The following is a 72,089-nucleotide window of genomic DNA, read 5'->3' as shown; positions in this document are numbered from 1 at the left end:
TGTTTAAGGTTGACACAAAACTATTAAAATTGTTCAGTTTCTTCTAATAAATATATAACAGCAGAGCCACTGTGGATTTCAATGAATTACATCTTCCTATACTGTGCTTCTAGGTGGGATTGCAATGAAAGAGAAAAAAAAAAGAATCCCTCTCCATTATCAGGGTAATTAGTTCCATAAATTCCTTTATGTCTTCAGTGAAGAAATGGGGTAATTACATTGTGAAATTTCATTTTCCTAAGGGGACACGTTAATTTATGGGCATCTGTAATATTTGTTTCAGCACAAGGTTTCCACATTCTGTACATGTACTTCATTATGTAGAAAAGAAATATTTTAAAGTGCACAAGATTCTACGTACAGTACAATGTGTATTTTTTTTTTATTTAGGCAATTCATTTTTAGCAAATCTCTTGGTTTCTGACCTTCATTAAGTACACTATAAGGCTTAAAACAGAAAAACAAGTAATTTTACTTTTATTCCTTGAGAGAAGAAAATATTCAATTTCGAGATAGATATTAAAGTTCATAAAATATCATTAAGACCAGTAAGCATGGTGGTGACTTAACTATTACAAAACACTATGAATAGGGTTGGTGTCCATGTTTTACTAAATTTTATTTCATGGGAAATATACTATGGTAATTACTAACACAGTTTTATCTATCTTTCTATTATTCAAACAGTAATTTAATCTCTCTTAAAGGTTAATAACATTATTATTATTTAATTCACTAGATTTTATTGAATACTTTGATCCCTCTGAGGTTGATCCTAGTCAATCTGAATGGACTCTTTTCTTATGTCCTCTTGTTATGCTCAAAATCTTGTGAATGGGCAAAAAGGAAACACATCCTACTACTAAAGCCAGGAATTTATTGTCGATGTCATTGAAATCTTAACAGTATAATTCAAAACTCATTATTAATCTACATCTGATTGTTACAGAAAAAGAAAAAGTGAATAGTAAGGCTGCTAAAATTGTTGCTCACAAGCTCCTTACTTTCTACTCCTTTTCCTGGTATCATGCTCACCTTCTCCCTGCTCCTTGGTGGTTTCATAACTGTAGTGATGGTGGGGATGCCATGGTGAGCCTTCAGCAGGTGGAGTCATTTTCTGTGAGGAAAGTGGTGCTTGTGTTCATGGTTTCTTCTTTCTCACTCTAAGTTCTACTTGTAGTCCTTTTTGTGTGTTTGTTATCACACTTTTACACTTTTTCTGTTTCTTCAATGATTTACAGGTCCATGTTGTATCAAAAATTACTGTACATGGTGTCCTTTACGCATGTCATAAAAAAAATAATAAATCTTTATTCTCTTTTTACTGCCCAAACCAGTATTACCACAGATCTATTTTTCTGTAACTGTCCATTACTGAGTTGTTTGTAGTTGTGGAATCCCCGATGCCAGACTTTAACCCCCACCTCTTATGGTCCCATTCCTGTACTCCTCTCCGATGCATCCTGAGTTCCCACCTCTCAAGGACATTATTGTACCAGGCCTTTATTCCTCTGCTCTACATTATTATGTTAGAACCATAAACCTCTCATCATACACAGAATAACTAATCACTGCTATATATATAAAATTATGTTTTTACCCTACAAAGACAACAAAAGTAAAATAAATTAGCCACAGACATCTGGTCTATGAGAAAAATTGGTCTTACAGATAAACCAAGTGAAAAAAAAGCTGCAGGCAGGTCAAGACAAGTTCAGGCAGAGCAGACCTGACAAGAGTCAGCCTTGAGGCCGTGCAAACTCAGTACAGACCTTATGGCCTGTTACTAGCAATGGCAATATGATATTACAGGGCTATAAAGCACTATAAAGACAGCAAATCACTCTGCCTGCAGTACTGACTTTCCCTGGGAAGCAAGTAAGGTTTCAGAATTCCCTGTACACGTGTGATAAGGCTGATTCATCAGATTTGCTGCACATTGGTGACTGGCTGTTATTTTCAACCTGAACATCTGAACCCTAATAGTCCCCTTGCTTTCAGTGGTCTTTGGGACAATGGGTAGTAAGGCTTTGATCGCTAGTGGGCTCCCATTGCAGCAGACTAAAATTGCTGTTGAAATTGTGCCCTTACTAACACGATGGGTTTCAAAAGAGTCCAAATGTCACACCAACAGCAGTTGTAAGACCGAATGGGACAATTCCCTCATCATTAAGTGTACATAAGTAAAACAGACGAGCAGTAGACCCAGGGACTTTTTTTAAGAGACGCCAGATTATTAGATTTTTCATCATGGAAATGAGTCAGTTGTGCACACATTGCTGGCTGTGTTCCTGCTTCCTAGCTCTTATTCATATAGCTCTGTTCCCACACTACCTTGCTCAGGGGAAGACACCTCAGCAGTATACCTTCTAAGACAGTTTATTTTATAAGGGTTAAGAGGCTTATAAGGGTAGCACCATCTGTTTTTGCAGCACCATGTTTTATTACAATATATTATAATGCAAATGGCTTTAGCACTTTCCTCAGGTTAGTAGGTAAAATTCACAATTTATCTTGGCAGGAAAATACTGACCTTCTCTCAGGAGCTGGCTGTTATAGCCACTGTTGGTTAGCACTAAATTGCTGACCGTCTTGAATAGGTACAGTTGATTCCAGGAAAACCTCTCGCTGAGAGCAAACTTGGGTATAGAGCTAGAGTACACTGGAGCACCGCATGGTTATAGCCTACAGGTTTCTGTGTGTATCAGCACTGCTGCATATCCACCGTATAACCAACATGCTACTAATGACCAATAAGGTCAATGATTTTGAAGTAAACATTCATGCACTTGTATATCCTTCTCCTCCAGGACAGAGCTGGTAGGATGAATCTTATTTTTCTGTCTCACTTTGAAGCAGGTTGAGAATATATCCAATGTTATGCATACTCATAGCTGTTCTGCTAAGCCTGTTGCAGTTAGGCTACACATGTAAGAACAAGTGTCAAGGTCAGTCACTTCTGAACTGTTGTCATGTTGAAGTGGTTAATTGCTGTTACACTTCTGCACAGAGACCTAAGAAGCTGATGCCAACAAGGAAACGTGCTATGGTAGGTCTTGTTCTAACCCACAAACAGGGCCTAGTGGGGAATATGAAGGTCAAGGGCAGCCTTCGCTGCAGTGACCATGAAATGATGGAGTTCAAGATCCTCAAGGCAGTGAGGAGGGTGCAACAATAAGCTCACTACCCTGGATTTCAGGAGAGCAGTCGGTGGCCTCTTCAGGGATCTGCTCGGTCGAGTACCATAGGATAAAACCCTGGAGGGAAGAGGGTCCCAAGAAATCTGGTTAATATTCAAGGATCAACCTTTAAGTGATTTCAGTGACTGCCACCATGCAATGGGTTAAACCAGAGCCCAGACTAAACCTTCAGAAGAATTTGTCAGACAGTGGGACATTTCTAGACACTAATGAACTTGAATTTTATTCTCTACAATTGGTGACTATTTATGAATAATTGAGCAATGACTAGTATATTCATGAACTCTCTACAAACACTGAAAGTCTGAAGAAATTATACCAGAATGGAATTATCCATGGCTCTTGATACATGGATTCTCATTCCTAGTTAGAATATCTTTTTATTCTTGTTCTTAGAAGTCATTTTCTTCTTTTTAAGTTTCAGCTATCAGTCAGTAATCAGAAAGATAATCACATGATCAGGAAAATCGTTTTACTGCTCAAATTCCAAATATAACGTCTGATACGCTACTAAGTCTATGATGAAAAAATAGCTTGTCTTTAACATTCTGTGTATAGAAAAATTAGGATGCATCCACAAAAAAACTTATAAATTGTTTGTGAATGAGTCCCACAACTGTAATCTTCAAGTTTTGCAGAATTTCGCTTTTGGCCCTTACTTACTCAAACTTGTTCTAATCAGCAGAAATAGCTCTGCTTATGTCTTGTTTCTGCCATAAAATTATTCTTAGAGAAATAATTCAAATGTCAACTGCAACAGTGTGACTCAGAAGCGTGGGTGGCATCATCTGAGGAAATGGTCCATAGCCGTGAATCTTACTCCTGTAATGGAATATCTTCAGCCATTACTGTCATCAGGCTTAAGTCCAGAATTCTTCATTATAGCTTTGGATCATGATGTTATAGGTAGTTTTATTTTTAATTTGTTTGCTTTTTTTATGGTGAAGGCAAAGCTACAGTGACAAAAAAGAGAAAACCATGTCTACATCTGTATTACAGAATCCATAGACTCCTCCTAGTGTTCAAGCTAAGAAGATTGCTTGATTCTTCAAAATGTTCAAGCTAAATGTCATGTTACTATGTCCTATCCAGGCACCATCTCAGGGCAAATGCTATATACACACACAGCTTCTCAGCTACTTCCTTCTCAGCTATTCTTCATTTCTCCTTTGATGAATGGATGACAGAATATTCTTATAGGTTAATACAGATGATGTCTCTCTTAAAATTTTAAAATAGATTATACAATAAAATTTCTTTGTATTTTATAATCATTTTATATTGGAATATAAAAAATGTTGGAAGCTGTAACTGCTTCCAGGAAGGTCCTGATTAGATGTGATAGTCAAAACAATCTGTAGAATTCTTATTGACTAGCGGGGGTAGCTTTCCTGAACTTCTGCAGGCATGTTTATGAACTGTGCATAACATGGGGATGAAATTATCATGAATAATGATAAGCCTAAGTCTAGTTCACTAATTTAATCCATTGCCCTGAAAAACTGTTGGAATCACTGATTTCCCAGTTTGTGTTAGGAATCAGAATATGGGTGGCGTAGTAATTGCCACTGTCGGTATCTTTACTGCTATTAAACACAACATGCATTGCAAAGACAGAAAATGAGAATAAGAATGTTTGGCATATTTTTTAGACAGTTGTTCTTGCCTCTCAGGTTCATTTTCAGAAGAAACAATATACAATAACTGAATAATTGTATATAAAGAAATCTATACATACAATTCAATAGCTTGTTATGTATGCTTTACCATATTGGTCAAAATTACTTTATATGTGCTCTAAACAAATCACTCAATGTATTTTGGAGAACATTGACACTCAAGCAGGGTATTAATACCAACTCAGGCATTAATTAAAACCTACAAAGGTAAAATAAAAATTTTGCTGAAGTGTTTGACAAGTTTACAGTTAAAGGTGAACGTAACTGTTTATTAACAAAACAGGAGTCAAATGACTGAGAAACTGTTGACAGCGTATATAACAACACAGTTCCTCAAAAAATATTTAAATTATATTTTGTTTTTCTGTTACTTTCAAATACTTCAGAACAGCTGCTTATGCCCTGGATATCCACACAGAAATCATAGCCTGATTTATCCTAATTTTCTGAACTGTAGATTGTGCAGCAAATTCATTTTTTTTCTGTAGTCCTGATTAGATGTGACAGTCAAAACAATCTGTAGAATTTTTCAGGAATTTTGTTGTCTGTACTATTAAATTGCTAGAACAGTCTCTGTTAGAGTTTAGGATGTGCTTACTAGTACTCCTTAGAAAATTGCCAGTCGCCGTTTGGGAGTTGGCACTACCTGGAGACTGTTCCCAATAGACATTCTTGGGGGAATCCAAAATACAATAAACAGTGGAAGTTTATTGTACAGAGGTGGCTATTCCATGCCGATGGACCTCAGTCTCTAAGAGTTATCCTGGGCACATTTGTCATGTTCCTTAGCTTTCCTCATAAGCTGCTATCAAGATTTCCAAACTGAAAATCCATTTGTTTTCATGCCAGCTGAGGAATTAAGGACTTCTGGACAGTTGCCTTCCGAGTCAGAGGTCTTAAAGCTGTGGGGCTGAGTTATTCCAGATTGAAGTAAAAACATCTTTAGGAAGGGAAGGGAAATGGGAAAGGGAAAGGGAAAGGGAAAGGGAAAGGGAAAGGGAAAGGGAAAGGGAAAGGGAAAGGGAAAGGGAAGGGGAAAGGGAAGGGGAAAGGGAAGGGGAACGAATAAGTTCACCCAGAAAAGTTTAGTCAGGTTTTTAAGAATGAATCCTTTTGTAATGATAATTCACACCGCAAGAAGGAAATTTGAGGAGGACTGCCAAGTTTTATTTGAACAGGAGTAAATATGTAAAACAGCTAAGCTTCAGATGGACATCTGAGCACATAAATCAGACCTTGATCAAAGATCAACAGAAGGTTCAAAATCTGCAGCAAGCCAAAGTTAAACACGAGTTTCACTATAGGAAGGTTTTCACTGAGGAAGGGTTGAAATGGCACTTCAATCATGTCTGTTCATCTTGTCCCCTCTGACAAATAGTTCAACAAGCTTAAATAATTTCAGTGGAATAAATTTGTGAGCAGAACCTGCTGCATTTATGAAATTTAGTTGTATCACATTTTAATACTAAAATATCCCACAGTCAATTAATAAAATATATTAAGAGAAACTACCTAACGTCCATGTCTAATCTTAATGAAAAAAAAAAATAATAATCAATGTGATCAAACATTTCTATCCAAAAAATTTAAATACATTTTTCAATCTAATTAAGCTGTTGGTTGTCATTATATCTAAGAACACAGCACTACTGTCCTCATTACCATTATTAGTTCAATACCTGTAAGCCAGATTCAGGGAAAGACTTAGGTGGTAAGGCTGAATTCTTCCTGTGTGTGGCTAATTAACATCCTGGAATAAGAACAGAAGCATAGGGAAAAGGGACAAACCTAAAATGAGATTTTCCACGCTGTAGTTGATTAGAAAAAGACCATGGCAACAACTGAGGAGAAATAATTTGGTTTGGTTTGATTTTAAAGTCTTTTACTGAAGTATCTTTACTCCAGACTGCTAAAAAACTCTTCCATTTATGCAAATCCAAAAACATTTTCAATCATTCTTTCAGAGTAAATGAAATTATTATTTTTGAAAACATATCCAGAAGAGGAAATTCAGTGGATATTCTTCATGCTGATGTTATATTTTATTATAAATGTTGTGGTTTTACACAGCTGTCAGAAATTTTGCCTAGAAAATGAGACTTGTTTCCAGCACCTGTCATGCTTTTTCCAAGGACTTTTCAGCTATATAATTTTTATGTCTACAGTGTGTCCTAACCACCTAGGTCTTGGTTCTTTCTTTGAAGGGAAATTCAAATTATTAAGAAGACATTCAATGCACAGGATATTGTGTTACTCTAGTGTTTTGTCTCCTCCTGTTCCCCATACCTCCTACAATGGAGGTAAGAAAAGTTAGGGGTTTTTTTGATGAGAACACAGATGAATGACAATTTAAAATCATGGTACAGTTTATGTCCTTGTTATTAAGACTGAATTAGATGACCAGTTCAGATAGTCACAGAGTATGGCTTCCTTTCATCTCAACCATTGTAACAGTCTTCCTGTCCATACATCATGCCAAACTCATGTCATTTCTGAAAAAAAGAAAAAAAAAAAAATTGGGGTAAAAGGAGAGGACAAATACAGCATGGTATCTATACCAATTGTTAGGGAGGCCTAACAAGTGTTTTGTTTCATACCAAGGACTAATTTCTGATAACTCCTAACACCTTTCTTTCAACTGTCTTTGGAAAAGGAAGTGGCAGTTACACTTACTTTTGAGTCAATACAGTCAATGTTAGAAATGAGTATGCCTAACTGGACTGAGATTTGTAGAAGACCTTGGCCCAGTAAAGAAAGATGACTGAAATACTGAAGAGTTAAGCAAGACTGAGGAAATTATGAAAAAGTGTTGAGAGTCAAATTTCAGTTTACTTGTGAGATTTATTTTTTTTTTAAAGTGTCTGAGGCAAAAGTCCTTGCAGAGATAGCTGACAGTGGACTGGGTATTAGAGCAAGATTTTAATTTTATACATAGGAATGTTCAATGTTCAACATAACTCTCTGTTTGCAATGTCTAAGCAATTTTTCTAGACTAAACCGATACCTAATAACACACAACCTCTATGCATTCTTTGACAAGTTCCAAAAGGCTCAATGAAAAGCAATGTTAAAAAAAAAAAAAAAAAAAAAGACAGAAAAACGCACATTTAACTTTAAAGTTGTTATATTTAAAGATTAAACAGAGTAAGGGTAAATGCTCCCAACTTCTTATTTAATTAGAGATCATAAATGACTGTTTTCTTACAGATGTCATTACAGAGGTACACTATAAGATCAGTGCAGTGGAGAATTTTGTGAGCTATAGTGTTTAAGAAAAGAGTTGAGGAGGGGAAAATACAGAAAAGTTCTTGAAGCTGAGAAATGATGTCATGTGATATGTTTAAAACATGTTTATTTAAAGAGATAAAAATGTGCTCATTAGTTGCATAGCATACTGAGTTTACTACCCTTTCTTTAATTTATGGTCTCAAAATGCATTGCCTCAGGGCAGAAGAGCCTCCACAGATAACTTGTATACCTGTTAATTTGATGCATCTCTAGAAACAATTTGCTGTGATGTTTGATCAAGGACACATCTAGGAAAGCAATTAACCAAAGAAATTGAATTGTTTCTGAATCTCAAGACTTTTTATTAAAATAAATCATGTAATATATGAAAAATATTCAGGCATTGTTATTAGGTGTAAAGCCTGTTAATAGTTTAGAAGGTGTTATTACTGTAACTATACGTACGTGCATGCTTTTATGCTTCTCATTTTAACTATGAGGCCATGCTATATTTATTGTACTCACTTTTTTAATTACATGTATATTTCATAAAGATGCTTTCAAGAAAAATCAGAAATAACATCATGTAGTCATAACAAAAATAATTTCCTTGGCATGGACTTGTGGTGTGCAATTTTGCATGACATTCCAACTGAAGTCAGTGCAGGAAAACTGTTGTTTCACTGCCATAAGAAACAATGACAATCAAAATATTGGCTCCTTCAGAACTGGGACATAGCTGACACATTCATTTTCTCCTTCCTCTTTTGAGCTCAAAATCATTTGTACATATACAGATGGAATTTTTTGTTTTACTTTTTTTTCTATCCAATTGTGTTGTTTATTAATTCAGATTTTAGCAGTTCATAAGTTTTTACTACAAAAATGTTTTTTCTCTACATTCAAAAGTGAAAAACACCACCCCCAACAACTAACCCACAAAAAACATAAGTCCTCCAAAATCGTTGCAGTTGCAATCAATATCCAACCTGTATGATCATGGTTTTATATAAAATATAAATAAAATAATACCCCTATTTACTTGCCATAGAACACTGATTTTTATTCTTTTCCATACAAACTCATGAATTTTAAGGTAGATAGATACAATAAGTTAGGATAGTTTCTTATTCAGGAAAAAAAGAACAACGTACACTGTGGAGCTCTGTTGAGAATGTAGAGAACTCTGAAAGCATACAGACAATGGAAGAAACTGTGGGCAATTCTAGACTTGCAGTAGATAAATAAAATAATGGTGCACCTGCTTTATTTATAAAAAAAAAAAATTTTTAAAAAATGCAACCATTTTACTGATTTCATAAAATTCTTTATTAAATCACATCTTGAAAACACGCACATAAGCTATCTGTCCCCATTCCTGTTGACTACGACTAGTCATTCAGTTGCATGTTCCATAACTTTTCCATGTTTGCAAACTGTGCATAAAGGCACATTACTGACAAAAGTGTGACTCGCTAGTGCTTCATGTTGAAAATTTTCCCCTGAGAAGTCTGGAGATGTCCTTTCGCAGAAAGGTGGCCATGGGTGGACTTCCTCTGCCCTAAGTGAAGACTTCAGCAAATTAGGTGTCTCAGCTGGTCACCTACATGAGAGTGCTAATATAAAGGTGAGACATTATGTCTGATGATCTTAAAGGGGCATTTAAGACAGGATGACTTTGCTTCTGAAGATGGCTATTCCTCACCACTGACAGTGTTGTAACCGCTTCAGAGGGCAAGCACAAAAAGCAGGAGAGAAGTTCAGAATCAAAAGTTTTGCTTTTGGACACCAGCAGGTGAGGGCCCTCTGTGTGTGTGCGTGCATCTGGTGGGGGGCGTATATCTGTGTCTATGTGGTGTATGTGGTCTGTTTCTTCTCTGAAGTGGTACCACTTCTCTCTGAATGAAGCGATGGGTCCAAGTTTAAGTTTCTGGTGTTGAATTTACTGTCTAGAAAGCTGAAGTGGAGGCTATCAACAGGAGCTACTGCGCACTGGATGGAAACAAATTCCAGTAACTAATGGCTCCAAAATATCAACAGTATCAGTCCAGATAGTAAGCTGGATCTGCTGCTGGAGGTGGTGTGTGTTTTCCATGGCTCCAGAAGCATCCGAATTCTGTAACTTTCTGATGCCTGGCACAGACAATTACAGTTAATTGAGAGACTGATGCTGTTAATGTTGACTCAGGGGAAAGGGCACAGTTGAAGAAATTGTTTTTTTTAGGTACTGGGTCACCAGTTTGGAATACAGCCTTGTCATTCATTGGCTGCTCCTATGGCTGATGGGAAGAGCTGCATTATGACTTTTGGTACTCCTGAGACACTCAGTCCCACAATGACAATTTTTTTGTTTAATGGTATAGCTATGACAAGTTACATATTGCCTGCTGACAATCTCCAGAGCTGTACAGTTCTGGTAAAGTAGATGCAATAGCTGGAATGACCTTCTTGGTATGCATAAAATCTTAATTCACTTTAAGCAACTAAGAACAGTTTCCCCTTTACGTCTTCTTGGGCTGGCTAACATAGCTGCTTAGAGTCAATGATCTATGTTACAAGCAGATATGACAGGGGAAAAAAAACAGCAAACATTGCCAGGTCATACACCTTAAGACTGTGCTTCCTTTAATAGTTACACAGAGCTCATACACTGGAGGACAGAAATGAAAACTTGAGAAGGCTAAAAATAAATATGTTAAAGCATAAATAATTTATGCTGCCAAGGCAAGAACATAATTAAGGTGACATTACTTTTCTTCCAGCCAGGAGGCATCTTTGTGAAAAGGTAAAGAGAAAGTCAGGTGAATTTATCCATGGACAAAACTAACATGATAACTCATAAATATTTGCAAAAGGGTTCGCAAGATTGCTTACTCTGCTGTTACGCTGATAGCCATATGAGGAAATTGCTAACAATGTTGCAACAAAAGGATTTCATGTGGTTTACAGATCAGATATTTACTTTTCAATGGATATGAAGATCATTACATATTTTGCTTTGATTATTTTTACAAGAGTGTTTTGCTTGTGGTGTATGTTTATTGAGATCTCTGTTATTAATTCAAAAGAATACATTTAAAATTGTTCTTAAATCCAATTTTTTACTGCTGTGAAGCACCTACGTTGCACTGAACTTTGAAAAATAGTTTAGTAAATGGAAATAAGTGGAATTCTATAATGCTCTCTCTCTAAGCAATTTTGCTATTAAAAAAGAATGTTTTTTATTATAATTAATACTAATGATGTAATGTTGCATAAAATTCTGAAAAAAGTGAACCTCAATAACTATAAGCACTAACAGAAGTCGACGTGGTTGCTCCTGGTTACATGGCTCTGCTTATGAAGCTCTTTAGACTGGGGGTCAAACTGTGAGAGCAAAATAAAAGAATTGACTACACAAACAAGTTTTTTTTTTTCCGTACAAGGATATGTTAGGTGAAAAAGTATTGTAGTAAGACTCTACTTTTTTCTAAGAAAGAAATTACTCCGTCTTTATAGGAATGAATTATTTACAGTGAGAGTGTTGAGACACTTCAAAGCCCAGAACTAGACCTAGCACTCCAATTGTGTCTCACCAGGGCTGAGCAGAGTGGAAGGATCACTTCTCTTGACCTATTGGCAACTGTCTTCCTAAGGTAGCCTATTACTCTTCTTTGCTTCAAAGATGTATTGCTGGCTCATGGTCAGCTTATTGTCCACCATGACCCCAGAGTCCATTTCTGTTGAGCTGCTTTTCAGACAGTCAGCCCCCAGCCTGTACTGCTATCTGAGGGAATTCCTCCCCTGGCACAGGACTTGTATTTCCCCTAGCGGAAGTCGAAGAAGTTCCCCTCAGCCTAATTTTCCAGCCTGTGCAGGTCCCACTGAATGGCAGCACAACTATTTGGTGTACCAGATTACATCAGCCAGCTCCCTCTATATTCATGGGTGCATTTCAACAGATGTCGTGGATTTGAGTATATCCAATTTCTATAAATGTTCCCTAGTGTGAGCCTCCTCCACCAAAGTCAAGTCTTCACTGCTTCAGACTTTACCGCTGGTCACAGAGGTGTGGGATTACTGAGGCTTGGCATTGAGTTAACTGTCTTTTCTGTTTCCTGTGTCACCAAGTCTCCTGCTCCACTCAGTAGCAGACCCATATTTTCCCTGTCTTCCTTTTGCTGCTGATAAACTTGTAGAAAACCTTTCTTGTTGCCCCTCATATCCCTCACAAGTTTAAATTCCAGATGGGCTTTGGCTTTCCTAACCTTATTGTCGGTGTCGCTAAATTCCTTCTGGGCTAAATGAAGCTGCTTCCACCGCTTGTAGGCTTCCTTTTTATGTATGAGTTTGTTCTGGAGCTCTTTGTTCATCCATGTATGCCTCCATCTGCCTTTACTTGATTTCCTACTCATCAGGACTGCCTGTTCTGGAGCTTGAAGGATGGAATTATTTGAAAATCAAACAGATTTCCTGGAATCCTCTTCTCTCCAGTACTGTATCCCATGGGACTCTTCCAAGCAGATCTCTGAACAGATCAAACTCTGCTACCCTGAGGCCCATATTTGTAATGCTGCTTTTTGTGGTTTCCTTCTCTCAGGATCCATGATGTCATGATCACTATAGACAAGGCTGACCTTGATCTTCATGCTTCTGACCAGTCCCTCCTTATTTGTAAGTATCAGGTCCAGCAAGCATCCATTTTGCTTCTTCAATTGCCTCTGTCAGGAAGCTGTCATCAATGCACTCCCAGAAACTTCCTTGATTGATTGCTTCTGCTCTGCAGTGCTTCCCTTACAGTGGATATCAGGTTGGTTAAAGTCTACAATGAGGACATGATTCTGCAAACATGATGCTTCCTCCATTAGTTGGAAGAAGGCCTTATCTACTTTTTCTGGATCAGGTGGCCTGTATATTCACATTGGTCTTTATACTGTACACTGTATACTCACATGGGCCTTGAATTCTGACCCATAACCTCTCATCTTGTTCATCACCTGTTCCTAGGCAGAGCTTCATGCACTCACACTGCTTTCTCACAAAAGGGCAGCTGTGTCTCCTCACTGTCCTGCCCTGTCCTTCCTAAAGATGTTGCATCCACCCATAGCATCACTCATTTATGTTAGCTATGCCACCACATCTCCAGGATCCCACTGAGATCATGGTCCTTCAACTGCATGCAGACCTCTAATTCCTTCTTTTTGTTTCCCATGCTGTGTACAGGCACTTTAGAGAGGCACTCAGTTGTACTGACTTCCAAGAAAAGGTACAAGAGTTTCCCTTATAATGTTGTCCTGTAGGCACTGCCTTATTTATATGTATACTTCTGGGATGGGCCACTTTCAGCCCTGCATTGTTGATTATGAGGTCTCTCATCCTCCCTTTGCTTGTCATCCCATTACATTGTTTCCTTACTTGGTCCAAGTCACCTTTTTTCTGTTTTTTGCTTTTCTTGAAATAGATGGATTTTTTTTTTCAACTTATTCTGATCATGTCTTTACAGCCACAAACTTGATAATATATAAAAAAAAAAAAAAAAAGTCACACATTTCTGACAAAAGTTTACTCCAGGTTACTCTAACTCGTCAGTTTACAGGCAGTCTAGTAAGGAAATCAATATTTCAATCACCATGGACCAATCTACAGCATTTATTTCAAAATTTTATCTTGCCTTCTACTTGAATAAAGGAATTTAGTCCAAAAAAAAAACCCAAACTGAAAAACCTCCTGGCCTATTCACTTTTGATCCATTTCTCTGTATATCAGCAGAATTATAAAGACATCTACTTTCTTTCTTGGATGTTGGATGGCTGTTAATTCTGTCAGAATGGGAGAAATACAAAGTACTAGCATAATTTTCAAGGGATTATACCTCTGTTGAATATGAGCAACTTCTATCATCCACAGATAGTTTACAATAGTGAATATTTCACTACCATCAGGACTCTGGAAGCAGTCAACTGTACTCAGGCATCTGAATAATTCAAAATTCTTTATATCCTTTTACGAACCTATAGGCCTTTAGCTAACTGAGACAGTATATATTAAAGCAATGTTTCAGCTAACAACTGTCTTTCATTTATCAACATTTTCAATTATTTCTGCTATACCTATTAAAAAAAATAATTTCAAGCAAGCCCAAGCATTCTTTGAAAAAGAGCATTGAAGATGCATTACTACACTGAGGGGTGCACCACACAAATAGAAAACTGGAGTGCTGAGCTGCCTTATTCTTTTCTGTTCTCTTTAATGAAAGTAAAATGCATTTCCCGATCATTGGCTTTTCCAAAACAGTATAGCAACTTGACAACTACTGGATTTAATGGAGCTCTAGCCCCGTGATACGTGTCCACTTCCTTGAAGTGGAAGTTTCACAAGAACTATTATATTGATTCCATATTGTCAAAAATCATCCCACATTTAAATGACACATTCAAGGAGTCTGTAGCACAGGGAAGCACTTTACTACCTGAAGCCAATTCATGCTGCATGAAAGAGCAAGGCTAACACTTCCTTTCCAAGTCTTTCAAACAATTTCACAAGATTCTGTTGGGTTTTGAGATCCTATTTGACTGCAAGTAAAAAGAGATTTATGCCTAGAAGAGGTAGTCAGGAAATCCATTCAGTTTAACGTGCTCCTGAATGTCCAAGTGTTTAATTTGTGGATTTCAGTGAAGTTCTTATCATTCCAAATAAGAGATGCTAGCCAATATCAGTCAGGAATGCACCTCAATTTGCTTTTTCGTGATGTAGTCGAGAATTAAAAAAAAAACAAAAACAAATTGCTGAATTGTAACTCATAGGAGAATTTAAGAATGATTTAAACAATAATTATTATAAGGAAATCTTTAATAGATTATAGATTTTTTGGACCTCTTCACTTCAGAAAACAATGCAGAAAAAACATTTAGTAATTAATTTAGAAATAAATATGAAAAATGTATAATTTTCACTAAAATATTCAAATATAATAATCAGAAATAAAAAAAAATTATGTGTGTGCACAGCTTTGCCTAATAATTTTTGATCTATTATATGGGGAGATAGTTCTATGTGCCATTGCAAATAAATCTTTAAGACACACCTAGTACCATTTATAAAGTAATGATATAAATGTACTAAGATTATTTTCATTTAAATTGCCATGAAGCAAACAGATAAAGAAAATATTGGTTTATTGTGGGAGAAAAAGCTATAAGTCTCCATGATTGCTGGCTTGTAGAATTTTTAGAAGCTCTGCAAACTACTGCAGGAATTGAACTGCTGACTGCTGAAAGCATCCCTTTTTAATAGCAGCTAAATTCTGTTAGGATGGATCATGTGCTTTGAGTCTAGCTTCTTATAAACTGCATGATATTTGAGTTCTTAATATGTGGCATTAGTGCCAGGCTTTCAGATGGGAGTGACATCCATTCAAAATCAAATCTGTGTTTGCCTGTGATCTGTCCCTTTGAAAAGGCTGTCATTTTAACTTCTTTAGTAAAGATGGAAAGTAGAAGCAACTAATATCCAGGTGCTTTATTACACTTGTATCTGAACACTTGCTCATTTGCTGTTTTCCTAAAATGTGAGGTGGTATTTATCTACAGCAAAATATGTCAGGTGGTCGTAAGGAAAATGTTGGAAGTTCCCCAACCAGTCTGTACTGCTGGACCTATTCAGCCCCTGGTTCTTTTCTAAGCAAAGAATTATAGTTTATTTTAAACAATTAAGCTGTTGGGTAACTTGTTTCCTAAATAACAAGGTAAAGGAAAAATGCTGCACTGCATTCAGAAGTTTAGTTCCTGAAGGTAACAGAGGTTGGACAAAAAATACCTGAGAAGACCAGAATTTGTGTGTGCTCTCAGCTAATAATTTTTCAGGAGAACAGTTTCAACAGTGTCTTGAATTCCCTTAATCAAATGATTAAATTACTTAAGTTGTTATCTGAAAACTGATTTTAAAAATACACAGGATCATTTCCAAATATAAATAGATACACAGATCAACTGTAGACTTTACATCCTGTCATAGCAAAAAGCTGCACCATTACCAGAGGTCTTCAGGTTATCCCCTCAAGGTACTTCAGTAATCTTGCTGATTCCAGTCGGCTTATTGGATATATAATTTGTTAGAAGTCTACTAAACATTCTTTTGACATTATTTCAAAGAAGGAATTTACACAATTCATCCTCTAAGATATGTTCTCTTTCCAAACTAAGATACACAACAGCTACAAAATGCAACTCGAGAGCTTGTTCAAATAAAAGAGTATTTTTAAAAGAAGAGGTATTATTTTCTCATAGTTATACTTAAAAACAAAAAACGCACACCACGGTACAAAACAAATGATGCTGCACTTTTCAAAAATTATCTGGAGGAACTTAACCTTATTGTTAATTGGTAACATTGTTTCTCTGAGTGGTAGTTTCATCTTTATCAATGTATTTAAACAGTGATGGGAACGTTCATATATGTTCAGTAATAGTCTCACTTCACAGATAGTACTTAGACCATCTACAAGGAGATATTTTGCTTTTCTTTTTCATTACATATATTGGTAAAACAAAAAAAGTAGTCCGCTAGTGAGTATCAAATGGAATTTTTCTCTGAAGACTTGTTTCAGTCTGGATGTAAAATTGGCAACACATTGCATTTGCCTGAAATGTATTAGATTTTTTTTTTAATTATATCTTGACATAAATGTTTGGTATCTGCTAATAAAATATCAATTTAATACCAGGTGATATTTTATTAACATGTAAAAGTCTACTTAATACTTAAATTGCAAAGCTTTTTTAATCAAGAGGTAGTATATATTGTTTGCTTAGTTACCAAAAATGGGGGTGGACGAAAAAGGCATATTACTCAGCCTACGTCTTGGTGTCCGTCTCAACTAGGTGCTATCTTCAAGCTAGACAGCATACTGTATGCTATCCACCACAGTACTAATACTTGAGTCTGCTATGCTTTACTTTCTAATGAGTTTTGTACTGACTTGCGTGGCTTGTCCCGTTATTAATGTATCATTTCTTCTCCTGGTCTCTGTGCTGAAAGATAGAAGGCTGATAACTCTTCAGCTTGCTAAATAATAAAAGCCAGATCCTAAAATCAAAGTTAAATTAAATTCCAGGACTTTGAGAGTGAAACCACATTCCCAAATTGCACACGTCAATGCCTTTCTATATCATGCAATGTAATATGGGCAAGCAGTTCTAATATACTCTTGCCCAGAAAAGTTCTAGAACTGGAGTCTACTGACTTCTATTCATCAAGAATGCAGTGAAATATTCAAGCTAATAATCCATGCCAACTAGAGTTCATGAACCTGTATAATTTTGAATAATGCAGTAGCATCTCTGCACATTACTGCCCTGTCATGTGACTGCAATGCTACTTTTGGAGCATCCAGAAGAAGATTTGTATCCTATAGTATTAGGTAGTGAAAACACACCCTTGGATCCGTCTTCTATAAAGAGGCCCTAAAAGCTGTTTTCCTAGCAGGGAATATACCATACAGGAAAATACCTAAGTCAACCAATAATAAATGGCATAGAAAAGATATGCATTCATCACTAAGCTACATTTTTTTTTTCTAATTCATTTAGGATTTAATAAGGTACATAGAATTCTACTTATGCAAGTCCTCAAGCACAAGATAATGCTTTGCTGTTCAGATCTCTCAGGATTTTGGCAAGTTTATAAATGTAATGTTCTAAGTAGATTCTGTGGTGACAACAGATTGGCATACAAACTTTCAGACTTCTAAGCCATTAAGTGAATGATTACTAGGTTACTCAGTTTCAATTTCAGAGTTATATATCAACCACATTATCTCTTTGGATTTCATCCTTAGCTACTAACAAGAAACAACGTTTTTACTCCCAACCTGTAAATGTAAATGGCATGCCTACTTTAGGAACCTAAACATCATCTGTGGTGGCTAATCCTGCCTGACCAACCTAGTGGCCTTCTATGATGGAGTGACTACATCAGTAGATAAGGGAAGAGCTGCAAATAATGTCTATCTGGATTTCTGTAAGGCCTTTGATATGGTCCCCCACAACATCCTGCTCTCTAAATTGGAGAGATGTGGATTTGATGGTGTCACATCCCACTGTCAGGAAAGAGGGGGGTAAGTGACTTCAGATTCGTAAATTCCCAATGGCACCGACTAAGGTGAGATAAATCTCAAGGTCCATATAGAAACATTTATTAGCTTACCAAAATGGTTAGGATAGGTCTTAACAAGTCCACAATAACTGGTTAGGTATATAACAAATAATGGCAATTGGTGAGGTATGCATTGTGTTACTTAACAACAGGTATAGGACAACTTATGGCAAGTGGTACTTAAGGTTGTACTTAAAGTCATTACTTAACAACTCTAACTGTTACTTAACAATTCTAAGAGAAAAGAGAGACTGAGGGATAGATAAAGGAAAAGACAGAGAAAAAGACAGAGATAAAGAGATCACCGATACTGGTTCCAGTGTCCTTTTCAGGGAATCTTCCCAGGCATAATCTTCTTTCTTGGAAAAATCTTCCCAGGTACAGTCTTCTTTCTTGGGAAGAATCTTTCCAGGCACAACCACCTTCTTTTGTTTCTTCTTTGTTTCCCCTAGGGGCACTTATTTTCCCCTTTTATGTTTGCTGAATTAGCATGGTCCACCCTGCTTGCTGAGGACAGTCTCATCTCAGGTTTCTCCCTTCTCCCAGGTGACGTGTAGCATGATTTGGGTGGAGAGATGACTGCCATAGTCATACATGTTTGGCATGATCTCTATAATCTTCATTAGCATGTGCAGGGGTGTGCGCTTTCATATGCATTTCGCGGACAATGAAGTAACGGTCACTTATCAGAAACAATGGCCTTGAGAACTGAGAACTAGCAAGCTCACCACATGAGTGGCAGAACTACCCTGTCTTCACAAGACAGTTCTCCCACACTTTGAGGCACCACAAGTGTTAGCCTTATCAGTTCTTTGAAGCCCAGGCCTGCATTATTTATTTCCTTGCGAGTGTTTGAGGCATTCCATTGAAGGCTTAGGGGGCCTTCTGCCCCTCCTCAGGGAATTTACAGTCTGTCTCTTACAGATGGGTGGACTGTTTGGTGGATGAGGAATTCGTTGGATGGTAGCATCCAGCAGGTAGTGGTCAATGGCTCGATGTCCAGATGGAGACTGGTGACAAGTGGTGTCCCTCAGGGGTCCATACTGGAACCAGTACTGTTCAATACTTTCAACAATGACATAAAGAGTGGGATCGAGTGCACCCTCAGCAACTTTGCAGATGACACCAAGCTAAGTAGTGCAGTTGACATGCCTGAAGGATGGGATGCCATCCAGAGGGACCTGGACAGTCTTGAGAATTGGGCCTGTGTGAACTTCATAAGGTTCATCAAGGCTAAGTGTAAGGTCTTGCACCTGGGTCAGGGCTACCTCTCGTATCGATACACTCTGGGGGATGATTCTATGACTGTAAGTCTGGCACTTTAAGATTATTATTGAGATTTTATATAGTGTTAATCATTATCTAGAGCACTCTGCCTCCCTCTTTACTATACAGGGAGCTTAACTTTCTAATCTAAGGTATAATTCTTAATTTAGGACTGTCTAAAGACAGATGCCATATTTCTAGTTTTCTGTCTGATTATGTTAAAATGATTTACCCCCTTGGGAGGTAAATAAAGGAAATGTGATGGTGCCATTTCTATGAACCACCAAATGCTTGTTTCCTCTTGCTACTATCAATGTTTCTTATCAGGTAACCTTATACTGATTTGCAGTCTAGAGCTTGACATTTAACAGAGAAGTTGCAGGTGGGCACAAATAGAATATTGCTATTGTAGCTTATATGCAGCATTTGCAAAACTTTCTTTTCCTTACTTTATTTATGTCTGATGTCTCTTTTCATAACTATGAAACTGAACAGATTTCATAAGAAACAGAATGTATTTTATAACTAATCCCTCAAATGTTTCTGTGCCCATTTTTGAGGAATTGGATTATAAAACAAGAGCTGGTTATAAACATGGAATAATTACCATATATTTTCCTATTACTGGGGGATAGATTATGCCTTTTGCATTGCGAGAGACATTTTGGTGTCCATAAAATGCCATCAGCTTTTCTTTCATAGGATGCTACAGATCTAAAAGCTTAAAGAGAAAGTGTGAAAAAAAAAAAAGATAAAACTGCAGAACTCTTTCAAAAAAACCTAAGTTTGAAAGTGAAATTTCAGAAAGTTTTTCTGTAAAAGAAAGTGTGTTACAATGTGTTGACCTTAAACATAAATATTTAATATTGATAATCGTAAGGAGTTTATTACTTGAAACATTCATTAGAAATGAGGATAGGCATAAATGTACCCTAGACAGCATAATCAATTTTTTGATCTTTCTACCAGAAAGAAGAGCTGATAAAGAGCCTCAGGATTGTCCCTGAAATTCCTGAAGTTCCATAGTTTCTGTATGGGTTTAACAGGTATTACAGAAAAAAAATCTGTCTTGTCTTACAATATTATATATAAGTATATACTAATTATTTTTAATGGAAAGGATAAAAATGGAATTGAATTATATAATTTTTTCAGATAAAAAACACAAACAAAGTGTAGGTAATATAACTATGTGTTTGGATGTGGGCCTACTAAAGCTTAGAGTTACTTGGATTTGGGGTTTTATTTCAAATAACTTCATAATGAAACCTGGGGTCAGGTTTCAGGATTGGAACTGGATTTGGAAAAAAAGTTTCTCTGAAGACATTGGTCTATAGTGTGAGATGCAGGTTCACCCTCAGGGACATGTTCCTGTGGACATTTGTGAAGAATTTGAAAACCCCACATTTTTTGCAGAAGGACGTTGTCTAGCTAAAGAACAACACCATTGATCATGAACTGATTCTGTTATCCTTACTAAGGTTTTTGGGGGATGTTTGAAAGTTTTTTCAAAACACCTAATTCTCAATGAATTAAATAGAAACTAAAAGTCCTAGCATTTCTGAAAGTATCTCTAGACATCTGTCTCTATAATTAAATACTTAGAGATTTTGGAGAACTGTGATAAATGGGATAAATGGCAGCCAGTCACAGTAAATGGACATGAGGTTTGAAGAGACACGAATAGCTTAGAAATTCCCATCAATCAAAACAAAGAAAGCTCACTTTTATTTGACCTAAACCTACACACTAGGTGATGGAAGCTGTATTTGTAGACACTAGAAGATATGTAGCAGAAGTATGTAAGCATATGGATGTATACTTTCATAACATGCACCTAAATCTTTATCTGAATAATTTTTTTTTCCAGAAATTCTGTATAAAGTCCATAAATAGAGAGAGTCTGCTGCTGAGCTGTACAAACATCTTCTCCTGACAGGTGTCTAAACGTAGGCAGGCAGAATTTTTCACTAGGTTCCAATCTCTCCCTAATAGTTATGCACAAATTTGGTGACCTCTACCCTGCCTAAGGAGTTAATGCCAGGATCAACCCTGGCCTCCTGATACAGAATGGCTTTTGTGTCAGGCTAATGTATCTACCTATTTTTGTTGTCTTACTTATTTCTGCCTCAGTCTCAGCAGAACTATAATAGCACATTTTAACATCTTTCTTGATGTACATGCAAAATAATATGATTCAATTGATCTTATTTACTTCTTCACAGTGGTCACTGAATACTGTGAGTTGTTTTACATTTTTATTGACATGTCTAGAAAGTAAGTGAATTTCTAAAGTAACAAAATAGGGGCAAATTAAATAAACTCACATATCCAAAGGAATACAATGAAATTCTCACATTGTAGTGCAAAGAATTACATGTTAAATTTAATTTTTGATAGTTGTTCTTGAAAGGCTGAATAATTTCAGTGTCTTTGACTTCTCATACATACTGAAAATTCTAATCAATATTAAAATAAAATCAATATTAAAAATAAAAAGGAGGGTGTGTTGGAGCTTGACCAGTCACTTAAAACTAACAGAGGGAAGAAAAATCAAGATAGATAAAAAAATTCCTTAAAAATACCCTGTGGATATTGTTACTATCTGGACTACTGAAAGTATTGTAGCCAAATAAACATGTTGAATTAAACTGCTTATTTTTGTAGTACGAATTCAAAGCTATATAGAGAGCAACAGATAAATCATGTGCAACAGAATGAGATATAAGAATTGCTGGGGATTTAGAAGTTAGCAAGGCAATAGTTTCATCTGTAGTAAGCATATATTAGAAAAGCCGATTTAAATTTTGCATTTGCCGTATCTGTTTTATTTGGGTACATACAGTTTAATAAACACAGTTCTGAAAGCGCTTTCTTTGAACAAAACCTGCTTTTTAACTCAAGTGTTATTATGGGCCATATAAAATGCAGCATTGGATTTTTATACCTTTATGGAAAGTCTTATTCATCTTCTTGATAGAAGAATGACATACATATATATATATATAAATTTAATTCATTAGTGTGAATCTCAAAATATATATACTTTTGAAAACCAAAGCTTGGATCAAAATGTCAAAGAAAAATAACTATTAAACCATATCCTTAGAACGTTAAGAAATTATTTATTAATCTGCACATAAACTTTTTAGTAGTGGAAAGAGAAATCTACTTAGGAAGAATTAGCTACATGAATATCGACTAGAGCTTTGAAAATATGAGGAGGGCTTTGACAAAATACCAAAGAATTCATCATTAGTCACGCTTTTATCTTGGGATTTACAGTATCACTTTGTTTAATTACTTCTGATGTTTCAGTATCATGCTAAGAGCTACAAGAGACAAAGAATTTGAGGGGACATGCTCCTTTCAGACTTGCTCTCCAATGGAAAATAATATCTATTAGAACTCATAAACAAAAGTTGATATTCTTGGCATTTCTATACAAAGGAGATAAAGGATTGAGCTGGCGTAGAAAAGCCCGTGAGAAAGTGGTCCTGCCAGTTCAACGTTAAAAGACTTTGTGAAATGGCTTGCATTGTTACAGTTCTGTGCGCTACAAGTCATGCATGAATAATATGAACAGAATTCTGGCTTTGCTTCATCTCAAAATTTGTAGGATGCTATCATGCATAACTAACTTTTCTCAAAAGGTAATGTATATAGAAGACAGTAGGGTTGTTCCGTTGCATAGCAAGATTTATCAAGCAAGTTCTTCACTAATACTTGACTGATAAATTTTGGACATTAAAAAATAGTTAGATAATGTGGTTTCCTTTAAGAAAATGAGCTTCTTAAAAAAAAAATAAATAAATAAAAAGGAGGTTTTATTTTTCAGTTTTTCCCTAGTCTGAAATGACATGCTTTGTAATACAAATTAACTATCATCATTATCATTCCATGTAAAATGTTTGTGGATCATTCAAAGAGATAAATTAATTTGATCAAAACCTTTTTTTATTTACTTGCTCATTTCCCATATGGAGTACTACTTTTGCAATCTGAGAAAAAACCAATTAGACAATTTTAAAATATATGTGGATAAGAACATTCCTTCTCAGTTCCAATGTATTAACCATCGTCAAATAGGTAAATGTCAAGTATAGAAATTGTAAATAAAAGGTTTGCAAGTCTGGTACAAAACCAAATGTCTTTTTTTTTTTTTTTCTTCCCTGATTTATATGTTTTCAGATTTACATGTAATGACGTTTAAAAACATTACTGCTTTTAATTTCTCTAAAAATGCCAGTGTTGTGGTATTCATGTTGCTACTTTGAGAAGAAAAGACCAACAATAAAGGTTTGAAAAAAGGAGAAAAATTGTTGACAAGAAACTAGAGTAAGATAAACAGTTCTTCAAAGAAGAACAAACCAAAATTATATACATGAGAAAGCAATAATGACATGACTAGTAAAACAAGGACAGAGGAAGATGAGCTGTGGAAGATGAGCAAAGGACTGACATGGAAGAAAGCTTAGAAAGAAAGTTTAGAAAAGTTGATAAGTTTTGGAAGACAGATAAATGTGTCAATAATGGTTATGTAAAGTTTTTAATATAATTTTGGATAAACACATGTGTCATGAATGTCTTCTTTTTTACACCAAGGTAGTGCTGATTCCTTTGGGATCTGTGTAAGAAAGGCACAGACAAGCAAGGCTAGCTAATGATTTACTCTATAAAAAACAGAATTCTTGGAAAGTAATAGAAATCTTATGTCTCTTCTGATGCTCCTGTAGCATCTGATGAGCCCCTCCTTGTTGACCATGACATGCTGTGCAGAGTCACCACCCGTGGTGAAGTTCAACGGTCTCACTATTCTTCACATTTCTAGAACAGTCTTTCAAGTGAACAAAGTTTTCAGTCTTTTACCTGTACAATACTGAACTTTCTAGATGGCACACCGAGATTCACTGAGAGTGATATGCTACTAGCCTTCTCCATAGAAATGAGGTCTTAGAAGTGGTACGTAGAGGTGGTATTGTTAAAGGCAGTCACAGTATGTGCTCAGGTTAAACAGCGGTCACCCATGCTAATGCAGGTATCTCTACAAGCAAAACCTATGGTTAAATTCTGCCCAAATTCTGCTGGAAATCGCTGTCTTCTCACTATGGTCCGCTGCACTGGCTCACTAGAAGGTCAGATTACATTTCACTAAGCAAAGACATAATCCTCTGAACGCTGCACACATGAATAATTATATCAAAACCATTTTCACCTTGCCTTAGCCATAGTTATTCAGGACTGATGGTGAAGTACCTTTCTGATTTAAGATTTTGGCAGTTTGGGTTTTCCAGTTCTCTCAGAAGAAATTCTTTAACGAGGCTAGCTGTTTCTCAGAAGATCTGGGAAAAAGCTGTAGGAGAAATGCTATTGTATCTATTATTCAAGCATAAATTATTGGTCTCAGCTGGGTAAAATTCTGTGGGGTTATAGCACAGGTCAGACAAAATCATCTGATGATCCCTTCTGGCCCTGTGTTTCTAAGTCTTTGAATAATGTACAATTAATTTTATGTATATTTGAGTCAAGCTGGGTGGCCAACAAACTGAAACTATTTACTACCTCTTGTCTAGATTCATGATGGAAGAGAAAGGATCAGCAAGAACTTATTAAAAATAAAATCCTCAATCTCCTTAACACCTATATTCCCTTCCTTTTCTTTCTTTTTGTATCACGGTGAAAAAATGCAAAGTCCTCCTTTGGCCTAAATCAATAAACCCTGACTTTTTAAACTCTTTATTCTTACTGCTCTGGTATAGTGAATTTATATGGTTTATCACTTCTTTATCTAGCACACCTCCATAATCTTGTCTCTCCTTTGCACCTCTGCAGTTAAAACATTTGTTAATATTCTGAAACTATCCCGCTTATGAGGCGATATTGACTATTTATGAAACTAAATAACTCTATTTTTTGAGTAGTCCCACTGACTTCTGTGAGCAAAACTGCAGATTTTCAAAAGTATTTCTTTTCTTTTCTTTAGCATGTAACTCTCATTATTTTTTCTTAAGTGCAATTGTTTTTTCTTTCTCACTATTTTTAAGAAATTTTACATTTAAAGGAAAGCAACACATTTTTGGAGAATAAAGAAAAATATTCATAAGGGTCAAACCTGAAATAGTAATTCAGGTACAACTTATATGGCTAGCAACGGGACCTTTAACTGGACAATATACCTAAGCTGTGTCCAGTGGTAAAAAGTTTCTATCTTGGTAAATATTCACTAAGAAATCATATGTTTTAAATGTTTGGTAGGAGCAGTGTAATTAACAAGGAAAAAGACCTATGTTTTCTGAAATTAAGATTGATCTTTCTTTGTGTATTTTTTGTCATTTATCTCTGTGGAAATCTTTGTCAAGATGAGGGCTACTTAACACTGTAATTTGCAGTAATGACATACTTATAGTATCAGTAGACTTCCACTCTTGAATCGGAGAAAGCCAAAAGCAATGACCAAGGAATTAGTGTCAAAGGGTTAGTTTCCAGATAAGCCGACCCAGTCCTGGGCAGGCTTTTTAGTTCTGTAGTCACTGGCATATTAGACAGTGGCAAAGATAGCATCATCAGGCTTAGAGATGAATTCCCAAGGAGATGACTTTTATAAAGTTGCTACTGTTTTTGATTAATTTCCATAAAATTCTTTCCTTCATATGCAGTCTCCTTACAGGCTATCTTTACTGTAGCAGTGCAATGCCATCCAGGTGGCTACATTGTAAGATGGGAGAAAGAGCACAACCCTTCCTTCCATCTCAAGCATCATGATTACAGGCTGGGTGGAATTACAGACCATAAGAATTTCCAAGAGGTTTGAATCAGAAGACTCAAAGACAACAAAAGATATGACGCAAATGTGCCAGAAAGCAATGTATTAACTCTCAGTGTAAGGAAAGGGTGTTTGCATTTCGCTTAATGTTATCAGATCAGTGTAGTCACCCAGCCAGTATCATAAGAGATACCTTAGGTATACCAGCTGACATCCAGCTGCTTGTTCAGAGAAGGACAGATACAGTGTAGGCTCGTAACTGTCTTTCCCCTGCAGGTTCCCTTGATGAACCTGAATGCATTATGTACCCGTGTTTAACATAACTAAATCAAACCCTCAGTGTGAAGGTCCCCCACAGATATGGCCACATGAGGCTAGTTGTTTTGAGCTTCCTTTATAGTCAGAAGAAGCGTTAGGGCAGCATACATCTGATGTATTTTACACAAGTACTTTATGGTGGGATGAGTGATGACCTAAAAGTGACAATTTTCCTACATTGATTTCCCTATGACTAGTTCAGATTTAGATGTAAACACTTTTCTACACCTGTTCAGAAAAATTGCCACCCTGAACACTACAAGTACTCTCCCTAGAAAACTACATCTGTCTGCCATTCCAGTTCCTTAGTTATAGAATTATAGAATCATAGAATCATACAGTCTTCATGGTTGGAAAGGACCTTTGAGATTATTGAGTCCAACCATACACACACAAAAAAAACCCCCAAACCCTACAATCTCTGCCACTACAGCATGCCCTGAAGTGCCACATCTAGACGTTTCTTAAACACCTCTAGGGATGGTGACTCAACCACCTCCCTGGGCAGGCTCTTCCAGCGCCTGACCACTCTTTCAGTAAAGTAATTCTTCCTAATATCTAATCTAAACCTACCCTGCCACAACTTCAGACCATTTCCTCTGGTTCTGTCATTAGTCACCTGGGAGAAGAGGCCAACACCCACCTCTCTACAACCTCTTTTCAGGTAGTTGTAGAGGGCAATGAGGTCTCCCCTCAGCCTCCTCTTCTCCAAGCTAAACATGCCCAGCTCCCTCAGCCTCTACTCATATGACCTGGTCTCCAGACCCCTCACCAGCCTGGTAGCTCTCCTCTGGAATATGCTCCAGCACTTCAATGTCCCTCTTGTACAGAGGGGCCCAGAACTGAACACAGCACTCGAGGTGAGGCCTCACCAGTGCCGAGTACAGAGGCACGGTCACTTCCCTGCTCCTGCTGGCCACGCTATTCCTGATACAAGCCAGAATGCTGTTGGCCTTCTTGGCCACCTGGGCACACTGCTGGCTCATGTTAAGCTGGCCATCCACCAGCACCCCCAGGTCCTTTTCTGCCGGGCAGCTTTCCAGCCACTCTTCCCCAAGCCCGTAGCATTGCTTGGGGTTGTTGTGACCGAAATGCAGGACCTGGCACTTGGCCTTATTAAACCTCATACAGCTGGCCTTGGCCCATCAATCCAGCCTGTCCAGGTCCCTCTGTAGAGCCTTCCTACCCTCAAGCAGATCAACACTCCCTCCTAGTTTGGTGTCATCTGCAAACTTACTGAGGGTGCACTCAATCCCCTCATCCAGATCATTGATAAAGATATTAAACAAAACTGGCCCCAAAACTGAGCCCTGAGGGACACCACTGGTGACCGGCCGCCAAGAGGATTTCACCCCATTAATCACAACTCTCTGGGCACAGCCATCCAGCCAGTTTTTAACCCAGCGGAGAGTACACTTGTCTATGCCATGATTCGCCAGCTTCTCCAGGAGAATGCTGTGGGGGATGGTGTCAAAGGCCTTACCAAAGTCCAGACAGACAACGTTCACAGCCTTCCCTGCATCCAGAAGTTGGGTCACATGGTCATAGCAAGGGTCACATGGTCATAGAAAGATACACTTACGTGACAAAACATTAGTAAGCAAGCCTGTGCAGGATTCAAAATTCATTTTCAGGGCACACTGAGGTTTATTGAATCGCTAATTCCACCACTCTCTGATAAAAGGATTCCTGGAACTGGCTCAGAATTGGTCCCTCATTTTAGTAATTAATAGGAAATTTGCCTGTGAGATACAATATAATTAGACAATTTATATACTAAAATAACACTCTGTAAATTAGATTCATTTCTTTATCAAGAGGATTTTTCTTCCTAACTTCCTAAAAGCTTTACTCATCTTTGCCCTATAACTCAATTACTTACATCCACTTGTGAAGCTCTTGACCTTAAGGGAATAGACTAAGCCACTCCTTTGAGATCCCTTCCTAGCAGTTTAAGTAATGAGGAGTCAGCAAGTGTAATCATGAAAAGAAAATTATTTTCATCAAGAAAATGTATGTTTATGCTTGTCAAAATGATCTCTGTATGGAGTATAAAGCAGAGATATGCAAAAAGTTGTTCATAATTAAAAAGTAAGACTGAATTATTATTTTTTTACAAAAGCATACAAATTCTATCTTCATAAAACCCATACAGAATTATAAAACTTTCTTTAATACATTTTTTCTTGTTTCTAGGTAACCAATGTTTGAATCTTTTGGCCTTCTTTAGGTTTCCCACAGGGAATTAGCTAATTAGCTCACAGAACCACTGTTAATAATTATTCTGAAAAGTCATGGACACTGGGGCAGGTATCAGAGATTGAAAAAAAAAAAGGGGGGGGGTGGAAAAAATCCAGGTATGACACTAGTCTTTTAATAAAATAATCCTAGAAATTCCTACCAAAAAAAAAACCCTGATCCTCATTGCCTTGGGGAGAAAAATACATAAATAATGAAATAAATACTAACGGGAAAGAAAAATCCTCAAAGACTTGACAATGTCTAAACATAAGCATTAATTAGTATGGCTTTATAAATAGCACCAATCATCCACATTTTTGAGCTTTAGGAACTGATAGGAAAGTTCCCACTGATTCAGACAAGAGAGGAGGATGCACGACACTTTATATGTTTCCCAGCGCCTCACAGAACTACTGTTTGATTGCCAAAGTGACAGGCAGACTTTATCCCTGCTGGAAGACATTTATAATTCTTACTCAAAAGCAAGGGCAGCTCTTGCCTTGGGGGTGTTAGGATCCATTCCCACCAGAATTTTATAACCCTCAGTAAAATCTTTGTGAGGTTTTCTTCCCTCCAGTGCTAAGCAGAGACAGTGCACATGAAAACACAAAGCCAAACACTGTCGCACACCAGACAGGGGGATGCACAGGGATGGGAAGGATGCTGCGCCTTTGCCTGCGCAGTAGCCCTCAGCAAGGGGGATCCCCACAGCCTGTAAAACATTACAATCTGTACTGCTCTAGAGAAAAGGAAATCAAGACAGGATATTGTATGTTTAGTCAGTGACAGAGAAATGTCAAAAATCAGAACTGATATCCTGCTCCCTCTGAAGTTATGAAGACCAGTCAACACGTGTTATATGGTAGTAGCTAATGCAATAAACATGTGGTGTGTGGCTCCATGGCTCCTTGACCCAGGTGTAGAAACCTTTTATTTATTTTTTTTTTTCTCCACAGAACACATTTTTGTTGAATAAAACTTTTTTAAAAAAGTAAGTAAAAAAAATACATTAGGGTTTTCTAAAGCAAGCAGACTTTTAGTTTGGTTTGACTTTTTCTAGATAATACATGTCAAAAAAAAAGACAAAATGGTTCTGGTTATATTTAATACTAAAAAAAAAAGAAAAGAGTTTGTTTGAATTATTTTAAATTAATGGGGTGGGGAAACTTCTTTTTGGAAACCACCAATACCCCCCTTTTCTTGGGGGATTTTGATGAGAGCCAAAATTGGCCTAAGAGTAAAAATTAGTTTTAATTGTAGAAAAGTTGTACTCTCCTTATAATTTTCTACCTTTACATTATGAAAAATAAGCTGAAGAATTTTTCCTTTTTACTTTATCATGTGGCTGTTCCAAGACCATTTGCATATTTTAAAAAGTATAATAATTCTCTCACAGAACACGGAATTTAAATCAATATTGATTAACAGTCTAGTAACACAGAGGAGCCAGAAAAGTGCAATATGAATCTGGGTATGCTAAGAAGTGTACAAAAAGACAGTAAACCCTTTCCTTGGGTTAAGAAACAAGACAAAAAATAAAAATTAATTCCCTGTTTAGGCTAACTATTTTATCTTATGCCCTTTGCACTAGTAATAGTTAGCCTAGTAATAGTTAGCCACAGAGATGCATAAAAATGCTAGCACTTAAAGGCTTAGATGTACTTACACACGCTGTGGCTTTCTTTGTGTGCTCACTACTGCAGAAAACAGTGAAAACTGTAGCAGAGGCCACACTAATGGATTAAATGGTTTTACTGAATTCCTGTATATCATGGATAAGTTTGTTCTGTTACCAGTAATGTAAAAAACCTCATCTGAGTATCCTTCGCTAACAAAACTGTGAACTCGATCCAAAGCCAGCTGAAAACTTCTATTGCCTTCTATGAGTTTAGATCAAGCACTTCATGCTTAATATCTTTTTTTTTTTTTTTTTTTTCTTTCCTAGCCCGAGGTTGAAATCCAGCTCACTTCTGGAATGAGCTGTTTGTATGAAGGTCACAGATTAAAATCATATTGCTTTTCCACAATCTGATAAAAGGAATTTTAAGAAATACATGCTTAAATATAAATTATCTCCTTGTAATTTATTTATTTTTGAATGACTGGGGAATTAGCATGCTAAAGTCAAATTCCTTAAAAATATTGGGTATTTCTGTATTCTTTAATAGAACTAAGCAACAGAAGCAGTGGCTGGAAGAGAAGATGCTGTAGACTTACGACAGAAGGTAAACTTGCTTTGAACCACATGCGAGTTCATAATGCTTGAATTACGAAGTTGTTATTAAATCTCAGAAGCAGGACTGACCAAATGCACGAAGTTGCTTAAACAATGTATTTTCTGAGTAGCAGCAGTACAACATGGATGTACTGAGCAAATGGCTGGTTTATAGTCAGCACAAACTAAAAGCCTTTACTTTTTCTACGGGAAGTGAACAATTCATCATGTCAGACCATAAGGTCATTGTATCATGTAACACACCATAATGTCACAGTAACCCAGAATGATGAAATGCCAGCTCCCAGCCAAATATTTAGAGTGCTATGATTATATGCAAGAAGCTAAATTACCACAAATTTCTGGCCAAAGGCATTCCAGTTGAAACAAAGATGCAAATCTGTGTCTGAAGAGTCCGTTTTCAGAAAACAGACTTTAATAGTTATTGGACAAAGAAATTAAGTACATCTGGATTTTTTTTTTTAAATAAAAGTATTCTTATACAAATTATATCAAAAGAAAATCAAAAGAAACTGTGTCAATAGAATAAATAGTACTAATTCTGTTCCCTCCCTGTCCCCCCCAACAACACACACACTTGATTGGAAGTAAAGAAATAATAAAATTATGAATGAATGAGTTCAGGACATTATGGATATAAAAAACTTACAAATGTAAAATGCGAAGGTTAATTTAAAATATCCGAACTATATAAGAAGTTACTTATGTGCCTTTTTACCTCTGTAGAGAATGCTTTGGGTTTTGATTTCCAAAGGCAAAAATAAATATATATTTCCCAAAATGTAAATGTTATTGTAATTAATTCATTGTGACTATAAGTAGCCTATGAGTAGCCTAAACAACAAGGAAAACTCAAGATACAGGAACAAGGCCATAAGACTAAATTTGGCCAATATATACTCAAAAGAAATAGTACTTGCCAAAAAGTCCTGTTTGTCTTCATTCATCTCCCTGTTACACTTGTCCTTTCCCCACCCCGACTCCCACCTCCCCGCCCCCGCAGTATAGTTTGGAAGTATTGCTAGCTTTAACTCAAACAATTTGTTCATCATTTCCCTCCCACTTTTCTCCTGTAAACTTTTATAGATACTTTTTTTCCAAATTTTGTCCTCTTCATGGGTGAGCTTCTTGCTTTCGATCTCAACCATCAACAGTCATATCCACTTGAAAATACCAGGTTTCATATCAGGGAATCGACAAAATTAATGTAGGAAGGATAAATTCTTCACAGAAATTCTTCACAGAAAGAGTGGTCAGACACCGGAATAGGCTGCCCAGGGAGGTGGTGGAGTCACCATCCCTGGATGTGTTTAAGACTCGTTTAGATGTGGTGTTAAGGGATATGGTGTAAGGGAGAACTTTGTAGAGTGGAGATGATGGTTGGACTCGATGATCCCAAGGGTCTTTTTCAACCTAAATGATTCTATGATTCTATGATTCTATGATTCTATGAAATGCAGCATTTGAATTTTATGAAAACACTCTTTCCTAAATTCATACTTTGGCAAAGTATGCAAAATGGCTTCATTTTGGGATCTAATTCTCTGAATGGAAATCAGAAATAAAAGCAGCAGAAAAAAAATCCACAAAAATTATTACTTAACTGCTACAGAAGATTCTATATTATTTACTTACCTCTAAACAGTAAGGTCCTCATCCATCTTACCATGATTTTCAGGCAGCATCTCATGTAAGAAGGGAAGATAACTATTTCAGCACTTCAAGTGTTTATGCCACATTATGATCAGAACTGGGTAGGCTTTAAACAGTTCACTGAGAGTTATTGGTAATTCACTGATTGAGCTGTCCTTAAAAATAAAAGTATTTCTTAAAAAAAGACATATGAACAAATAATCAAAGCCCTTGAAAAATCTCAAAATGTCTAACTTAATATCTCAAAATGTCTTAGAAATTAAGTAGAAATATGAATGAAGGGTTTGCAGTGTGCAAAAAGACCATAACAATTCATCGTTAACATGATAGAGATGTAGTATTCTGACTGCTAAATAAGTATGAAAGCAAAAAGAGGATGAAGAACTCTGTCTAGAAAATCAGAAAAAAATAAAGGAAACAAAAGAATTCTCCAAGGTCAGTTACATTAGAAGTTCTAATACTTCAGTGAATCCCTTTGATTTGTAAGGAACTTGATTTGTAAGGAACTTTTCTAATTAAATTATGGATGAAAGTAAGCAATTGCTTTCATAATATATTTCTATTCAATTTTTCTTTTTGTATCACTCCTAAAGTTTTCTATTACTCCCAAAGAGGTATAAAGTATGGTGAAGCAAGAGAAAGGCAAGAAAGAGGCTTGATTTAAAATGCTTTTGAGTCATATTTTCAGAAACATTTAATGATTCCAATGAGGATTACATTATTAAGGGTGCATCAAACGTCGTTTCCTAAAGGGATAGATGAATTCCTGAAAACCAGGTGTTAATATTAATTTAATCCTGTTTTACATTATTTTTGGTTTATTTTAGTTTAGTTTATTTTGTCATGGTTTATTTTACTTCCTCTTCTTGTATTTTATCATTTCATAATGTATCTTGTTTTATAAATACAAGGAAAGAAATCACATGAATGCAGAAATATCTGTGTGATACTCACTTGCTTAGGAGTCAAAGTGTGTGGGTGAGAGCACGCAGATCTGAGCTGTACACAAGCAAGAGCTATGTTCAGAGCAAGGGACAGTATCGCACTATCAGAGCTGTTAAAATGCTTCTGGACAAAAATGGGCTTATGCCTGGATATCATGGAAGACCAGGGAGTGCATTTGGATCCGTTTGATTCCGTCCATGTGTACAGATCCTTTTTACAGCTGCAGGTTTTCCTAGGTGTATCCTGCAGAAGCATGTTTTTATGCCAATCAGCTTTACTGCAATGAGTACTGACCTGTCCAATAGAAAGCATGTTGTTTGTACCGCTAACTCCAAAAGCTTACTTGAAACATGACAAAAATAGTCAGACACACATGGTAAGAATGTTATCCATGTGTCTGTGTTGTGGTAGCTATTCTTATACTTACTTATATGAGGGTAGCATCTCACACTTCTACTTACAAACGCAGTTGTGTGGTAAACTGTATAAATATAAACGCAGTTGTGTGGTAGACTGTATAAATACAGCCCAAAGCAACAGTTCCCATCTGAGAGATATTACAGCTCTCACTTAGGACACAGAGTAACTGGTTAAAATCTGTGTTACTCTCTAGAGGCATTTGGGAAGAATCTCTCACAATTGCACTCTTTAAGGCTGTTCCACTTTGTATGAACGACAGCATTTTTGTTGTAGTTGATTCTGTATGTCTATGACTGCACTAGTTGCTGATTAGCAAAAGTCAGAGATCCTTGTTTTGTGGTCAAAAGACTCTTTGTCTTTACTTTACATAGAACTCTTTTCTACTGTCATTCATGTTAAAAGTCATCCAAAGCTGATGAGCAATTAGTTGCACAGGGTTCAGTGAGACGTGCTTTAGGATGACATAAAAAATATCCTGGCTATAGAATCCTATATATGGACTAGAGAAAGATATGAAATCACATTCTTCATATGGCATGTAATTTCTACTATGCTAGTTTCACCACTGGAAAAAGGTCCCAACAACTATGTGAAACTGTCACATCTGAAAAAGATGACTTTTTGTTTCATATTTTTATGCCTCTCCTATTGGTCCAGTGGTGGGAAGGATATTTTCACTCCTTTTGCAACTCTCACCTTGCAAGTGACACCTTTGGGCAGTGCTGGAGTGATCAGCTGCTGAGGGGATCACATAGTTGGAGGTGGACAAACAAGTAATTTCCCTCCTCTGCCTGTGCCAGAGCCCTAGAAAGTCAAGCTGGTTGCTGCTACCGAAGATGTGGTATGGAAACAGAAGGTGGCAGATGCTCTGTGGTTTAAGCATCATTTGTTGTCTTTATCCTTCCATGGCAATAGTGGTAAAAGTATGACAGGGTTTTGGCAATCCTTCCTGTCCCTCCTCCTTCTTCTCTATTTGTTCCACATCTTCCAACCTTTTCTTTTCTCCTTCCCTTTTCTCTGGAGAGGAGCATTCCAGTTTTGCTGGCCCTCACCCTGGAAAGTCAGGGTAGCAAATTTCAACTCCTTTGCTGAGAAGCCTTGGAACAATTTTGTGCTTTGCAGTACACCAGTGAAAGTCTAAATTTGCTGGAAATTAAAAAATATAAGACCTTTGGGACTGCTGAATTTCTGGTGAGCCTTTCATTTTGGGACAAAGCTTTCCTTACAATGTTACTTACCTTCTTTCTTATTTAAGTAAGTCACACTGATGGTGCAATCCCGCTGTCATTTAAGTTTAGCTCTTTGATTGTGCTTGTAAGCCTGAGGTTTCCTCTTGGTAGTGCCATGTGCTAGCAAGTGAGTCATCAGACCAGCTTTAACTAAAGCTTTGGAACCATATGCTGTGAAAATAGTCACAAAACAAGCGTGTAATTAGCTAGACTTCAGGAATTGCTTTCACATAATCACTGTTGGTAAAAAAAGTAATCATCTCACGATATTTTGAAATATCTTAAGATACCTTTTTACACTAAACTAACATTAAAGCTGTTTCATTTATAACTCCGAGAACACAAGGCAATGATTTATTTTTTTTTTAAATACATTTGATTATTACCAGGGCTTAAAACTACATAAGGTCTAAATTCTTTATAATGTTGCAGATGAAACAGCAATGTAGTGCAAACTTTGTGAGCATTGTAGAAAAAATATGAGAAAAAGTAGGGGGAAAAAAAAGTCAGTTCAAACTCCTTGCTTGACACTAATGACCTATTTGGGGTAACAGCTTTCAGCATGTAAACTCAATCAGAAAGGAAAACAACGTTGCTTGAATGGATGCACAGTGCACATCTGTGTCTATGGCTGATGTCCCTGAAGATAAAGATGTACTATTGCATTGTTTTGTAGTGTGATTGCTCCTGAATGTTTTATTAGCTACACATTATATTTTAGACATGCAAATAAATAGTAGTATGCAAAAGCTTTCCCCTTCCTTTGTGCAATGGAATAAAGAATTTGCCTTGCCTCCAAGCTCTATGTTATTTAGCTGAGGCGTACTTTTTGAGGTTTTTTTGGTACCCTTTTCTTTCTGAATATAAAATATGCATTAAAACTGAGCTCATATCTTAATTGGTTGACTTACCCATCCCACCAGAACTGTAATTAATGCGTAACTTCTTGTCATTTCACTGGGGTATCATTTCATGATGCAGTGATCTATTTTGATACCATTCTCTGCCCTGCCATCTGTAAAGCAGAGTTTGAAGTAGTGTGCTTAGAGTAATCTGCACATGGCTGTCTGTGCCTTAGAGAGAAGAAAGAGGTAGTAAAAAAAATTAGCCTCCTCCTCGGTCCATTTTGTAACTTTGAAATGGCCATAAAATGGTATGATTTTACTTTATTGCTATAATATTTATATATTTTTACATTATCTTTTCCACTACCACTGGGGGAAATTTTCCTGGGCCTGAAAGACAGCCCGAATATCCTAGCTCATCAGAAAAAATGAAATATGAGATTACTTATGACATATATTATCTCTTCTCGGAGATTAATTTGATTATTCATCAGTTCTCCTCCTCCTCCATTTAGAGTCCTGATACTTTCCCTCAAACTCCTGACCCTTCTCTCAGCTCAGTATGTCAAGTAAAGCTTATCACTTATTCACACTTATCTTAGTATAATAAAACATTAATTATAGCATCTAGAGGGTTACACAACTTGTTACATGGCTTAGGTTTCTCCATCACATACTTCAATGCAATGTTTGTCTTTACTCACCCCAATATGCAGCCTGAAATCCTCTAATTCACATACTGAGACAGAATACCGACAAGAAGCTACAGATATGAAGACCAATACTTTTAACTGTCAGAAATGTCTGATCCATGACTCATAATAATAGTATACAGTAACTGTCAACTTTTTCATTGTATGCAAAACAGTCCCCTGAGAACAGTATTAGGTTAGAGGCACAGAAAGTGATGCTGTTATTGATGCTGAGTGGCAACGTCCTAGTTCAGGGCTTTCAATAGCAAGATTTGGCAGCTCTAGATGTAGGGAAAAAAAAAAGAAAAAATAATCTTTTGGGTTATGGATACTCATATCAAAATTTTAGTTTCTGTGTTAAAAGAGCACTATTTATTCAACAAAATGCAAAAGGTTGAAATAAGATGAGATGACACCCAAAATGGTTGTGTTTGAGGAACTGAATCCCTCCTTGAAGATCTAGTTAATACTATGAATGGAGTATAAGGACTTTTACATCTCCCTGCAAGTAGGCAGCTGCTTAGCTAAATCGCTCTCCAGACATCACTGATTGTAACGCTGAAAGTATTAGATATCTACCTTTCATACAGATATCTGTGTGAGACACCTAAATTTTGTTACATAGTTCTGGAAATCAGTCCCTCTGTTAATCTTTGTTTTAAGATGTCATAGAGGAAAAATAAATATGTTATTTTGTATCAGTTGTTGATGAACCTTCCAGTTTAATTTGCAAGTCATATCTACAATGTACACTTAGTTAAATGACATATGAGTCCCTGATATGGGCTTATTGTGGCAGGGGGGGAGGAGGGGGGGAAGAGGAACAAAAAGGAAAAAATAAGAAAAAAGGTAAAAATTTGTTAAACTTCAGTTTTCCAGAATTTCTCTGGATGGTTATATAGAGCATACACATTTGTTTTGTTCTTTGATCTTTAGAACTGCTCCTTCTAATCTTCTGAGTAAGTACTCAGTAGCTCTGATTTTTTTTTTTTCCCCCCAATCTTAAATATACTAAGGGTCATTTTATTCTGTAAGAAGCCCATCTGGAACTAGTGGAACTTTTAATGGATCAAGTTGTTTCCATGTGTGAGAAAGGATGCCACAATTGTGTGTTGTATTGTCAGCACTCCATTCAAAATGTTCAGATAGATAATATTCACAAAACCTGACAGGCACTAAACTAACAGCTTGAATTTATCCTCAGTTCTTTTTTAGAGAATGATATTTAAATGCCACACTGAATGACAAGCAAATACCAATATATACTATATACACTTCCAGTACCAAATTAATTTGTATGAATTAAAACCTAAAAATAGATTTCAAAATGAGTTCAGAAAAATTGGAGCTCTTACAATTCTTCTATAATTAAGGACATGATTATAGGGCCTTTTTCTTTTCATTGTTTCATTGTGTTTATGTCAGACATTGCCTTTTATTGTTACTGTACTGATATGAAAATGGTAGTTTTATTTATTTATTTATTTGCGTTATTACAAGGCTGTTTTCAAATCATTATTTTTCTGATAAATGTTGATTTCTTATTACTTTATATGCATTTTAATGACATCATAAAACTTCAGTTTCATGGTATAATGAATTATAAATTGAACAACATGTCATGGTCCCATATCATAAAAATATTTCTTCGTTGATTTGTTATGTATCATTAAAAAATTCAGTTTTACTCATAGATCTATGCACAAATAGTTTTGTTGTCAAAGCCACAAAATCCATTTGGGTATTTGGGAATATTTCAAAGCTTTGCACATTTCTGCAAGTCTGCCTTGATGAGCAAATTCCTTGTAATTTAAGAATATGTGGATGAAACAAATTGAAGTAGCTATAGCATTTCAGTGCAAAAGGAAGAGTGAAAAAAAAAAATACATAAGAAGATACAGAGATGTAAAATAACCATACCCTTAATCCAAATGGTAATATTAACATTAATTACCATGGACCAGAACAGAGCCTAGGAAAAGACAGAAGGTAGCAACTTCATTAACAGTGTTGAAAGCTCTTCATTTTCTGGATGTGCAGATTGTCTACTTTCGGTCCTAGCCCTGTTCTAGACTACCTGGTGGTTACTGGTGTTTCTTTATTAGCTCCAGCATACAGGACTGAGGGGAAACCATAGACCCTGGTCTCTTCTCATTCCTCCACTCTCTTTCTCCATATGCTTAAGATGAGTTAATAGGATGAATATAGATTTAAATCTGCATATTCTGACCAAGAACTGTTGCCTATTGGGATATTTAAAGAGGGCTTTTACTGTGTCTTTATTCTCAGTATATTTGGGCAGTGCAAGTCAAAAACTATTTAGACTAGAGATCACAGGTTTGGACTTCTGATGTGTTCATAAACCCTGATGAAAAAAACAGTGGTCTGATATAACTCCTTTTGTTCTCTCCTTTTATGTTTAATTCCGGAACATTCTAAACAGAGACAGCGAAAATGATCCCGATTCAAATCAAAACAATTGGAAGTATTTGACCCTATTTTCTGCCCATTGTTTGACCACTTCCTTCTTAACATCAGTGTTTCATAGTCTGAACAAATTTACTTTGTGCTTTGATTATGACACGGGCCTTCTCCACCCTTACTGGTAGGCTACACATTTCTGTTCATAAAACAGCAGTTATTAAATCATAACTTACTGGAGAGAAAACGAGAATATTAGAAAATTATTTGCTATTGCTTTGCTTTGAAATCGTCAGAATATTTATCCATAAATAAATTGATAACTGACCTTTAGCCAGTCCACTTCTACTCAGAAACTCCAAGGCTTTTAAACGATAATATAATACCCTGGAAGAACTTCTTTTTCCTTTGCGGTCTTTCATGCTGAGCTGACACTAGTCACCCATCACACATCAGTGTCCGGAGCTACATCTGCGTTTAAACTAGAAGTGATAGAAATTCTCATATTTACCTTTAAGAATATCAGCTGTGCTACATTCTCATTACTCAGGCTTGCTTATTTGTTAGTATAATAGTCCCAGCTGCACCAAAAATACATTCTGAATAAACATTGGAAAGAGGACATCTTAAATACCTGACAGCAGTTTTATTCAAGAAGAGCTAAATATAGATTGGATCTCATCTCTTTACCCTCCTGTGTGCACCTGTGACTCTTAACTTCAGTGAGAGATAGACCTGCAGGCTCACTGGAGAACAGAATTTGTCCCCTAATGTTTTGGGATTTTTTTTTTTTCTTGTTTTTGGTTTATGTTCCTTATCAAGAGATAATAGGAAAGACACAGCTTTTCTCTGAAGCTCCGTTATGGTCCTCATTACAAAGCTCTGATTAAACTGCACAACACTTGGACACTATGGTGATGGGCAGCAAAACAAAGATACAGTTAGACACAGGTAAATAATTTTTATTAATAGCAGTGATTAATCTGGTGGTATGGCTAAGAATAGAAATGTTTCACATTCCATTGACTAAAAAGAAAAGCAAAAAGGACTACAAAAAGATTTCTTTAGTTATATTTTTCCCTGCTAGTTACTCTCACTGTCCTTCAGAGAGTGGCCCTCTCCATGAATATAAGTGATCTGACATTCCTTTTTTGCATTATCACTGCTAACTCTTTCTAGTGTGACAGGGATCATTCTTCATGTCCAAAGAACCATATGAAGTTAGATGGTTTGAAGATAGGGCTGTGGAGAGAATTTCCAAAGAGAAAATTTAACACAGCCCCCAGGCTTCATTGGCTAGGTCTACATTAGCAAGTAATTACTTGCTAATGGTACAATAGGAGGAGTGAATAAACTGAAGCTCTGTCCTTACAGCACGCTCTATGTGGTCTGGGGTTTTACTTCAGGATAGATTAGTTCTGTCTCCTAGACTTAATATTTCCATCTTACGTGTGAGACAAAGCTATAAAAAGTAAAGGTATTCCACAAACTCTCACCACACTACAAAGTGTCATACTGGCCTTTTTTTCTGTGTCAGGCAAATGATAGTAGCATATCATAGCCCACTCCAACATGATTCAAATAAAGCCACACAAATGGAAACGAACCTGGTTTCTGTCCCTGCCTGTGTTCTTGCCTGTTTCTATTCCTGCTCATGTCCAATTAACACACCAGCATTCAATTGTCTTGGGGATATGGGATGACTAGCAATGAATATAATACTCTTTTTGCAGGGGCTGTGTAGGCTTTCTTCTGTGAGTTGACAGCACTGTGAGCTACTACTACTTCACTATCGTGGCTTAGCGTTTCAGGAAACTATACCTATGTTAAAGGGAGTGACTATCTCTCCCTCGCTCTTGTGAAACCCCGCAACACTGAACCCCTACTGATCAGTGGCCTGACCACCTTAAGGTCAGCAAACCTACTACTGTGGGCAAAATAATGGTCATGACTTCAGGTGCTATTCTCCAAACCTTCTTATTTTAATAATGTGGATAACATCAAGAAAAAATTCTAGGCTTTGGTTTCCATCGTTTTTTAAACTGTGTGGGAACTATCTATTGAATTATCCACTGATGAATTTGTGGATTATTTCAATGTGGTTAATTACACATTCCCATCCCAAATTTGTGGGGAATCTTACTACTTTCTTTGAAAGGATGGACACAATAATTCATTGTATTTGTTCCTGCTGGTTCACTGGAAAATCCTACCTATTCTCCCCACTAACAGATCATATGGTTGTAACTGGACAAAGTAAATATAAACCTTAATAGGATAGAAAAGGTAGTTGGGGCTGAGTAACAAACTGGGGGGTAGAGTGTGATATTCCAAGTGCTTTCAAAAATCTGTTGCTTTCTATAAAAAAGGTAATGCCCATGGTAATGGTAATCTCTTACTTTGTTTGTTTAGCTTGCTCTATAAGAAGAGAACATGCACAAAAAAAGCACAAAAAATATATAAAAATCCCCTGCTCTGAGTGCTCCCAAGTACAGTGGTTGAGGCCTTAGAAGGCAGCAGGGTTTCTGTGACTCTGCTCCATACCCTGTAACTGCCCATCCAGGTCTGGGATGTGAGCCATATAGACTGCGCAAAACAGTTGCGCAAAACAAAAAAATGCTGCCCTTTTCAGAATCAACAGCCTGCCATTCTTACTGATAATAAAGTTTGCTGTTTCTGATTTCAAACCAAGTAAGAATAGAGCATGCAGCGGGACTGTGTTTCGTCAAAAGCAATAGCGTGTCTGCAAATACGGCAAAACATGCCTTCCTCATCACCTGACTGCAAAGAAGCTCACAACCCACTGCTGAGCCTCTCTACCTCCAGGCAGCTTACTAAAACTAGAGATGAAAACCTGAACCTGATGTTGTTCCTGCAAACCATTAGCCACCTGAGCCTGAAGTGGCTACTCCAAACCACATGAAGAAATCCATGACCCAGTGAAGTCCCAGGAGCAGGTTTGCTCTGCCACTGCTTACTCTCAGTAGCCCACTGAGGGCTGTAGTGTCCTGTGAGACTTTGTGAATGATGAAAAAGGAAGGAGGGAACAAACATTAACTCTACCACTAACTGCTCTGTATCCTGAATAAAAAGACCCTCTCCCTTGCTTGTCATTCTAGCTTGTAGGCAGAGATTCAAAAGGCCATATGACAGAAAACCATGCTATGTGTGGCTCTTTGGTCATATCACTAGCTCATAACCCACTGCTTTTGAAAAAGGGAAGGAAGTCTTTAGAGGAGCCTGTGGTGACTGCATTACTATGGCTTGGTTAGTACTGGGGCTGAATTAGACTCACACAGGGCACAGGCTGGGCAGGCATTTTCTGACATACCTAAATGCCAGGCAGAAGATTCCCTCACAGCGCAGAGCCTCAGGTCAGCTTCTAAAGACAGAACAGCCTTTATGATTCAGTGCTATGTGTCATCTCTCTGCAACTCTGAGACCAGGGCTGTCATTCCTCCCTCCTTCTGCACATGTAATAATGACAGATACAGAAAAACATCACACTTTTTTTCAGGTTGGAAACTAGAGTGCTCGCACAGGGGGTTCCTGATACAATCTGTGGCAGGGAGCAAACTGGAAACGTGTCTGTAGATGTGCTCTTGTCCTCAGTGAGAAATGGGAACAATAAAGCAGTGCTAGATAGGCACCTATAATTTTCCTATATGGTGGTCCCAGGACCTCAGGTATGAGCATGCCATCAAACAGCAGTCCCAGTGATACCTTCTCACCTGACGATCAGTTCAAGAGGTCTGTAATCCATGAATCAATGAGCATCTTGCACCCAAAGTGTGGTAGTTGTCCTGAGTCTTCACAAACAGAGTCTTAATCTGGTAAGAATTAAAGCATTGTTTGCCTACCCTCTTGGTACCCATCAGCAGTTAGATACTCCCATAAGGTTATCCTGCTGACACATAAACTTTTGACACCGCCATTTCCTTAGGAATCAGCTCAGTCATTTCCTTGGGAACCCCACTGGGATCTTGTTGAATCTTTGCCTTTGGAAAAGACAGCAATAATGACAAAGGGGCAATAATAAGAGACAAAAAATGAATTCGAGCCAAGGGAAGTGTGAATGAATGAAGAGGGTGCATTGTCAAAGAGCTGACAGGGAGTGGGTAATAGCATATGTGAAAATACACATACTTCTCATGGGACATGTGTGTTGAAGAAACTCCTGGTAGTGTGGAGCAGTTGGTGCAGAGCCTTATGAACCTGTGGTGCACATATGGTAAGCAAACAGAATGGAGATCCCAGTTTACTTTCCTCCAGAAGGAATGTGGTTGCACTTGCTAAAGGCACGCTTTGTGTGTATCAAACAAACACAGTTTTAGTGGTATGACCAGGGAACTCTGCAACTGCTCTACTGCTCTGAACCAAAATGTTGACGGCATTTTGTTTGAATCCTCCACACAGCCACTATAGAAATCAGCAAGTAGTGAAGTCGCATTTTCAGTGGTAACAATATAGAAGGAAGCCCACAGAGAGTTGCAGGTATGTATGGAGAGGTGGGATGGAAAAGTTAGTTTTCCTCTTTGGTGAATGGTGAAGCTAAATCTGGCACCTAAAAGAGATGATATGAAGTAAATCTCACTGATGCTGCTGATGAGATGCTGATATGGCATTGAAAAGTATTTTGAAACATTGTCTTTTGACATTTTGAAACATTTGAATGTTGAACATTGTCCTTTTAGTGTCATTAAGACATACAGCATGCATATTTTTAGCACATCTTTGTCTCAGATGATCCCCTTTTTCAATTTTAATTTTTGCAATGTTATTCTTATTTTGATTTTAGAAACCTGAAATTTCTCTAGAGTATGGTCCCAAATATCACAAACATGCAGTAGTATCATCTCCTCGAAGAATACCACATCTAACAGTACAATGGTTTTATTATTGCTCTGTACTCAATACAAGTTGTTTCTTTTGCTGCTCTCAGGCAGACAAAACACAACAAAACAAACAAAACAAGTCTTTGAGGAGGAAAAACATACTTAAAAGGAAAGCGTACCCATTGGTCTCAGCACAGTACTCTGAAAAGGCATAGGGTAAGAAAACAATAACAAATACATAAACTGAAGAGAAGCAAATAAAATCATGAGTATTACTCTTCAGATGTTTTTCCTGACATAATACTTTCCATTCGTGAAAGAAACAATGTCTCTGCAAAAATCTGCCACAAATGATTCACCAGATGATAGAGGCTACATCAAGGGTTTAATATTTGCTATGAATCACTTAGGTAAGACCTACTACTCCCATATTCTTTTTTCATCTCTTTCAAAAAAACCCACAGCCCCCCTCCCCCCCTGAATTCCTTGCTCAAATTCTTTTTCATTTCATTTGGACATCCAAGGAACTATTCTGTTGTACCACAGCTACAGTGAACATAATACATTTTACCCATGTCTTTGCCCTAATTCTGTCTTTTAGAAATGCGTTAGAAATGGAGATGCAAGATTACTTTTCCATTTCTCCTGTCTTCCTTTCTTTGCTCTTTTCCATGTAAAGAGGCAGCTGCAGTCCAAGCAGTGTATTCACAAAACAGGATCCACAAGATAACTGGCCTTCATCTTGGTGTTTGTCTATATATTGAGAAGATAATGGAATGTGAGATGGAATTTAAATTGGCAAACCTAGCTCTGTTATTTTGTCTGTAAAATTATTCAGATAAAATGACATAACACTCAGTTCTTTGGGATCACAGACAACAACTTTCTTGCAAGAAACGCAGAATATGAATTGTTGGTGACTCTTATCTTCATTACAGCTTTTTACCTTTTCCCTTAACAGTTTTTTTTCAGCTTTCAGATCACAAATGACTTCAGAGAGATCTAGTGTGATCATTAAGGACTGTATTCAGCAAATGTCAGACTTACATAGCTTTATCTGTAGAGCCTCTGCAGGCTGCCACAGCATGACAGCTTTAAAGCTGAAAAGTCTCAGTGCACCATCCCAGTGAAACTCAGACACCATCTTCCCTTCTGACTAAATTGAAGCAAAGAGGCACTCCTGAGATACAGTTAATTCAGGACAACTCTGTTCTCAGGAATAAGATTCACAGGACCACTATAAGGAGACTCATTCTGTTTTCTGCTCCCTGGTGACACAGCTCTGCATTTTCTCTGTCAGACGCACAAGGTCTGAACTTCAGTCACTATCAGTTAGACCTAAATTCACCAGTAAGGTCATATGATAGATGGAACATATTTGTCCCCCAAAACTTCCAGTAACTGATTAGCCTAAGTAAGAGGCGTGGCTTATCAGCCAAAGCAGCACTCAGAGATTCAACACCTAACCAAGAAATCTTCATTCTGACAGTTCTTCACTTGTAACTTAGTTGTTACAATAAAATGTTCTTTTAAGCATTGGTGTGTGTCTGTTAGTAAAAGTCAAAGAAAATCATAATGACCTGTCTTGACATAAGATGGATCTTTTTATACCCATTGCATAACGAATCTGGAGCATTTTCTGACCTGTACATACAGTATAGTGGAAGTTAAATAATGAACCACTTTGGTCTCCAGACAACTTCATCCAACTTTTGTCAGCAAGTGAAATATAGTCCCTCTCTGCTGGAGATGGTTCTGGACATAAAACCAATCATTTGTTCAGCAGTCATCTTTGTACTGTGTGATAGTACTACACCAGCCTCACAGGGCGAAGAATCACATAAGAGGATAAGGTCCTTTCTGGCATCAGAATGCACTACTGATTGTAATGATCTTAACAGCTTTAGAGCAGCAATAACAATTTTTTTATTTTTGTCTTGAGCAAAGCCCAAGTTCTTACAAACTCTTTTTTTTATAAAAAAACTATAGTGTGGCTGTGTAGATGCTCCAGACCACAGAAACTGAAATTTTTTAAGTAACCATTCAGACAACATACAAATATTTTGTACTATAAAGACTCTGGCAGCTGCAACATCCACATTAATAGCTTCAATATTTTTATTTTTATTTAGAACTGGATTCAAGCCATAGACATTATGTAATCACCTAAAAATCATCCCCCTATGGTTAAAAAAAAAAATCCTGCTTGGTTTCAGATACAAGAACCTGAGAGGTATGTGAAAGAACTGCAAGTATCAATATAGATTTAACATGGTGAATTATATATCTACCAGTTTACTGGTATCACTGCAATAGAGGCAACTCTAATTAAAGAAAAACTGTAGATACAAACAACCAAGATGTTTGAAAATGTACATTAGACGTATAGGAGTGTACACGTATTTGTAGTTGTAGATATTCCCTTAGAACATCATTACATGCATGACATGAAATCACAATAACACTACACAGATTTGTGTTTGTGTTTTGTCCGTAGGGAAAACTGAGACATCTGCAATAGATCACAGAACCGGTCTATACTTCTATCGGTCTGGGCGCACTAACTTTTAAGGAAGGAACAGGCTCCAGCAGTAATCTCATTAGGTCATTCAATCAATGGTGAAGCAGATGTGCCTTCATTAAGAAAGGTCCCATCTCCTCTCACATCTTGTACACTACATGGAAAAGAAGTAATCCAGCTTATCCTCTAGATGGAGAGAAAAAAAAAAAAGTGCATAACCTTGCTTGTTTTCTTGCTTGTTTTAATCATCCTTCTAGAACACAAGAAAAAAAAAGAAACTGGATGGCATACGCCTGATTTTTGATGGGGAATATACTGATAATGGAAAACCATTAGGAGATGTAGAAAATCAAAGTCTATAAATTAAGTTTAAGACTGATAATGGGCTGAATTGTCTGAGCAGACATGGAAAATATCACACAGTTGTTCTAAATGAGAAAAATTGAGTTGCCTCAATAATTGTCAGCTAAGTTTGAATGGCAGGCCCCCATTGTAACTGCCAGCCTTCTTCAGCTGGATAGAGAAAACCCGTTGCAAGAAAAGAAAGTCTATGTAGATAATCTCACACTAAAATGTTGATAGATATTCTGCCCATCTTCTGGCTTGTTAAAACTGAGGGACTTCCTTGAGAAGAGTTAACTACAGGTAGTCAGTTTTTCAGCAAAAAGTGAACTTTTTATTTTAGAGATGAGCTGTGTATCTGCTGTAGAGACATAATTGCAGAAGGTAAGTACTGTGCCTAAGGCAAGAGGAAGACCTAGGCTAAGCTGCCTTAGACGTTCACCCTAGTGAAGGATACATGTACCCTGGGTCAATCGAAGAACAGTGTCTTGCATTTGAATTACCATGGATATATGTTTGCAGCCTAAAAATATGTGTCCACTTTGCTCTACACATGCCACAAGCTATGATCATGAGCGCTCTCATTGTGGCCCTTAATGATGGCTGGTTTTAGAAGATCATTATTCTGAGTTGTCCTATTCAGGAATACACTTGAATTCCTCATTGCAGTAATGCTAAGGAGATTCTGGCAGACAGATTTTACTTCCTTCATCCTCTTTCCTACACATGTTAAGCTCTAAAATGATAATTTGAAGGCACTGAAATTCTTTTGAAGCAAGCAAGACAGCATAAGGCGAGTTGTAGACTTCTGAGTCACAAACTGATCCCTTTGTGTTTGATACTTGACATTGCCTCTTATTCAGGGCTTCATAGCTAAAGTAGGTGACTAATGAGAAAGGAATGGAATGGATATAGCAATGTTTTCCTAGATGATCTATCAAGGTTTTCCTCAAGTTTGTTTTTTTTACAATGTCCCTTTCTCTCTCTCCTAAGAGCCCCTAAAACACTGAAATGTGAGAAGTATTTAATTCTTGACTGTTCAGTTACTTTAATTCATGTCTTGTCAAATTGGTTGTATGTACTTAAGGGCCCATCAATACCTGCCTGTTTTCTTGTAATGACTGAATGAGGCACATGCTCTGTGCCATGTTTCTCTGTACACTTTCTCATTAATAATGTACACACATCTCTAGTAACAATTACGTCTGTCTTCAGCTTCCACTGCAATTATCTCCCTCAGTGTCTGTTCTGTAAAGGGTACCTCAATACTCTGACCTCTTCATCTTACGTATCCATGTGCAAAGACAAATATCTCTTTTAAAAAACTGTTTACTGTAACATTTAATTGAAATTTTCATAGTTCATGTAGTTCACAGCTCACTCAAAAGTCCACCTCTCACCTTCTACTTCATTCTTCTTGGGTATCCTAGGATTTTCTCTTCCTTTCAAGAACTAAATTTGTTTAAACTTCAGTCCTTTTGGAAATGTCCTTTTGAAGTCATGCTGTAGTGCATAAAATTAGCAACTGTTCATTGGAACAGGTAATAGAACTTGAGATTCTGGTCACCAGATAAAAGTCTTGCTAGGTATTGGCACAACTTCAGCATGGTAGAATGTTATCCCATAATACATTCGTAACTGTTCCTTTGAGTAAGAGATGAGTCCTGGTATGAGAGCTGACTGACGCAATTAAGAGCTGATTTAGACTACATACCTCACAACCAAGTCTCTAGCCACTAAATTTCTCTAGGCACCAAAAAAGATTTTTTCCACCCATCAACTTTTTCCTCTTTCTCAGATTTGATCTCAAATGAAGCTAACTAAGACCAATTATCCATGTACTAACATAAGATAAAATTCACAGATATTTATCTGAAGTAAGGAAGATACCTAATTCCGCAAGGAGTAAGGACACATGTATATAATGTGTTGGCCTTCACATTTTGCAAAAGGTGGACTAGGCAGTCTCCTGATAAGAATACTAGTTTTTGTAAAGCCAGTTTTTATGTGCCTAATTCTCTTTATGTATTGGATAGAGAACCTGTACATCTGACTTGGGGCTGTGGATTCCACTGCTTAGCAGGAAGGCTAAAAGTTAGGTTTTCTGCAATAGTCAGCACTGTGAGACTTAAGTCTCTTTATGGATCCAGACTCCCGAAAACCTATGATTAAATTGGTAGGTGGAAAAATACATGCTGACTCTACCAGAAACTGAGAATAACTGTTGAATTTCAACAGCTACATGACTGTGAAAGGCCTGAACCAATAGCCATAAGCAGGTCAAATGTGAACCCTCAAGCTCTCTAGATCCATTAACTTTCAGATCATTTCCTAACACGTACACTAAAAAATGACACTCAGTTTTAACCACCTTCACCTCCTACTCGTCTCTACTAAGGGGAAAAAAAAAAAGAAAGCAGATGAGGTAGTTGCTGAATATACTGTTATTTGATGGGCTGTTATTTGATGGGACCCAACATAGCAAAACCATTAACTCATTCTGTCTTTGCACAAAATAAAAATTAAATAAAGTAAAACAAATCAAGATAATAAAATAAAATAAAATAAAACAAAATAAAACAAAACAAAACAAAATAATAGAATTATTTAAACTGGAGTATATATCGAACACCCACATGTTTCTAAAAAACACTAGGTTTGTTTCAGAGAATGGACCTCAGTTTCTCTTATTTTATTAAACTCTTTTCTTCTACTACTAAAAGGATAAAATTAATTCACCGAATATGGAAATGTTATTTTGAGAGTTATTTTTGTTTTAAAAATTGAAACAATAGAAAAACAGAATGAGAAAGATTCAGAAAATGCACTTTCTATTTACTCTCCACTGGGGTCACTGTAGGTCAGGTGTATCTGCAAGCCTTGAGCAGGCAGGTTGGCTTAATAGGTGCAGCTCTGGGCCCTGGCCTGCTTCCCTGGTCTGGGACACCATCTGGATGAGTTTGGCAGGTGTCTTTCTCTTCCTCGTTCTTTTTAGTTTGGTCAGGGGTGGATTAGCTGTCTCATCTCAATGCGTTAGTGCCATATGCTGCAAGATACAATTGATTTCAGCCTTAGGTCAGAAGCCAAGAGAGAAAGGGAATGAGGAAAAGGAGAAAAAACAGGGAATGGAAAGAGGCACATAGGGAAATAAAGGCAGGGAAACAATCTCAGAAACGCTAAAATTAAATCCTTCCTACTATAACAATGGTGGCATGAGATTTTTCAATGCTTGTTGGGATTAAGCCATCTCTGAAATACCTCAAATGCAAAGATATTGTCTAAATATTTGCAGTGATGCAGAAGCCCTTCAGACTTTTGTAAGTTTACTTCTCTAGAATCTTTGGTATTAGTCACCAAAGTCTAATTTTAAAAAATATGAGAAGAAGGACCTATGAGATGTGCTGACCAAAAAAAAAAAAAAAAAAAAATTAAAAATCTGCCAATATTTATAGTCTATTCACTTTTTAATCACTTAAAAATCCTATTGTTTATAATTTTCAGTCTTCTCCAAGTATTAGGGTCAGCTTAATTAGTTACATACCTTCAGAATGATATTTTCCATGTCATACTTTCTTTTTTTTCTTTCCTGGCCTTGAATTGCTAGAAATTACTGTGATTTTTTTTTTCCTTTCTGAAATCTTTCATGTGCTTACTAATAAAGACAGTATTCAAAAAGATTACTTTTGCTCTATTTCAACTGAAACAACAGATTTCCTCTTTTTCCACTGGAAAAAAAAAAAATAAATCATAACTTCCTAAATAGGGCTACTGCAATCCACTTATCTTTGCTACCAAAAACTTAGATATAAGAGTAGAGTGAACATTTTATCAGTAATCACAACTCACCGTCATAGCCACCCTGTAGGCAGCCTTAACACATTTTGCCTCATATATGATCTCCCAGGAAGACCGAAGTCTGCTGCAAGACAGGGGCTGTAGCTATACACAGAGAAAAGAGCAGACAAATCATGGCATCTAGACTACCACATTCCCCTGCCCACTTCGGCTACCATTAACTTAGACAGCTCATTAACATGGGGAAAAAGAGAAGAACCAACATTTCCTCTCCCTGTGAAAGTAATAAAACATGCCAGAAAAAAAAAGTAAAGCACTATTACACAATATAGAAATATTTCTCATCGTAGCTGAATCTAAACAAGAGCAGTCACCCCAGAGTGCTATTTTATACAAGAGGAATAGGACTGACCACCCCCAGCCATCCTTGAACACCAATTCCACAACAGACAGTAATCAGACTGAAATAACATTATGATTGGTGGTGTCAAACGCTCCTTAAAGATCCAAATAGTTCATTAGGAAGGAAGAATTGCCACCAGTTATAATCAGGAGACCTTTACATTGCCTCTTTCATTGCACTACCTTGCAATACCAGGAGACCTTTACGTTGCCTCTTTCAGCAATAAGCTTTGCCTTTCTAAAAAATTTCTGTTATTCTTATGCTCAAGAAGATTTCTTTACCTCTCTTCTTTTTAGGGCAGATGATTTTCTCAGCAGGGGACAGTCGTGACATTAATTCTATAGATGTAGGTGATATACATATACATCTATAATCCTCTGAATTACCTTTCCCCTTATTTACCAGCTTACTATTTTGCTGAAAGCAAAAGCAGGGCAACTACCATATCAGGATGTGGAAAATTTACACTTATCCAAAATGAGAAGCCTCAGATAGGTCTTTTGGAAAAGACATTACTTTTTCACCTTTAAGTACCGAACATACAGTCTCACGTGGACCAACACAATCCCAAAGCACCCATAAATACAAGGATATACACTAACAATTCTAAAGATGGAAATTTCATTTGGAAATAGTAATTGTTTACTCTTAGACAAAGTCATATAGGTAAAGATGTCAGGACATGAGATCTTTATTCACAACATATTGTACTTTTTATTGAGAACAGACAGTTACATGGGAGTGGTCCTTAGCATATTTCCCTCCTGCCTCTTCAACATAAGAAAAATAGAAAACAATTTGAAAAGGTAGAATTTACTTTTGCAGCGGTGACAAAATGCTGATGATCAGATTTCAGTTCTACTAGCAGTTGTTTAGGTAAGTTTTAGGTTACTGGTGTGGTATATGCTAGTTTACTAATGGTTTTCTTAAGGCCTTTGTTTTCTAGTTGATGTTAGTTCCTTTTCACTACCTTCTGTTTATCTGTTTGTGGACACTGAGCTCCTCAGTCTCTGGAAGTGTCATTATAGCTCTTTCTCTGTAGGTAGCTCTTGCTCAGGTAGCTCCTGCTCCTCAAAAAAAAATAAGTATCTATTATAGAAAATTTACAGAATATATACAAATGCATTCTGGTGTTTAGCCATAATCTGCCCATTAATCTGTGCATTTTTTCTGCCTTTGCATTCGATCTTTTAAGATGCAGATTCTAAAACTAGATAGAGTTCTCTATCTGTGCTACCATCTTTCCTATTACCAGTGTTATTTCAGTGTACAAAATTTAAATATCCGCTTGTTTTTAACCTACTTGTTAGTATCATGGACTCCTCCTAGTGGTCCAAGATGTCAGCGAATGAAAATATTCTTGAACTGTATTGTTGCATGATCTGCACCTCCACTAGAAGACCCTGCAGTTTGATTTTTCATGGAACAAATTTGAGGCCTCTCTAGCCATTTCTGATGAAAAAAAGAGAAGGCTGCACCCCCAGGTGATAAGTGAAAATAAGTCTATTAGGCTGTGTGGATATTTGGGTTCAAATACACAGTCCAATAAAAATCCTGTCTTCTGTGTCTTAGGCGAGTTTCTGAATGACCTCCTTATTCTGGTGGATGAGGGTCTCTCCTTCTTCGTCCAAAATTTTTAGAGGTTTTCAGGTTTTGCACAGTGTAAAAAGCTGTTCAGGGACAATACTTTCTGATTTTGATTGGAAACAACATAGTTGACATTTAAATCTCTACTCAAGGAAAACCTTTCTGAATCCAAAATATTCTTACAACCCATTTAAGTTCTTTATCATCTGACTAAATATTTCTGACTTGTTTGTGTCATTTATGCCATTTCACGTAACTGTAGCTAGGTCATAAAACCAACAAGAAATGGAATCATTCATATGAGAATTGTAATCTGTTGCCTGCAAACAAGAGTAGATCTTGCTGTGGGATGGCTCTACCATTTATTTATTTTCTAAAAAAAACCATGTATTGTCCCTTAAGAGGTCCCTTTAGCATAGTAATTTTATGTCTGTGATCATCAGAGTACTATGTTACACATACCATGTACGAGCTGTTTTTAACAGATAATTGAATATAGCTTGAAAAGAACTGCTATGGCCCAGTCAATTTATATGTTCTATAAGGAGGCTAATCATTTAATTCAGATTAGACTCCTCATTCCCTCTCTCTTTAAAAAAAAGTCAAAACTATACTTAGAAATGCACTTCAGTACTGCTTATGCTCTTTCAGATTCTAAGTACATTAGCCTCAAAAAAAACATTTAACATTAAAATCTTCAGACATGACCTCACAGTACAAATTGTCTGATAACAACTCCCGTTGAAAATATTCCTGCTTTAGTCTTTCCCTCCTGATTAAATTCTCCTTTTGATTATCCCAGTATAGCAACTTGTGGTCCAAGATGGGGGAGGAGAAGAACAAAATATGCATGTTCTTGAAAGGGGAGGATAGGTCTGAGCCCACTGGCCTGTTCAGATGGCCCACAAAATCAGATCAGAAGAAGTTTTACTTTGTACAAAATATTCATATCTATGTACTGCTGAGGTGTGGCATCTCAGTAACACTGAATTTTAGACAATTATATCTATACGCAAAGTCAGAACTTTGCAAGCAAGAAAACGGATTCACTGGTAATTTTTAGCATCCAGTTGGAGAGCAGGGAGTTATCAAAATCTTATACATGAATCTTCTTACAATCCTTTTGATAGTCATACTGGGAACAGCTCTTCTTCAGCACTAATAAGTTGCAACTCTGAACCACAAGGAAAAATCTTGGCAACATATTCTCAGGACACGCGGGGTAGATGTATTTTTCTCAATTTATTAGGGTGGAGAAAACTCACATCTAGAGCATGACATAGTAATGAACCCACATTAAAGTACAGTGGGTACCTCGGTAGATACGAAAGCAGATCTAAACATCATAGGTGAATCCAATGATCAGACTTCATTCTTCAGTTTCTCAATTCTTCACAGGTAGAAATATATGTACCATATCAATACTAATTCATACATGCCTGTGATATAACCAAAACTGTCTTGTTCTTTGTCTACGGTTTCTGGGCTACCTTGTAGCAGAACAGTAGTACTATCCTGTGGAACTGACTGCTGTAGCAGTGAAATGGTGCGCACAAAGGCAATTCCTGCAGCGCAAGTGTAAAAGCGTGGATTTTCTCAGATTTGTGGCAAAAAAACCTGAACACCAAAACTCAAATTTCTTCCAGTTAATTTCTCCTATTCCAATGCAATAGGATTAATACGCAAACTCTGGTGACCAGGGACGTTTGCTGTTCGATTCGCCCTAGTTGATTCCTGCCATATGACAGGAGTCATTCCGCAGTATCAGGATATATAAACAACATAAGAAGATTCAAAAAGAATAAAATATATGTTTTTCTTCTCTCTTTTTTTTTAATACCCTCAAACTTGAGATAATGGAGACTAAAAGCAGACTATTGAAAAAGATAATTCTAAACTGCTTACTAAGTAAGCTATTATGGAGCTCAAATATGCAATTAAGGAGAGCAAAAAAATATTGACTGGTTTTACGTTGTGAGGAAAGGTTACTCATGAAAAAGTATGCTATCATAACAAATGACTGTGAAAAAAATAGCACCTATAATTTCACTATATATTCTGAATAAAGCACCAATTTCATAACCTATTCTAAAAAAAATAGTAATCATAATATGCTCAAAAAATATTATCACTTTGCATTTTACAATGCACAAAACTTCACAGCTAGTTTTAAAGGATTTCTACAAATACCTACTTATTTGTGGAGGAGACTCTCCACTTGCAATCCCTTTCATTCCTTTTTGTGAGCTGGGATCTCTCTCCACAACTGCTCTTTGTTAGGTGTCACCTATGTCACCAGATAGTTTGCGTTTTAATATGGAAGGATTTGTGCTTATCCTTTGAAAGATGTTCAGTTTTGTTTAGAAACGCGTGGCTTTGACAGAAACCTCTGTGTGTGTGCTGATGAACAGACAGTGAAGGCAGTTACCATCCATCTTTTTAGCACATTAAATACTTAATTTGCATGTACACACTCCACATCTCCACTGAGTGCTTTAATCACTTGTCTATTGGATATTAGAAGGAAGCTCCTCCAGCTAGTCCTACAAGAATGAAATGGTCTGGTTTATATGCTCAGATTAGCTGAGTGCGCATGAAAGAGGAGAGAGAAATTTCCTTTAGAGTAGGACTTAATCCTTGCTGTCTTCTTAGCGTTTTCTGTTGACTATCTTAGTTCCAGTCTTTCTCATCTTTTTCACAGTGTACTGATCCTGTAACTGCAAATTACAAATTCCACAGCTATTTCAACCTAGTATCTCAGTGCCCTGCTTATAAAACCCAAGCCTCTTAAGATTTCCATTCTTTAATAGTTATAAAAACTATTAAAAAAACCTTCAGATTTTAATTGACACAGGTATTGAATATAATAAAACAATTAAATTATTTAAAATAAAGTTTATTTGGCCAAGGTCTAAATTCTATGTGTCCCGTTGTCTACTTCTTTATATGCTGCTGAGAAATATCATCCTAGTTTTTGTGCAAAACCACTGAGTAATTCTTAATTTTCTTCATACCCCTTTGGAAACTCTCTTTCACTTTTCTGACACCAAAAATCTCATTAGTTATTCTGGGAGTCCAAGAAAGTCTTTTGTCCAGTTTCAGATCTACCACCTCTAATTAATACCTATTCATTTTAACAGTGAAGCACCCAATTAAATACTTTAATACAGTTATGAATTAAGTTTCCATAAGACTCCTTGCCAGTTCACTGAAAGTATTAATTGTTCTCCATGTAAATATCATTATTAAAGCAGAATAATTTATTTCCTGAAATTGCCTGTTTCATTTTATACTGTTTGGTTTTTTATGCAACTTAGGCCATTTTTATGTAGTTAGAAGAAGCTAGAACAGAGTAGTAGTATTACATTTCTTCTATACTAGTAGCATGGCCAAATATTATGTCTGCTATGCACAGACATACAGTTTAAATTTTATCTATAATATTCATTATTGAACTGTGTGGCAGGACCACACAACACGCACCTCCAACCTCCCCTCACCCCCGCAGGTCTACCGGCATGGTACAGGAGCATGGTGGCTAGTTTGGTGGGAAGCTCATGAGCTGCTGGTCATGTAGGCAAACAACCCTTAGCCACATACCCCAGATACCCAAGCCTCAAAGACCACCTCAGTCAATAAGCCTACCTAGCAGACCTCTCAACCAATGAAAACTACATGACCATGACCAATATATGACCACAGTTCAGATCTGACCAGGCTATAAAATGGGGGCCCCCACCAGAGACCGTCTTTGAGTTATTCTCCTCAGAGCAGCGGATCTGTGATTGGAAGCCCTCCCTTTGGATTGAGACATCATCCAAAGTGACTTCTGGGGACTGAGTGTCCTCGCCTTATAGGTGAGTGGTTTGCACACTTTGAACCACCATTCTAAGCTTAGATTTAGTTACATACCATGTAGTATTAGTTCCCAGCTGACATGCTGAACCCGTAAATAAGTTATGTCTGCCGAAGTGTTTGTTTTATAAGATCCCTATTCAGTTTGACTGTTCCACCTTTTGTGTGACAACATTAAAACTGATTGTTGGAACATACTTTTTCAGTCTTACACTTGCATGACAAACTATTATGTAAAAATGAGATTTTCATCTAGAAATTCAATTAATAGATTGAAAAATACTGTGGAATGACCTTACTTAACTTAAGATGTAACCTTACTTAACTAATCTTACTTAACTAACCTTACTTAAGATGCAGAAAAGGCATTGACACTGTGTAAGCACTGTTCAGCAATAATTAAAACATACCTTTGTTATCAACACTGTTTTGATCACAAATCCAAACCAGAGCACCATATGGGTTGCTATGAAGAAAAATAACTCTATCCTAGTCAGAACCAGTGAATTATGCCACAGCCTCTTGTGAAGGCAAGGACTCCAGCCACCACAGTCTCTTTCCTGGCAGAAACCTTAAAACTGCATAGAATGACAGAATGGTTGAGGTTGGAAAGGACCTCCTGACATCATCTAGTCCAACTCCCTTGCTCAAAGCAGGGTCAGCTAGAGCAAGTTGCTCAGTGCCGTGTCAAGTCGACATTTGAAAACCTCCAAGGATGGAAACCCCACATCTTTTCTAAGAAACCTTTTCTTATGCTTGATCATCCTCAAAATAAAGAAATTATTTCTTATGTTTAAATGGTATTTGAAGTAGGAATTAAGTCAAGCGTAGTAGCACAACCAATAGAAGATATTGCCTTGTATGTAGTTCTAGTATGCTTCAGTCTCTTCTGGCCAGGACCAAGAAAATGATCCTGCCTATAATATGAATGTCTCCAATTGTCCCCTTCCACTGACTTGTCTAAATGATCTGCAGTGGATTTTTCTACTTTCAAATGATATTTTTTATTACCTTCATGATTTTCAGATTACTTGATTTTTCTTTTAGGTTTTGGGGTGGCTTTTGTTATTGTGATGTTGTGGCTGTTTTTTGGTTTGTTTTAAATTTTGTTTTTCAAGAAGTAGAGCAGGGGAATGTGCGATAACTCATGACATTTTCAACTTTAATGTCAGCTTTCCATCTATTGTTAAGCCTTTTCTAATTCTTATGACTTCTGCATGAGGCACGTGGGACTTCAGGACATTTACAATAACAGCTTAGGTTTTGATGTTATTATTATTATTTTAAATTTATTGTTAGCATGCATACTGCATAGATATTCATTAATAATTCATTATTAATTGGATTTTTAGTTTTAACTGTCGGTTTGGATGGTAATAATTGAACTTATAACCATGGTAATTGTTCAATAACTCTCTCCTGTTTTGAAGGACTTCAAATATAAAGATCATACTCGCTCTCCATATACTGGTTATTCAGCCTTGTAGGAGCCAGAGACATTCATAAAGTACTTATTAAACTTAACAAGAAGCAGAGGCATTTTGAAGTGAGTGACATTAGAGACATGTAATAAAAAATAAACCACGTTTTCTCACTGATTTAAGAAATACGTACTTTAGCAGTTTCCTGATGTAGGTAGTAATTCTGGTTTTGAATCATGACCAGTTATGGAAGATATGGAGTATGTCTCCAGAGCACTATGGTGCTCAACATGATCTGGCAATGTGCACTGCCAGTCCAGAAAGCCAACCGTATCCTCTGCTGCACCAAAAGAAGCGTGGCCAGCAGGTCGAGGGAGGTCATTCTGCCCCTCTACTCTGCTTTCATGGGAATCCACCTGGAGTACTGTGTCCAGCTCTGAAGTCCTCAGCACAAGAAGGACATGGACCTGTTGGAATAGGTCCAGAGGAGGGCAATGAAGATGTTCAGAGGGTGGGAGCACCTCTTCTATGAAGACAGGCTGAGAGAATTGGGGTTGTTCAGTCTGGAGAAGAGAAGGCTCCGGGGAGACCTTATATCAGCCTTCCAGTATCTGAAGGGGACCTACAGGAAAGATGGGGAGGGCGTGTTTATCAGGGATTGTAGTGCTAGGATGAGGGATAACAATTTCAAACTGAAAGAGGGAAGATTTATATGAGATATTAGAAAGAAATTCTTTACTGAGAGGGTGGTGAGACACTGGAACAGGTTGCCCAGAGAAGTTGTGGATGTCCCATCCCTGGAAGTGTTCAAGGCCAGGCTGGATGGGGCTTTGAGTAACCTGGTCTAGTGGAAGGTTGTCCCTGCCCATGGCAAGGTGATTGGAGCTGTATAATCTTTAAGGTCCCTTCCAACCCAAACCATTCTATGATTCTATGATTCCATGATTCTATGATTCTGTGATTCCAATATGTGTGGACAGTATATAACAAATAATTTTATATATTTATATAACAAATAATTTAGTATTACAGATATTATAACAAGCTATTGCCTGAAATTCTCAGCGTAGAAAAAGAAATGGACTAGTTGAATAAAGAAACTGATTTTTAGCTATTCATCCCTAGACCTGGAAATTGGCTTTCCACTGGATAGTGCAAGAAAGCAAAACAGATGCAGGTTTTTGGTTTTTTTTTTTTTTTTTTAATAATATTTCTTACAATAGCATACTATGTTACCTAGAAGAATTAGAATTTGCTCTTACACTTGGTGAATCAGGGAAGAGTGAACATAGTCATGAACGAAAAAGAACAAGAAAAGCTGAACCCACCAAAGCACAATTTTGATACTTTTATATGCTTTGCTTTATTAAAACTCATTAATATCATTTTCTACCATGAGGAAATGCTCCTAAAATAAAATTGTGTGTAAAATTGTAAAAATCTCTGAAAGTCATGTATGTAAAAGCAAGAAGAAAAGAAAAACAAATACTGCATCCTTGAGCTTGGTTCAGGAGTTTGTATTACCAGTCAAAATAGATCTTCTGACCTTTTTCTGTACGAATCTGTGATGCTGTTGTGTTCACCCAAAACTGATGCACAGAAAACCATTTAAATTATGCTGGACTCTTCCTCAAAAGTATAAGATGAAGCACACTATCTGTTTCTTTACGTAAAAATACTACTTTATTTTCATTTGACAGGTGCCCCTTTTTTCAGTAAATCAAGTGAAATTTTACAGTAATTATTTTCATATTTCTGGATATGACCAGAAAGAATATACTCTTTCCTGAATTGTTTTTCTGTCCTTTTCCCTTTATCCAAAGAAGAGAGAAACTAAAGTCAAATATCCAGTAAAAGATGGTCTACCACCAAAAAAAGGAAAAAAATCAAAAGATTCCATTTAATTTTGGATCATGTCACATAATATGTTATTTTTATTTTAGTGCACTAATTATTTGATGTAGTTTATATAGTGTTTTTTGTTTTGTTTTGTTTTTTTTTTAATCAGAGATAAGCTTTTGGCAACTCAGCTCATCTCTTTCAGTACTGGGAGTATATGTCTGTTACAGCTGATTTTTCACTGTCAGCCAAATGGATATCCATGCTATTAGGCAATTTCTTGTCTTAGTTTCCTTTAGTTATTTTGCTGAGATAACTCAAGATTACATGTTCACTTGATCAATGTATGTCTGTAATATTTAGTTATCAATGTGCCTTGTGTTGGCATCACACAGATAACTGCAGGCTGTGCATACTGCAAAATAAAACAAACAAACAATGTTTAAAATGCATGACAGGCACTTTTGTGATGCATCCAAAGATGTTCTTTGAATGTAAAGAACGAAGGTGTAAAATTTATTTTCTCCATTTATTCGCATAGTTGTTTTGCAAACATCTTTTTTTTTTTTCTCATCTTGTTTTAACATTTCTCAACTTCATCTCCAAAATCAGAATCAGCATCATACTGATATCACACAGCATGAGTTATGAATATTTAATTATGGGGTAAAAATTAAAGCATAATCAAAGCAAACATGCCAACTACAACACTTCCACAGAAATTGACCTAACAAATTATGCAGCAATGTAATAAAAGTTAAATTGACAACTAATTAAGAAATGGGTGGTGGGTGTGGGTGGTGGGAAGAAAATACTCACTGAGTGAAAAAGTAAACTGAAATTCACTCAGTAAATTATTTACTAATAATTGTTCACCTGAATTAGCCAAAGTATATAAGAATAACCAAAGTAAAATTTCCACTACTGTGTAAAGGTGATGATGTCTGGATCTTTTAGCTAATTCCTGCAAAAAATGGATATCTTAAAGCCTTCCTTACCAGGAAAATTCATTAATCTTATCTGTGTCAGTTTTTGAAGGATTCTTTATCTTGAGACATTAAATCCTACCTAGTTATGGGAAAAATCTTGTGAAGCTGGTCTTCAAGAAAGGGCAGTATGAATTATCCTGTGAAATTTTTTTTTGAGATCTCATATAGTATATCTTTGTCTATCTCAATTTGAATGCATCTGGCTTTTTCAGGAAGTAGCAAATATATACAAAAAACTCAGAAAATATTAAAAATTACAACATAAAAACAGAACTTACATTCAGTAACTATTAAAATAGCTACAGTTCAATATAAAACAAGCGTCAGATTTTGTTCCGAATTATAGCTGAAATTCATATTTATAATGTCATTAATGTTTCTTTAGCTGACTTCACATTACTTCAGTTTTATCATTTTGTCTTATCAGCTCAATCAGAGAGAGTTGTTTAGGCTTATGTCATTGCAAAAAATAATTATTGTAAAATCTTATTTGTTGTCATTTCATAATTATTTCCTGGCAATTTCTTTCCGGTACAGTAATTTGCATCTGAAGCAAAATAATGGAACACTAAATAAACAAATATTAAAGAAAAATAAATTAAAAACTGAGTGTCTGATGTGTCCAACAGAATATTTTTTCCTGTAAACTTCAGGGTGGCATAAACCCACATGCTAGTCCTGAATATTTACATATTTAAATCATCATTACTTATGTGAATGTAAATATCAGTGAGACTATTCTTATGTTCAAAGACCTTTACTGTAATAGCTCTCTAAATGTTGGGTATAGCCAATGGTGTGTACACATTACTTTCCCTTTTCAAAAGATTCTTAAAAAAAAAATAAACAACAAAAGAACCCAACAAGACTTGTCCCAGCGATCACATAGGCTACCACAGCTATTAGTTCTTTACCATTTACAAAAATGTCTACAGTTCTTCTTGTTGCTTGCTTGTTTGTTTGTTTTAATGGTGACTTTCTAATTTTGCAATGTATGCTCCAAAATCCCTCTTTACTTTCCCACTCAAAACAGATGAACAGGATTTCCCTTCAAGCTTGTATCTCTTTACTGATAGCAGAAAGTGTTGGTGAGCAATTCATTCTTACAACTAATATATAGATGTTTCATTAACAGACATTACTGTGCTACACTGCATACTCTGCAAAAGGGTGCAATAATACCACCTTGCCTATGTCTCCTTACCATTTTTGTAAATGTCCAGGTCAACGCACTGTGGACAGTGAGATTATCTCTTTCTAAACAGTAGGATATTCCAAAAGTGCACAGCTGTCTTTGCCTTAGTTTCCTTGTCTACAAATTAATGCTAAAATGATTTTCCCAGCACCTAAAGATGTTGAGACAGTAATTATTCGATGTTTGTAAAGTGCTATATACTCTAAATGTCAAGTGTTGCTAAGGACTATTAACTATCCACAATTCATAAGTTTGATTAACAAATCTCTTAAGGTCCTATTAATTTGCCTGCTTTTCTGTTACTGAAACATAAAACTGCCTTAACCATGCATCAAGGAGTGTGTTTGGAGAGTAGATTCCCAAATTGCATAGACTTTTTACCATATTGAGAAAATAAGGAAATTTGCATTTAGCTCAAGGAAGCTGGCAAAATCTTAAAAAAACTAGCTATCCAGATTTTGCTATCTAGCTTTAAATATGGAAATAAATGTGATGAAACTCCCCAAATGGATTACAGAGTTTGAAAGAATCTACTTGCTGGCGCAAGGTCCTGTTTCAGGCATTTTATTCTAATTTTACCCTACTACAAATGTGTTTGCCAGTTGCCGATGCTGACTGCAGTCATTCACTGTCAGTCACCAGTTTGCTATTATAATAATTTTTTAAAATAAGAGACAGTGATGACTTAAAAAAAACATTTATAACAGTAGGCTAAGAGTATTTATCAAGTGCATACATAAAATGTTAATTGCTTACAGTGGTTTTGCTATAGGTCCACAATTTCTGTTTGAAGTCTTACACAGCACTGCTACAAAATGCAGTTTAGGACTCAAAATACCTGTCAACTCCTTCAATAGTTTGGGTTATGACCTAGATCACTTACTGTAGCCTGAACACACTTTTATAAAGTCTGAAATCTTTCTCAATAATACTTTAAAGTCACTTTGCAAAATGCACCAAAAATAAAGCAAAAAAAAGATTCTAGTAGTTTGGTCTAGGTTGGAAGGTCTGAGGAAATGCGAAGAGAGACAGAAAAATCACTACAGTGGACAGCTGTTGCTTTTTGTGGAGAAGGAAAATTCAAGATAGAGAGAAAAGGTTCGACCCGTATCTTCAGTGTTTTTCTGAAGTTTTCCACAGAGCTATGAGGATTAACACAATTTCAGGGTACACCCAAATTAATAGATTATTTTTTGTTGTGGTCTTTATTTCTTTAAAACCAAAAGAAACACTGCATAAAATTAAAGGACAAAAGGGCATTAGGATCCTCTCAAGAGGATAAGGTCTAGTGCCTTAGTCTGAGTATATCATTCATAAGCAACTAACCTAAGGGCTAAATAATAATAGTAGGAAGCATATGTGTTATTTTGAAATAACTGTATGATGACAAATTATCAAATTGTATTTGTGATTATTTTAACTGTAGTTATAAGTTTAGAGGTAAGATTGTTGTATATGGCAGGTCCTTATTGGACACACATTGCAGCATGCATGCATTGAAAAATGTCTCTCTCCGTTATTTGGGGGTTTAATGCCTAAAAATATTTTATATTTTAGTCTATATTTTAGACTGCTGTAGGACTTTGAATTCTCAAGAGGTGCTTGTTTCCCCTTTTGAGGTAGACTTTTGAGTAAAACAGGGTATAACTTAGTTGCTGTCCTAAAAAGCTGATGTTCGATGAAGACTAAGAGAGGATATGGAGAAAGATATTTCATTACATTCTTTTTCGTGGAAGATATGGCAAAATTAGGATTGTCCATACTTAAAAGTTTTTCTGCTTTAACTATCTCTAAAGAGTTACAGCAAGCACGAATATCAGATGGTAGAAATATTTATTTTAGCTTATTTGATCCTGGTATCTAAAGAAATGGTTTCTGTCATCGTAGAATTCCTCCCCATCAACTCATTGTACAAATGAATAGTTTTTGTTTTCTTTTTGAGAAGAGTCTGATTTTCTTTGGCCCAGAGGTGCCAAAATAAGGGATCATGACCATAAACAAGATCCCAATAGTTAGGGTAGGTCACAAGCCTGGAAGAAATATGAGTTTTTCACTGTAGTATGCATGTTCTCCGAATTTTATATTCAGAGATCAATAGAAAGCTACTGACAGAGTAGAGCTGAAGCAGAAACACAGTGCAACATGTAGTTCTCGAGCTATCTTTGTAGGACAAGCAAGCCAAGCACTCTTACCAGCATAATAATGGCCACTTTAGCTCAGGAGAAAGATCCCTAGAGGAGAGTAAGAGAGGGGCGTATTCCAGAAGAGCGGGGTTGCAAAGCTGCATAGAACTGAAGCAGAGGTTTGAGTGCTGGTCCTTGATTGTCCGGACTCCTCAATTGATGGTACACAGCTGGGCACAGCTGCGCTCTGTAGCATCTCGCACAGCCCAGACAAGAGCCAGGCATGGTGCAGGGGATAAACCAGCCAGACGTTAGTCCTAACATGCAGCATAACTGTCCTTACCTGCTTTGAGTGGAAAGAAAGATTAGCTGTACATATGTGACCCTCGTTATTCCATCTGTACTCACAGGTGAAGAAAGGGCCTGGACCATTTTATTTTCTTGTTCTAAAGGTAGTCAGAGTGGCTAGACAAGGAGCTATATAGGAGCAGCCATTGTGGTTTTAATTCATATTATATTTTAATCTGCTTTAATATCATGTGTAGAAAAACCTTAAGTGACATCGCCATAAAAATGTTTTAGAGACATAACTGCATGTAAAGTAAGTAGTCCATTGATATAAATACAGTTACAAAAAAAAACAACCAAACAAAATCTGCGCTTTATGTGCTTTATGTTCAGAAAAGTTTAAAGGGTAGACACGGTAATTTTTTTACAAAGTTCCTACAGCAAATCAACAAATGAATCCTGTGAATCTCAGTTATGTGACTTTGTACACAGGGGCAGTCACTTAGTCTGCTGTCACTGAGCTAGATTTAAACATAATTCTTCTATAAACAGTGGCCAAACTCCTCTAAGTCTTTGAGCTTTCTTATAAAACAACAACTGCATTTCTGTGCTACGCTGAGGCTGCCCCACACCAGATAACCTGGTGAATGAGATAGCCACAGAATGAGGGTGAAATTAAGGTGGAATATTAAAAAAAAAAAAAAAAAAAAGGCATTCCAGCATTTTATCTCAACATGCAATTTGTCTTCTGACTTCCCTTGAGAGAAATTATGTCAAGAAATAGCCTCAAGACAATGACAATAACAGCAAAAGTGGTTGCATTAATTTATGGGGAGGAGGACAATGAAACATTTCATGAATTTAACTTTCTTTCTCCAAATAATGTTCCAACAGGGGATTGATGGTTGACAGCTGTGTTCACTGATAGGTAACCTTGTTGCAAGTTTCTGAAGAAAGATGTTCTTCTTCACTGGACTTGTCTCCGCTTTGTAATTTTTTTTCTCTCCTTAGAGCCAACACAGCTATTGTTACATTTTAAAATATTTCTATCATGTATTTCGTCTTTGAAATAATTAATTTTTTCTTTGCACTACTTGGCTGATAACATGTCATAATGTAGGCTGCCAAGTGCCAAATGACTCTCAGATTTATTCAAGCATTCAAAGCAAGAAAAACCATTCATCTAGATAAGATCTTATCTGACAAGTCAAGCTCAAGAAATCTCAGTATAATTATATGGTGTTAATGAAGGCCATGTATACAGGCATTTCTCGATATTAACCTCTGTGTTAGTCTATCAACAGTAATGTGAAGCAGTGATTTTAAGTTAGAACAAGTAAGTAGATTTTTTTAAACAACTAAACAACCCTCCCCCACGGAAACACTTTATATGAGAAGTTTTCATCTCATGCAAAGGCTCACTAAGCCATACTTTCCACAGAGAGGTCGTTATCCTACTACTGTTAACCTTTTCTTAATAGGCGTTTGTTTAGAAATCAATGAACAGGCCTTTTTTAATATAGAAGGAATACTGCTTGATGCAGCATGGTGATATAAGATTTCTTGTCACTTTTATTTTTCAAAAATCTAACTTTAAGGTGTAAGGTTGCTCTTTAGCAATTGTTCTCATTAACAGTCATATGTAGGAAAATATTCTTAATGGCAAGTGTAGTGCTGCATGACTTTTGTATATGATTATAACGTTCATTGTTTGATCTCAAATTTATGCAAAGTGTATTTATTTACACATTAAGGTTCAATGTTACTTATTTTTAAAAAATGACTACAACTAGCCAAAACCAATTAAATCAAGTAGTGCTGGTTTGCTTGTTTCAGAAAAGACTGAATTAAGAAAATTTAAACAATTAAAAATACACTGTGCATTGCAAGAATTTAATAAAAAAAGTTTTTCAAGTGTAAGCCTCCACTTGCTGAAACACAGACCTTTTCTGCAGAACGTCCAATAATGTATAATTTAAAGATTTCAGATAAGATATAAAAGAACTGGGTTCAAATCCCTATAAGGCATTGGATGCTGCAGAATGTGAATTTCCTGTTAACAAAATTCTAATTACAGTTACCAAAGTGGGTGTGCATGTTTTTCCCTAACTTTTTTTGTTTGTTCCCAAAGTTCACAGTTATGACCTATAGTACTTTCTTTCACCTGTTCTTTACTATGTCTTTGTTACTGAAGAACTATTTAAAAAAATATAAAATTAGATGTGACAGGTTGTTATGTTTATCTTCCTGGTCAGAACAAGACTCTGGTTTATGAAACTTCATTTGAATATAGAATTGACAATGGACAACTGCAGAATAACTGGAGAAAGCTTTTGTAGTCTGTGTGAAACCATATGAAACATGCATTAAACATGTAAAACTTCCCTAAATGGCACCAAGAAATACTACACCATAGTGGAGAATAATCACAATTGGTATTGTACATATATCTATGTACATACGTGTGTATATATATATGTAGAGAGGTATACAGATAGAAGAATCAAGCACCTTTTACCAAATCCAAATATATCAACAGAAAACATAAATAGAGAGTATTTACCAATCATGCAATGGTTTATAGACCTTGGCCATGAAAATTGTTTGGTCCCAGTCCTCTACAGAAAGCAGTCCAATAATTATACGAAGCAGTATTAAAATTAATCCTCTGTCATAAGCAGAGAACTGTTCATTTTGACACAACACTGTGCTTAGGCCTTTTTCTGCCCTCCATGATACCCCTGGGATATTATTTTTCTGTGTGTGAGCCAAGACCCGAGGAGGACAGCAAGGCAAGCAGAGACAGTGGCCTCATGAAGGGGGGTCATCCCACTGTACCTAAGCAGGGCTGAGCGGAGAAGGTGGCAATAAGCAGTTTCAGCCATGACTGACTGGCAAGCCCAAACTTGATTAAAGGAGGGCCATAATCAAGCCAGCCAGTGAAGACAGGAGGCACGTGGCCGGGCGCAGGTACACCTGCAACATAGATCAGGCAAGGGCAAGGCTGTGAGCTTAAACGTAATTCTGAAGCAAAGGATGGGGGAACGTGATTAAAGCTTCTCACAGCTCCTTCTCACACAGCTCTTTTCCCAGCAGTCTGGCCCAAGGTTACAGCGGCACCATATCAGAGCTGGGCTGGAGCACAGGCAGCCAAAACCCTAGGAGAGGAAAAGAGGTTGAAGAGTCTGTGGGTGTCTTCAGGGCATGAAAAGTGAATAAAAATTTCCCTTTTTTAAAACAAAAAAGAACAAAACAAAACTAAACACAACAAAAAAAACCCCACAACTTTTTTTTCTCATTGTGTGGTTGGCTATTCTTTCTCGAAAAGTTCTAAGATTTTTTTTTGTTTTTTTTAATTTTTAAGCAACATCCTTTTAGTTCTCTAGGGCTTTCATTTTTTAACAGATAAATATAATAATCCCATCTGTCTGGGTTTTTTTTTTCATATTGGAGAATCCTAGTTTATTCACTCTCTCTTCACATATAAGCTTTCTATAATTATGGACATCTTGTGTTTTGCCCCTGCACTATTTTTGTTCTACCATATCCTTTTTTGAGGCAGGAAAGTCTTTATTATAATTGGTAGATAAAATGTGAATCCACTTTAGATTTATGCAGTGAGATAATTATGATTTCTGTTTTGTTCCTTTCCTAATGATTCATAGCATTCTAATTGTATTTTTGGCCACTGCTCAGCTTCAAGCTGATATGTTTTGGGGTTGATTTTTTTTTTTTTTAATAAAATGATTTGCAATGACTGCAAGATCTTTTTCATAAGTGGTAATGGCTAATTTAGAGCAAATAATTGTGTATATGCAGGTTCTGTTGTTCTTCCTCGTGAGTACTTTTTTTCACCTGCCAACACAGAATTTTGCCATTTTATCTCCCAGACACTTAGCAGCGTAAGATCCTTCAGCAACTCTTTGTAGACAGACTCATTTTTATATAGCTCTCAGCAATTGCACATCATCAGTAGCTTTATCATCCTCTGAATATATTGACCAGCACACGTCTTAGCAGAAATGACTCTGAAATTTCACTGTTAATTCTTCTACACTTGGATTCAGCAGGGGAAAGATGATATATCCAGTCCTTTGTTGCCTCTTTTACACAGTTATTAATGCATTTGTACAACTTTGCTGTGTTACCATGAAACACAGTAGTGACTTTTTCAAGAATCTTTCCAGAAAGCTTTCTGGAATTGTGTGTACAGCAAATAACCTGATAACACAAAGCCAGATGTTATTTGACTCCATTAATGAAATTTAATAGATTTAGCAGTCTTTACTTACACCTGCAAAAAAGTTTTTCCCCGGTATTTCATATCTAAGTGTTCCAAGGTGTTGATTGTACAGCCCTGCTGTTGTACTATTCTATTTGGGGAAACATTTCAATACAAAGAAATTTGATGTTCTTTGTCAGTAGTCAATTTGCTCTGTGTGTTTACATATTTCAATCTAATTTTTCTTTTAGCATACAGTGCCACTCTCCCACACGTGCAACTTATTCTGTCATTCCTAATATAAATTGTATGCTAGCATCCAAGCTATGGTGCTGCACTGGTTATCACCCTTCCAAAATCTTTCTTCAGTCCCTCATATGACAATATGAAAATCAGGACTTTCATCTTGGCCAGCTAATTCTTTACACATCTGTAATTTGTATAGAACCACTTATATATGTGGCCCTACTCTGGTTGTCAGTTTTTATGTGCTCTGCTTCAACAGAATCTTATTTATAGAGATTGCTCCTATCTATTACCTTTCTGAATGCTATTGACTTCTGTTCTGTCAGGTTTTGTAATACTGCAGAGATTTTATTACTTCACCCTTGTACACCTGTTGGATTTTCCTCAATCTTTAGTTTAAAACTTCCCCATAAACTTTATTTTAGTTTTGAGCTTTATTTGCTTTAGATGGAACTCATCCTTCCCTTATAGGCTATTTCAAAGGTTTCCCCAGTTCCTAATAACTCAACATTTTACCTCTCTAGTTGGTTGCAAATATGGCATAAAGAATATTTCAGATAGTGGAGTGTGAGCCCTTTAGAAAATTTTTCACACATTTTTCCCTGTATTGTTCATCTGCCCAAGTATGATTTGCCTCCCAGTATGTCCTGGGATGTCTTGTATTTGCCACCCACTGGCAATTTATTATGACATCCTCTCTGGCATCATTAGTTGAGCACACCTAACGGTGGACAGTTTAATCATGTATTTATTGTTGCTTCTTATCTGGATATCAGCTGAAATCCTGTTTTACAAAGGGATCTATACAACATATGTTGTAATTTTCCACCTGAGGAAAAAAAGAGAATTCCAACTGTTGGATTGCCTTCCCCACGGGTACTAGGGCATAAGTTAAACATATTACTGATTGCAAAAAAAGTGAGAAATGGGAATTTAGCTGCTAGACTTCTCCTAGGTTTTCGTTTTATTAATAGGCCTCTCATTTTCAGCCTATTAATAGGCCTTACATTTTATTGTGAATGTGGGGATGAGGTGAGGAAACACAGGACAATAAATAAAACACATCTGTCTATGTAGGGTTATAGTTTTGTATTTGTACACATCTGTATGAATTTTGTAGATCTGCTACAAATGAATGGTAGATTAGTGAAAACAAAATAAGTAAACATTTTTTAAGCAGCATTTTTTCACATATTTATCATATGTAACATTTTAAATACCATACTTAAAGGGTGTATTCCCCCACTCACCTCAGAGACGTGATATATATATATTATATATATACTACATATGTGCATGTTGTTATATTATTTGTCAGTATGGCCCTGATGTTTAGTATTTTTCTTGAAACCTGAAGTATCAACGTGAGATTCAGGTCAAGACAATAGACACCTACAGATCAACTGAATTGTCTAGTGCTGGATGTCTAGTGCTATTTGACTACCCTAGGCTATCACTGACATGATATGTCATAATAGCTGTCAGAGTTGACATAGCACATACAGAAGACTCAAGTCCCTGAGTATCAGCTGTACAGTGGATAGGATACCACAGGTCATCTGAAATAGCACTAGATGCTATGTTGAGGGGACTCAATCAAGTCTTTAGAATTTATCTGTTATACTAACTAAATCTCCACTGACTATAATGACACTTAGACAGTTAGACAAATGCTATGACTGGCAATGTCCACACTCTAGAGGTGAATACCACTCTTGCAGTCACGTAAGTATTAGAATACTCTAAGGTTTTTTTGGTTTTGTTTTGTTTTGGTTTTTTTTTTCCCACCCCCTGTGTGAGTCATACTGATAGCGAAACAGCATGATCTGAGCATGACTTAATGTGGACTGATTTCTCAGATAGTTTAAAAGCATTTTCATAAAATGTATTAAAAGCCCAAAGGTGTCCTTATTATTGTTAATAAAAAGTCAGTTTCGTAATTCAGGAGAGACTCAAACAATGATTGGGATCAGGAAGGCTTTTTGTGGTTTTTTTTAAAATACTTATATTTGGTATTACATTATTTGGTATGGCACATATCCATATATCTGTTTGACAGTCACATCAGAGTACTGGATGTGATGATTTAGGAGCACTTGTCTGGTTCTTATTTGCATCAACAAAATTTAGAGGTCTTCTTTTCTTTTCATTTGCTAACAAAGATATTATGTTTCCTTATAGTTTGGATTCTTTTACACTGTATTTAATGTTGAATAATCTGAATATGATTCAGAAAAATTAGAAAGAGGAATTATGCCTTATGTCTTCTATGCTGACATGAGAAGTTTTCCCTCAATTTGGGGGGCTGGTTATGTTAATTAAGGTATTTGATCAACCATGACGTAGAATTAATTGCATTTTTTGTCGAACATATATTTTACCACAGCACAATTTCTGCCTTCTACTTTATAGATTTGTTTAAAAGACTGTATGAATTAGAATGAGAATCATGGAGAAGTAGCAAAGAACTTTTCCAGAGAGAAAGAACTACAATTTTACCTATTAGATTTCACCATTGGTAACGTATTTTGCTTGATAATTCACATCACTGCTTCGAACACAAAAAAGATATGACACTGAACTTTTAGTAAATTCATATGATAATTATTCTACAAGGTAGAGTGTCTTCAGGACATATGAATCATATCTTCTGAAGGAGTAAATTCAGTACGTTATTCAAGAAATAAAGCATTGTCAGAAGTACAGATCATATATATTACAAAAGCCCAATTCATTCATTTTCTGATTGAAGTAATATGAAGCTTAAAAAACTCTTGTTATCAGAAACAGATTATGCGATAAGAACATGTTCATAACTACTGTCATTTGTTTTAAGTTTAAAATGGATGTAGTACGGGACAAATGCTGTAAATGAATGCAAAATTTGCTGTCTTTCATGTAAATTTGTCAGTCGTGATTGCCTCAAGCCTACTTTGATTTTAAAGATTGTTCTTAAATGTCTATTATTGGGGGCGGGGGGGGTTAATTATTTTTTTACATATTTTGTGACATAGTCAAGATAGATAAACCTAGATATGAACATTTGCTGCAGAGGAATTCCTTCTTTCCCAAAAGACTGAAAAAAAAAATTGTCATCTCCACTATTGTAAAACAAACAAATAAACAGTCTAATGGAGCCATAAAGAAACATAGGAACAATG

This window comes from Rissa tridactyla, chromosome 1 (genome assembly GCF_028500815.1).
Source record: "Rissa tridactyla isolate bRisTri1 chromosome 1, bRisTri1.patW.cur.20221130, whole genome shotgun sequence".
Classification (NCBI taxonomy): domain Eukaryota; kingdom Metazoa; phylum Chordata; class Aves; order Charadriiformes; family Laridae; genus Rissa; species Rissa tridactyla.
The sequence above is the reverse complement of the archived record's forward strand: the minus strand, read 5'-3'. Positions refer to the sequence as shown.